Source organism: Patagioenas fasciata, chromosome 16 (assembly GCF_037038585.1).
Source record: "Patagioenas fasciata isolate bPatFas1 chromosome 16, bPatFas1.hap1, whole genome shotgun sequence".
NCBI lineage: Eukaryota > Metazoa > Chordata > Aves > Columbiformes > Columbidae > Patagioenas > Patagioenas fasciata.
In genome coordinates this window covers 12,725,003-12,797,091 of record NC_092535.1, presented here as the reverse complement: position 1 = coordinate 12,797,091, position 72,089 = coordinate 12,725,003, and the positions used below count along the sequence as shown (strand labels likewise).

Genomic DNA, 72,089 nt, shown 5'->3' with positions numbered 1-72,089 from the left:
CAGGCTCTTCCCGCGTGTTTTCACTAAGAGGAGGAGCTGCCATCTGAATATGGCAAAACAAAGCGGTGTGAGTCACTCGGTAGAATCAGACAGACGTTACAGTTTGGAGCAAGACACACAGGCTGCCTGGGACTGCAGGCTCTTTGGGATCGAGACTTTTTGCTTGTGCAGCACCCAGGTCCCGTCACAGAGCAGATCTCACTGCAGCAGGACACCTGGGTGAGAACAGCCCTTGGCCAGCAGCACTCGGAGCCCTGTGAATCAGCTCTTGCTCCCTGCACTGCTCTAAGTCACAATTAACACCCAGCTTATACGGCAGGGGTGGCAAAACAATATTGGAGTTAATACAGTGTGGCAAATTAGAAAATGAGGCGTTGTTCCTTTGGGTATATATGCACCAAATCTAAAGCTACTTGTGCGTTTATTTCTGTTTTCTTGCTTATAAATTTTTTACCACTGTGAATCCAGGCATTTTGTGCCCTGTGGCACCTCCTGGAAGCTACAGCAGTTGAACTACTGACATCTGTGAAAGTGCTCCCTCTTTGAGAGAGGAAATGATTTTTAGTCAAACAGTCAAATGTTTTCCCTACCATCTGCACAACCTTTTGTTAAAATACCTTCTATAGTCAAGCACCTGATTAAACAGATGGAGGAGAAAAAAACAGTCTTTGTTAAAAGTTTTGGCATCCCATTTCTTCAATTAGATTCTTCCAATAAGTTTTCAGCAAACCCAGACTGAATGTTTCACATATTATTAATCACAAAACTTTTGCCAAGAAGGCATAAAAGGAAGTAATTCACACTGCCCTGTGGTATCTTTATAGGTCTGAAAATGTATTGCTGCATAACTCCTCCACAGGTCACTTAGAGTCTACAGTAGGGGCTCCTCGAGTTTGAAGCACAACCAAGTAAATATGGTAAAGATGGACTGAAGTACAAGGGAAGTGTCAGATATGCACCCTCTATGCACCAGTGCTTATACCTAAAGGTCTGGGCAAGCATCTATTGTTTTCAACATTTGGTACAGATGTCAGTCCCAGCTGGACAAAGACAATGTGGTGATACTGCTTTGCTGGGCCAACACAGAAAATGCAAAACCTCTTTGACAGTCCATGTTAAGCACTCAAAATTCAAGTAATCACTAATTCATGTTGTTGCAAAGAAGCATTTCTTCATAACTAAATGCATGGAACTGTATGCTGGCAATTTGCTTATTGTAATTGGGAATAGGTGCATGCCAATTAAACTCGCAGGAAAAAAATAATTCAGCTACACTCTTTGTCCCTGGAAAAATCAGCACCTCTGAAAAAAGTGTAAAGTGTAAAATATATGCTAAAAAATTGATTGCCAACTAGATTGGCACAACTCACAGTTCCTATAAGAGGATGGGCAGCCTTTTCAGTCAGTATTGGCAAGTAAGGCCTGCCTGCCTCAGATGGCTGGCAGCTTTTAAACACGATGGGACCCAGATGTCAGGGGAACAGTGAGCAAATCAAAATCCTATCACTGAAGTGCTTTATTTCTCCAAACAATTATGCTTTTTAAAATTAAACTGAAAGGTGTGTAGAACCAGGAACCCCTGAACTGTAGGAGGGTTGGAAAGGAAACCCCACGAGTGAGGGCAGCTCCAGGCACGTTATGGCTTCCTCTGCCCGGCTGCACAGAGCTCATTCCCCTTGGCCCCTTCCTCCCAGCACGCTGCCTTATCTGGAGTGGTACACGCGGCCATTTATGAGGAAAAAGCTTGGCAGATGCAAGACCCAAGTGCCAAAAGTCTGGACGCTTTCCATCAGCAGCGTTGCCAGCAGTGGCATCTGGTTTCAAGGCTGGCTCCTGGCTCTCCCTTCACAGGGCGGTCTTCACTTTGGCCTGGCCAGCGCTCTGTGGGTTTGGTGGGTCAGTCTAGCTCTCTAAACAGCTACCAAAGAAATATTTTCTCACTACTAACCCTTTCATTCTCAAAGTGCAATAGGACAAAGACGGGATTTTCTCCAAACATACTTTCCACAATCTTTATGCGCTCTGCCCAGCACTTAGCAAAGCTACAGATCACTCTTAGCATGCGTGCGTTGAGGAGGAACAGTTTAGCATGCAATTTTCCTAATTAAATTCACTCTGCCTTCAGGTTGGACAGGAATGCAAAGATCGTTGCATGTCAGGATGGAGACACCTTGCTAGCAGCCAGGACAGAGACAGGCACAGGGCTATGTCTTCAGTCACGTTCACCTCTGCCTACACATCGCACACAAGCTGGGCCTACAGCTACGTGTTTGTGTGCCTAACTATAAGCCTTACATATATTTTCACATTCATTTATGCTTCCAGACTTTTGTATATTCACATGGAGCTACATGTTTTACAAAAAGTATAGTTCCTGACTGTAAGGTATTTGGGACCTCACTGTTAGATCCAAAGAGACATTTCAGAGCAAGACACCTCGCTGAAAACAGCACACAATTGTAAAAAAGCCTTGAAATCTGCATTTTTTTTTCTTTTCTCTACCACCAACACATCATAATATAAAGTCTGAACTGCTCCTCTTCATAACATGCTATAGTTCAGTTATCAATTATTGGGATTCACTCCAACATGCAGAGAGCAAAGCTAACTATTCATATTGGTCCCTCTAGCTTTGAAATGTGTTTGTGTTATAAAAGCATGTTTTGACTTCTCTGATAAGAAATTAATCCACAGAAAATCAATATAGTTCTTAACATATTTCTATACCACATTTATTTCCGCAAATTTTAAGATATTACAGTTCTTCATTGGCTCGATAGGACAATAATCTTGGAAGTGTCTCTGCCAAACTGTCTGCACTGTTGGGGATCTTCAAGAGGAAATGTAAGCGATAATTCTCAAATTGCAGTAAGCACAGAGGGGCTTGTAGAACTTTAGCCCACATAGATTCATGTGTGGGAATGATTATCCTCAACTTCTCAGCTCTTTGAAGCATTGTGTGAAAGATACCCACAAATCTTAACCAAAAGTTTCCTACATTAAAAGCACAGCCAAGCAGAGGAGCCTGGTCTTCTGGCTGTGGAGTTTTGCCTGAATATATCCCCATGTGAATACGCTGCTTTGAATGATGTAACATGAAAAGATTGTCTGCATTGTGCAGAAATCTTCTGGTTTCCATTACTCATACTTGTAAATGTATCTGTTTTACAGCTTCCTAAGAAATGCACAAGTCTTAGCATTAGAAATATTACTGACACATTTTTAGGCAAAACAAGACCAACTAGTCGTTCCATGGTATTAAGTAACTATTTTGTGCTTCGCAAAGGCTCATAGTCATAACATTTGGATGCATTTACGCAATTTCTTAGATTCCCCACACAGGTACAATTAGCTCTGTCCCCACTCTGACATCAGCTTTTTCCTGGAAGCCCCATAAACTGCTGCAGACAGCAGTAGAGTAGTGGAGAGACACACAAGTGCCTCAGATGTTGGAACAAGAAGAAAGTAGTCCAGCATTTAGCACCTGGGACTCCCGCTCAACAAACAATTCCCACCCCAGCTGTGGCACAGAAAAGCTGTAATTCTTTTTTTTTTTTTTTTTTTTTTACATCTTTTACAAATTGTAAAATAGGAACAAATAAAAAAAAACATATTAAAAATAGAAGGCAAGAATAAAGGAATTGTACCAAGGTTTTACGTAACATTTTTACGCTTACAGAAGTACCACATGCACTTTTAACAGTAAGGAAGTTATAACAGCCACAGGAACTGCTTTGTCTTGGGCCTGATCTACTTCAAATATAACTTTTAAAGAGGATTATAAGGGTACAGTGGCAAATTTTCAAGTTACTATAAACTAAGCAATTCTTCCTAAATGGCTTTCTTTAGTTGTTTCTGCTGAAAGCAGCATGACTACAGAGACCTTCAGCTACCCAGTACCCTGCAGAGCTCCCACCTCCCCTCTTCCTCTCAAAGCTGAAAGGAACCAGCACAAAAGATGGTGATAAAGATATTGCCCAAGAATGAGGGGTCCCTTCAACACACACACAAGACCCAGAACACAAATGTAATGCAGCGATCTGGAAAAATCTAACCATGAGGCAGTAATTTCTACAGCTGACGAAAGGTTTCAACACCAAGCTTATGTCAATAAAGACAGACAAATCCTTGATCTCCTCTCCTTTGCAATGGATCTGCATGAAACCTCTAGATGTGACATCCTTTTATAAATATGGGATTTCACTTGCACAGGATTGTGTTTCTTTATTTATCCATAGGAAAGCGTGAAGACTGAATCCTTGTCATTCTGTCCACTGCTTATCTCACCAAGGTTCATTCCCCACATCAGTCAGGCAAAAGCTCTCTATTGATCAATAAAGCAATATCTGCTCTTTCCTGCCTGTGAGAGACTGCTATTTTGGAGCAGTTTCTGATTTCTCCTGCAACAGCTTGTCTTCTTGTTGCCCATCAGGGTTCAGACTCAAAATTATTTGTAAGGAATCCTGGTAAATTGCTCCAGCTGCTTGTGATGAGATAACTCAAGAAGGGAAGCACAGTTTAAGGAGAAGTTTCATCAGAAAGCATAATACATGTATTTCTGCCCTATTCCATCTCACATCAAACAAAATTCCCCTTCACTTTTGTGCTTTGTAAGCAGAGGTAAGGTGCTTTTCTGTATAATACAGATCCCTAGACTTCATCAACCAAAGAAAGAAAAGGAGCCCTAATCCCTGCACAGGGTACCCCACCTCCAGCAGTTATCACCCATGCCATGAACATTTTTCTTCCCTCTGCAGAGACCTCGATGTCGCAGGGCTGAAGTGGAACAGTGCATACCTGGTGAAATAAGGGAATGCTGGACTGGTGGACCCTTGAGAACTGAACCTTGCACTCGTCCCCATAAGCAGCACAGCCCAGGAGTGGCTCCTCGGGAGCCTCGGTGTGAACACACCTCTCCCTGCACACATCACCGTGTGTGGACAATCATTCATTCTCCGCACATGACTCACTGAAAGACCCATCCCGAGCATCTGCCACCTCTGCAAGTAGACTGAGGAAGACATAGGCAAACTGTAACCCACCACAAGGCCTTCCAGAGAAAACACATGGATTCCAGTAGCTACCAAGGTGGTCTGCTGTTACACCAGAAATGAAAACTGCACATCTCTCGGCACAATCTCATTTGTTTATAACCCGCAAAGCTACAACACATAATGTCAAACAAGATTAAAAAAAGCTTCGGTGATCTTTAAGACTCATTTTTGCCATAAGTAATATTGGTTGGAAGAGTGAAGCAGATCTGCATAAAGCAAGTATGCCCAAGAAAAGACAAAACATCTTAAGAAGCCAAGAACATCACTCTTCTGGCTATCAGAGGTGGTACACATATTCTCCTCTTATTGAAGCCGAAAAAGACAAGCTCTCCTTGGTTTCTAGGACCAGAGACAGTCACAGTCTTTAATACATTTAGGTCTGAATGGTATCAAAACCAATGGACTAGAGACAACCACAGAGCCTTTAATACATCTAGGTCTGAATGGCATCAAAACCAATGAAGCCCAAATACTGGGATAAAACAAAAAGACGCATCATATCTCCCATGCTGCCCTTGTTAATTAGCCCACCATCTCTTAAGTTTGTCTGCTGAATTTGATCTTTTATGTACTTGTCTAAAATTTCTGTTTGTAGCCATTTTTCAGTAACAGTGGTTTATCACGAAACATCGCTCACAACAGGCGCTGACAACCGTTTGGAACCTGGTTTGATATATGTTTTATGTGACAGCTGGGTTTTTATTTTAAATGGAAGCAGTAAGATAGTTATAACCGGAACATCCACAGTAAAAGGGGGTCACACTGAACATGCCAGACCTGTCTGGGCAGGTCTAATTTAAACACCAGCCTTTTAAGAACAGGACTGTCTTTGAATGAGATTTCTTTGTACTTCTGAAGACAGCACACACCCTTTTCCTGCTGCTTGATTAAACAGCACTTGCCCAATGAATAGATCTTGATCAGGAATAGAAAATGCATGGAGCTGTCCTGGGGAAAATGTGCTCGATCCTTTCCCAGACTCACCTGTGGGAAGACACGTACAGCTGTATTGAACACACTGACCTCTCGTATCAGTCCCCTCACACACAGACCTCTGCTCTGCCAAACGTCTGTGCCTTTGAAGTATTTCTTTTATGCATTTGAACATAATAAGCCATTAACAGTAGCAGAAGCCTCTCACAGGAAAGCTGTACTTTTAGATTTGTCTTTGCCGTGTGTCTGTTCTGAAGGGAAGCACAAACCAAGAATCATACCATTTAATGAGATATTGCAGCCTAAGATCCACCACCACAATCACAGAAGTCCTGCAGTGCATATATCACTTCTCTGTCTTGCAGAAGCGGATCCTCCCTTGCTAAAAATAACCCTGTCTTTGCTGCGTGAATAATCATCCTGCGTCTTGTTCCCACTCACCCGTACGAGCACAAGTCAAAGAGAGCAAGGCAGGCTCAGGAGGAGCTCGTTTTCATATGCAAGATAAATATTGAAAGTTTACATGCCTCTGCTTCAAGATTTTTTTCCCTATATCAGGAACTACAGAAATACTGAATTCCACATTACAAATGCACTAAATTCATGGGCAGAGAGAATAAACTCCGTAGAACAAACATATTCCCATGAGATTTTTGAAGCTAGGACTTTTAAATAACAAATGGTAACTGAAAACTCAATTCCATCAAAAGCAAGAAAACTTGCTGCCTAGGACACCTATCTGGATTAACTCTGCTCCAGTTTTCCTGGATTACCTTGGGCAAAGCTTCTACCTCCCATAGAAAACAGTGTGAGCTGAGATTCTACGTCAGGCTTGCGTGTCTCAAGACTTAGGGGCTTCAACACATTTGAAAATTTCAGGTCTCTGCTCCATTGCTATAAAATGGAACAAAGAGCATTTCTCTACCACACAGTAGTACCACGAGGATAAATATATCAGAGGTTGTACACCACTTGAGTACAGCAGTGGTGCATGTGCTCCGTTCGTACTTCACATGGACAACACCTTGGTCAGGTTGGCCCCCACGTCCAGGGGTGACTCATTTCCAGAGGAAGGTGCTTACATTCATTTGGAAGGACAACAAGGCATGACTCAAGGGATCAAAGCAATTTATCAGTACTGAAATCAGCACCTAATGTTAAATTCTGAACTCCTTTCTGCCAGTTCATTTACATCTTAGAGCTTTACATGGCTAGTATTAGCTAAAACTGGACCCACTTGACAGGCAGAATAGTTAATTATGTAATGATGAAATTTCTACAGGTACTCTGGTAAACATTCTACAAAATCTAAGTTATTTTTACAACTAATTCCTTTTTTACTTTGCAGTGTGCTTCTAGTCTCTGTTTTTGGAAGGTCTAAAGAGATAATCTGGGGAGTATGGGAGGCAACTTTCCCCCATTCTCTCTCCAGCCAGGTACCCAGCTTCCTAGGGATTAGAAGACAGGAAAGTTGATCATGTTTTAAGAGAAATTATTATAACTACTGTTCAAAAATTTATATCCTGCTATGTAAGCATCTGCCTGCCTCTTTGGATGGCAAATAGGGATCATTCTGCAAAAAAGAATTCTTTACAGCACTTTATCCAACAAGGCCCTTGTCTCCTGGTGCTTAGACAAACACTTTTCAGTTTATGTAAATAGTTGGTGGATCAAATTTCCCCAGCTACCACACCCAGCCAGCCTGAATCACCCAGAGAAACATAAAGAGAATCAACTTCTATGCATTGCTTTTTACCAAAGTACACAAGAGTTGCTACTTAACCCTTTTCCCAACAGAAGATCTCAATAGATTTTTTTATTCTGAAAGAATTTTTCTGTGTATCAACCCACTGCAGAAGTCTTGTTAAAGTTTGATCTGGTTGAGAGGAGGAGCAGTGGGCACAAAGCAAAGCAAAACAAATGCTCAAAGTGTGTCTTGACTTCTGGACATCGCACTGTTGCTCCTCTAAAGGAGAAAAGCTCCTGCCACCAAGTGTGCTGGGACAACTGCTCTTCCTGCGACCACCTCGCACGCCCCAAGTGCAGGACAGGAGGACTAAGCCAGATACTTGCACGGCAAACACAAAGGTCATTAAGAAAAATCTGTACAAATCCCATCAGTTCATTTACATGTCCTTGCCAACTGTCATTACTTGGGTTTGCTTTCCTAGAAAGAACAATATAAGGCAAGGCCAACTAGATTAATGGTACTTATACCTCTAAAATTTCTAAAGCAAAGCATGGTTTTCAGGCTCAAAGCAGAAACCAGAGGAACTAGATGATTTTCCGATGTTTCTTTTAGCATTGTGAAGTCTCAAAAAGCCTCGGTTCTAGCCTTAATAATCACTCATTAGCTTCTGTGTACTCAGACTACCATACTACTACTTTTAGCTACTAGCAAGGAAATCCAGACTAAGACACAGTAATTGTTCCCAGAGATCACCATCCTCCAGCCCGGTTCATCTGGACTCTTGCCGACACCCCAACCATACCCTTCATCCTCCCCACAGCCCAACCTCTGCTTCACAGCTCCTGTCGGAATTCAAAAGGACTCTGAAAAACAAAGCACCACGGTCTGAATTCTCTGTGGAAGCCTGAATGCAATCCCTGTTGTGTCGGCAACTCACCTAAAAGTTTCCAGCTATCGCAAAGAAAACACTCAAAGCACAAAACCCAGCTACCAGTTCCACTGATGCAGCAGAGGGAAATTGGAGCTGGTAGAGTTATTCCTACTTACTGGCCTTTACAAATAGTGATGTACATGAATTACTTTGTAAGGGTTTGATTTACTGCAGGTGACCAATTCTATTGTTGAGCCAGCTTACTTCATAGCATAATGTATATACTGAAATCTTTTCTGTTTGTTTAAGCACTTTATAGAAATTCTTACATAGTTTCAAATAGTTGTGGTTAAACAGTTGTAAATGCATATGTATTTCCAACTGAGTTACTATTTCTTTTCCATTCCTCTTCTAAGGTTTTCGGTGACCTTCACACGTGATTTTAAATTTTTTTACATGAAGTATAATTATATGAATTTGTCTGAATTTTTCGTTTCCACTGTTCTATTATGTTACTAAGACTGGGTTTGACCCTGTCATAGTGCTCATAAGCAATGCGGACTATAAAAAGAAGAGCTTAGATTTCAATTTAACAAAGTAGCAGCCATAAAAAAGGCTTCCTGGATGTTTTTGGTTTTTTGTTTTTCCCTTTTTATTTTGTGCTGCTCTAGAATATCCCCCTGTTAACGAAATGTGCTTGAGATAACAGAGGCTGCTACAGTTGGCACCTAAACACACTTGCTAAATGTTTTTCAAATGGACAACATATTCCAGGAAGTAGCATGACGGTGAAACATCGTAATTCTTTTAAAATCAGAAAGCAGTGCCAAGATCCATCCTTCAAGAAAGGCAAAATATTGTGTTAATGGATGAGTCCTGTAAGTCCTGCATCTCCTGGTCTTTTTAGAGAAAGAGGCATGGACTCTTTCAAAAACAATTAAAAAAATAAAAGGAGAAAACATGTCCAGGTAGACTCTAACTACAAAACCAGTGGCCATCCATGCCTGGAGTCACCTGGATGTCGATGTATGTTTGTAGCTTTTTGGGTAGCAGAAAGCTGACCTTCTCTGGAGGCTGTTCCTCACCACAGGCTGAGAAATCAGGAGAGTAATCAGGGGAAATGGTGAGAAAAAGGAAAGGTGCACCAGGGGAAGAGGAAATGTATAAAAAGTGTGATGAGAGAAGAAGGTGTGGGGTGGGCAGGGGCGCACGTGGCCGCTGAGCAGCTCTGGCGGAGGCTGCTGGTGCGTGCACGTTATGGGAGCTGGCACAGGCTGTCAATTAACCGATGTGGTATATAAATCCCCAGCAAAACTGATTGCACACACCCAGCGGAAAAATGTAAGTAAACAATAATTCCTGTCCTTTTATATCTATTACTTCAAGCTTGAGCATGTTTCAATCCTTTATTTTATTTGATATCACTCACCTTACCCAACACATATAAAAGAACATATTCTCCTCCTTAGACTGCCTTCAACTTTCTATGAAACTAGCTTCAAGGAGTAGGCCAATATTTGTATAGCAGATAATACCGAAAAAGAGGCTTCCTTTTCTGGATAAGCGGAGAAAATTCGCATTTTAGGCCTCGAGTGTAGAATAAAACATTGTATGCCTTAGAGATGTGCAGTCTGGCTTCAGCCATGTATTTGATATTCTTTGCATGTGTCCCTTGTGTCTGAAAACTAAGGACTAAATGCCAAAAGTCATTTACTTTTCAGAAGTGACATGTCTAGAAACGCCCCTGTCTTTGAATAAAAACAATCGGGAGTATTGCACTCTTGTAGAGCTTTCAAACAGTTGTAAGAAATACAGGGTTATAAAGTCTGCTGTACTTCAACCAAGAATAGAGGGACTGACAGGGAACAGAAAAGAGGTGGAAAAGAGGAAAACCAGTTAAATAAATGAACTTGGAGAACTGGGTTTTGTGCCTGACTCCACCTCAGATGCTTTGTTTGGTCTTTGGCAAGTTACTTATCTTTTCTGTCTGTTTCCTTAATGGTTTTAAGAAAAAACTCACAGATAAAACGATGAGCTTGCAGAAGTTAGAGACCAGCACTGAGTGTAGTAAAAGCATCTTTGGGTTACAGTTTAGAAGAATGGGATGATGGGATCGTCATTTACTGAGTTGGAGTTTCAGCTCGTGCTCCTAGCACTTGGCATTGCTCTTTATCGCAAAGTCATCGAAAGACGCCTATATTTCTTTGCCTCTGAGGGCCTAATTTTATCTTCTCACCTGCTCTTCCTCTATGAGTATGACTTCTAGTCTCATGAGCTTGCATAATTGCGCGTGATCACAATCCAAGCGTGACACACTGCTGAACTGGCACCTTCTCCTCTCTATTCAGTTATCACCATATTATCTCAACATGTGCCTAACTTTCTGCTGTCAGTTCCTGCAGGCTGAGTTGGGACTGTGGTGTGCATGTGGTTTAAATGAATATCCCTCTACCTACTGTCTGAATATTGTTATTCTAGAGAACTTTGTGCTGCATTTCAAGGTTCATTTCTGATTGCGATCTCTGTTAGCGATAGCGTTATATATATTCAAATCAAACTTACATATATAGCTATAAGATGCACAGCAGATGTTTTAAGTACTTAAGTCCTTAAACAAATTCAAACTTCATAAATATTTTCATGCCCTAGAAAGAATCCATAATATCTGGTTTCTTTCATCACAGCAGTATTCAAGTTGCTGAAATAGTCACAGTGTCTTACTTCTTTCTCCCATCTTATAAAAAACACAAATGCTTGTACACACCAAAAAATTCCTATTGCCTGTGGAATAGGAGACCTCAGATGTCAACTCGTCTACTTTAAGATGATCTAAAATCTCACTGCAAATGACATTACAAAGATTTCCATTTCAATGAAAGAAGGTCTCTCTATGAATTAGTGTTGTGCACACAGTTGGAAAGCTACCTTGCTTCCTGAGAAGATATACTGGAGAAATAACTTTTAAGGTTAAATATTCCTGCTTGATTGAATACAGGAGGTATTATTCTAACTTCTCAGCATCCATTTGGCCAATACTCCTAATCTCGTGATGAAGCTGAATTTCTAATATCTTTGCAGTATTTCTGATGGGAGTATTGAAGGGTCATTTGAAGAAGAAAGAAAAAAATCCCAATTAATTTCAAAATGGCTTTTTTTACAGAAAACCCACATGTTGCAGCACCTTCAAGATCAGAGGATTGAACAGAATGATCCATGATGTCCCTCACGTCCAATGTGCAGATCTGACAAAATAGATATTGTCTTGTTACTAATTGCTTTAGCTTTAAACACAGCAAGCCCTGACACCACTGTTCTGACCATAGAAAATATGGGGGAGAGAAAGCAAGAGAGAAATATCTTTCTGAAGATGAGAAACCAACAATCACAAATTGAGTTTTAATATGTGGACTGATGGGACCCTCAGTTGTCCAAAGTGGTACCACAACCCTGAATTTTTATAATTATTTATAGTAAAAAGATTATACTATCTTTTACAAGCATTAACAGTGATTTGTAAAACCCCGGGTTGCAGGTAGGCTTGATAATCCTTTTATAAAGGAGGCCTTTTTTCATTACCTGTATGCTGGGCACAGACCTCAAGCGCCTGAGTCCCTTTTTGTGTTTGGAGCACAGGACAGAGCTCACTCACCTGCCCTTAGCACCAGTGACATAAAGGTATTTTCCACACAAATTTCTGTAGAGTATTATGTTGACATGGGGTGAAAAGTCTATCTGGTAGTAAAGACTATCATCCAGTATTTTAATTAGACAAGGTATAGGTGCTGGAACCTCCTTGTGTTCATCTCATCAGGAGGGAGAACAAATTATTTGCTATAAGAGCATTTTATGCTGTCCAACAATATTTGTGTGTGTGTGTCTGCATATAAAAAACCCCCTCACTTTATACTGCTGCTGAATGACTTTTTTTCTCCCTATTTGGATTAGTTCCAAAGGCAGAATTATGACTGCTCTTTGCTAAGCAACAAATATTAACTATTGCTACTTCATCAAAATCCTGTACCAATGCATTTAAACACTTTATCAGCCAGGAAGATGGTATTTTCATATTTGCTAGCCTGGAGCTTCACTAAAATTAAGATCAACTGAGTACAGCTATAACAATTATCAATTTTCATTCTTGGATAACAGCTTGAAATTGCCTTCAGGAAAAAGGAGGGTCCTTTGCTTTGGATGAAAAAAAATTATATATAAAATGAACTACTCTTTCTTCCTCAGGCTGAACATGTGGTTAAGCTCCCTAAAATTATTCAACACCTTTACAGGTTGCATCCCTATTTGCTTTAGCTTTTAGGTTAATAAATGATTAAATAAAAGAAAAAAAAAAGCTGTCAGGTATATTAAATTGCATTCTCAGCCTGCGCTTTTGCCTGTCTTATACTAAACTGCTTCCTGCAACCAGGTGAAATGGTACCAAGAGGGGCAAATTTGAAGTACTTCTGAAAAGATGCCTTCACAACTACTGAGGCCAGTGTCATCCACTGGATATAATATATTTTGAATCCAGACCTAAATACTCTATCGGTCACAGTGGAAGATTCTCTTTGTCAAAGCAGTTTAATGTCAACTGAAGAGACAGTAGTTTTACTTCAACAACATGATAAAGGTGGAAATACTATAATATCCATTGCTGAATGGTTGGTGATCACAGAAATTAAAAGTGTTGATCACATGGAATTACTGGCAAAGTGAGAGGTAGACAAATGTCTGCTACAAGCTTCTGGGCTCCCTTTTCAATGAGTCTGGCACAAATTTATTTGAATTCAAAATGAAGTTTCTTATGTCATTGGAAAAAACACACCCATAAAAAAATCCTTTTGAAGATTTTTCCATTGAACACATACTTATCATTTTCTAATAGATCCTACCAACCACAGAGAAGCAAAGACATGCAAGCCAGTACTGAAGTAATGTCATCTCTAGATTGCTTAAAGCTGTAAAAGATTAAAGCACCCCAGTTCTACCTTGCTCAATCTGCAAGATTGCAAACTCCAGCTTTCAGGCACGTGTGGTGCTGCTTCGCATGGGACTGTGTATCCCAGGAAAAGGTCAAAGGGACTGATATCCTGTTGAGCAACATTTTCTATGACTGAGACAAATGGAGCATCAGATGAAAAGGGAGTAAGTTGAGTAAAAGATCAGCTTGCTATCAACTTGAAGACACAAGAAAGACAAAGTAATTTCACCAAGAAAAATCCACCCACATAGGTAAGAGATAGGTGGTGAAACTGTTTCAAGATATGTCAATAAAACTACTTTATCAAAATTAAAAATCTTTGCGAACTTGGACTTCTTTTTTTTTTAGTGAAAACATTTCCATGCTGAAGTGTACTGTTTGCAATTTCCAGACTCAAAATTTTTTAGCTTTTTCTCTTTGTAACCGTTTTTTTTAATTGAGTTTGAAACCGCTGAAATTGAAATAACATCTTAAAACATTTTCATTGTGTTAAAATTACTACTTTTATGGGTTTTGGTTTTAACTAATAACATTTCACACTCTCCACTTTAAAAAAACAAAACAAAACAACAAAAAACAGAACTACTACCTAATTGAGTTGGCCTCCGCAGTCTCCCACACAGCACTAATGCACAGACATCCCAGGCACTGCTATTTTGTCTCAGTGCCCATGGAAGAGAGCAACATTCACCTCTAAGGAACCTACTAAGAAAGCAGAAAGATTTCCCACAGGTTTGGGTGCACCACGTCAGATACTGCACAAATCTGTACCTTGAGTTCTCAGCTTACCTGGTTGAAAAATGAGACACGCTACATTTTGGGGGTGGGAGACAACTAGAAAACAGAATTTCTGATTTTTCCTAATACTAAATTGTGGATACAGACAGCAACCCAAAGAGATGAGACGTCTAGATTTACAAACGTAACTATTTACCTTGGCAGCTACGCTTCAGCTAGTGCTCAATGGTAGAGAGCAGTTTCTTTCCCAACAATATGCCAAATGTACTTCTTGCTGATTAAGCTGCATGGGTGAGAACAATTCCACCATGCTCGACTAGAAGAATGAGCGGCACCTTCGGGAAGATTATTCATAAGTGGAGCTGTTAAGCTGGAGCTCAGCAGGGCTTTCCCCCTCCAACTCTTCTTTAATGAAGAGTACAGGGCAGCAATTAGAGCCACCGTCAACAGCTGCTCCCGTAGCATTGAGAAAACACCATCCTGCTGGGGCTCTGAAACACAGCTCTGCCATCGCAATTAACACACTGCTAAGAGCTCTCCTCCAGATCAACAAGCTATGACCGTGCTCAGAAAAAGACGCCAGCCAGGTTCATTTTCACAGTCACAAAGATAAATTGCAGCAAGCCAAAACAATAACATATTTGGCAAAGAATTGCTCAGGAATCTCTTCTGAGGGACAAGGATACCATCTTCATGTGTCCCCACAGGTAGCTTGCTAATGTTTAGTGGTGGGGACAACATTAAAGAACTATCTGGATAAAACTACTGGAAGACATTACACCTGTTAGAGTATACCTGGCACAATTATGAGATGTGCAGATACTAATTAATCCACGATTCATTCCTTTGCTGGGGCAAAGTTGGCTTATTCCGCGTGTCTCGTAGAAAGAGGTAACATGCACCCATTGATCAATACCTTATTTAAGTCTCCCATCTCCAATTTTAGTAGGAATCAGCAAGCTGAAAGCTTAGCTTAGTGAACACCTTGACCGTGGGAGATCATGGCATAACAACTACAACTCAGTCTACAAAGAAGAGCCTTTCCATGGCAAGAATTTCCCAGGAACTTTCAAACACTTTGTCCTCAAGTCATCTGTGTCTGGAAATACAGACACGCTCAAGTTTTTTGATGTAAACAGCATATGAAATGGAGCACAGCATTGGGATTCATGCCCCTCTAGCTACCTGCAATTGCAGAGGAATTTCGGAATTACCAGCACATAATTGTGGAGTTGGGGGAGCTAGCCCAGCACCTGACTTTTCACTTGGTTCAGATTTTCCTGCATATAGAAAGAGTGGGTGGATATGGCAAGACATACAGTATTTATATATCAGCTGATGTCACATCTGAATGCAATTCTAGATTTACTATTACAACTCTTCCTTCATCTAGGCAATAACTACCTGACTGCTAAAAGGCATCAGATTCTTTTATTGTTAAAATGAAACCGGACCTGGTACCCTGGGGCAACTGATTTCAATCTCCAAGTTCATATGGTTTTTCTTGCTGACAAGACTGGTTTGAAGGAGAGCCAAAATGCCAGCGGCAGTTGCCCTTGCTAAGAAGAACATTGAAAGACATTATGATGATTGTTAATAGAGTACGCACACACATGCACACAATTTTCTACAATAAACTGGCGGATTATAACTGGTTCCCCCAACACTGCAGGTGGGAATGATATGAGGAGGATGTAGGAAGCAGTTTGTGCCCTAATGTGGAGGAGACAAGAAATGTTGAGTTTGCAGGAAGTCAAAGTGCCTCCCAAGTGTTGCACGGCACAGCCAACCAGTCGTTCCTCAAACACAGGAGGCACTGACTGATCATCTACGCATACAAATACCAAATTTCCTCTGGTCTAAGGGCTCTCTTACACAAACGTAACTTCATGCATTCTACTGGTGTATGTGCCATTGCCTGGCCAGTCTTTTGAATACCAGACCTCATGCTTTAGGGACAGAAAACGTGCAGAAGAGTCACCAGTTTTAAAGGACCAAAAAGGTGGAAACTGTTGCTCAAGAATTTTAGGAAATTTCAGAGTAGTGGTATTGCACATTTCGTGTTCCTAGAGCTGTTTCCACATGCTTGTCCTACATTGCCATGTGATGCGCTATAATAACAAACCCCTAATGCTGCTGTACAGGGCACAATTACAAATTTTGCAGACAACATATGTGATGCTGGAGAAGCACCTTGCTTAGCTCATCTCCTCTGCTTTCCCTGCATTCAGTAACACTGTGTTCTCTATGGGTCTCTGCAGTTTTCATAAAGAAACTGCATACCATGCTTACCTTAAACCAGGGTTATATTTGAGCGGTGGTTTCTCTTAGAGGAGGATTACTGTTATTAAGAAATCATTTTTCTTACTATTCAATTGTTGCATTTGCAGCACTTTCTAGGCAAAGGTTTAATATGGTGGGTTAGTCTAAGCAGTTGCTCCTGAATAATTGCACCAAACAGTTCCAGTTTTTCTGGACCTGCTGCATTTTTCTACATTTTGCAAACACTTTAAAAAAAAAAAAAAAAAGAGAAAGAAAGAAAAAGAAAAGCAACAACAGCTACTGAAACCCCTAGGCTGCTGGGCAGCTGAATGAGCTCCTGGCCCAGGGCACCTTCCAGGGGCCGTGTGTCTGTACAATTGTCCACCCTGCAATGCTTCACCCAGTGTCCCCTTCTGCTGGGGCCAGGGACTGGCGCAGATGTGACTTCCTCAGCTGCCCAAGGCAGTTGCCACGCTCAGCTGAAAGTGATTTCAACCATTTTGACTCCAGGATAAAAACACCCTTACGAAAACTCAAGCTGGGGTGGTTCATTCGCAGCCTCTGCCAGGCTGGTGCCCGTCTGCATGTGCGGACTCGCTCTGCACCAGGCACAGGGGCTCTGCCCAAACTAGCAAGTTGCATGATGTTTGCAGCTCTCCCTGTCCCAGTCCACAGCTGCAGCCCCAGCAGCATCGGGACAACCACATGGGCATGGGGGACCTGGAGCTCAGCACCCATCAGGGCAAGGGAAAACCTGCGAGGACAATGTCGCCATCAGGAATGGAACCAGCATCAGCTGAGTTTCCAATAGTGGCTTTTCCTGTGAGAGCAAAAGACTGCAACAATCTTCTTGCGCGAATGTCCCCAGACCTCTCCAGCAACTTATTACAATAAGAAGTTACTATTGCCCAACCAGCCAACTGATAGAGATCTAGGTCCGGAGGTAGCACATATCTGTGGCACACAAGAATATTCCTTGGAAGGATCCAAACCCATTTCCAGAGCTCAGTTCAAGACCCTATTTGTTGTTATTATTATTATTTTTTTTAATTTTAAAACAGACCATCATTTTTTATACTGAAGCTTGGATCTATAAGATGTCATCACTTAAAGAAAATATTAATTAGCTGCTTAGGGGTGAATGATGGAAATGCAGGGACAAGATCAAAAGGCAGCTCACCCTTACACCAGATTTACCATATCTAGAGAAAAGTTTTGTATGTCATCATCCTTGATTTTTACTTGTAACTGAGTATATTTAGTTTCCCCAGCATTATTAAACCACTGCAAAATGGGTGATTGACAATTGTTAGTAATGCACATAGCAGACATGGACTGCATGTCACTTCTGACTTCTCTTTTCTTGTATTGTAGCATTTCCTGGGCAGAAAAAAAAATTAAGAGCCTTCCAGAAATTCTGTGTGTGAGATGGAGACCCCAGATGTGAGACAACCCCCTACCAACAGCAGGCAATATCAGGGAAGGCAATAGTCACAAGCATGCCCTGCACGTTAGGGGGTTTTATGTTTCTGGATGATCAAGTTAAATATTTTGGTTGAATGCTGTTTCTTAGACAGCCTTGGTTTCTTCATCAACCTTAGAAAAACGGATGTAGCTCTTGTGCCTGTTCTTACTAGAATTCATGTGTATTTTCACTTTACTGTTGCATAAACAAGACAAAAGATCAATTTGTTAGATTCAGAGATTTCATGCAGTCTATTCCAGCCCAGCACTTGGTTCTCTTCCTGGTAACCATATCTTTGCAACAAACTCCCTTCGATTTCCCAAGCTCTGGAATATCTGCTGACCAACTCAATGGAAAGCAGGGGTTTAGCCCTCCTGGCTCACCACAAAGTCTCTTTTCACCTTTCACCATGAAGATACAGGAGGTGGAAAGAGTTGCTAAACACTGCAGGATTCTGACAGAATAGACGGTTCCTGTTACCAGAATATTTTGGCTCTGTATGTATGTAAACAGTCTGTTGATAGATACCAACAGATAGCTCTTAACTTAGCAACAGCTTAAATACGGCGAGTTTTTATTTGGCTTGATCTGAGGTGGTTGATGGAGCCATTTGTTTACTAGTGTATTTTTTTTTAAATAATAAGATCCTCTGCAGTGCCCAGAACATTAACTGGGTGCTCTTTAATTAGTTTTGTAAAACTCCAAATAAAAATAGGAGGCGAGCCCACCATTCTTTGGAGTTCTGGTTGCATCACTAAGTATTCAAAATACAGCAAAAAAGAATCAGAACAGCAAATTTTCACAACCATGAATTTGTAGTTGTGCTTGTCCACACATGAAGGTGACACAGCTCGCACGTGTTTTTATTACTGCTGTTTGCACCACTGAGAGTAAAGTGACAAGTAGGCAACTACAAGGATGCACTGGAGACAGAAATGCATTTTGGAGTAGTCTCACACTGCCACACCCACTTCCTCTCACGTACATTAAGATCATGTCAAGTAAAGCCACAGTTTTATATGTGCTGGCAACCCTATATGGCCTTATATAATTTCCTCAACAGAACAGGACCATAAATAAGCAGTTAATTTGTAGCAGAACATTCTAAAAGAGGAGGAAGAGCATTAGTGGGTTTCAAGGTGTCTTTCTCACGCAAACACAAAACTATGTGGAATCAGTTTACAATTCTGACCTGTAAATTCCTCCCTCCCTTCTCTGATCACTTGCTGCATTTGTGAGGGTCATGCAGAAGCACAGCCTCCTGTGCCATGACAACAGCTCCATATGCACCGTCATCCTTTCCACTAACAGTTGTCAGTGCCGCATACACTCAGACACTGCCCCAGGGCACAGTGTAACTTTCTTACTTCCAGCAGACACAGCCAGAGCAGACACAGAACCACTTGTGTGTCCCCCAGTAGAAACGTGATGAGCGCGACATCCACAACAGGGGTTCATGGAGCAAAGCAAGAGGATGGAGAACTAGCCTGGACTGCACTGGCATTCAGATATTGGTACATTTGCTTCTAAGAAGATTAAAATAGAGGTGAAATACAACTATAGCATAGGCAGACTTGCAAAAATGGTCTTCCTTCTCTACAGTGTGCAGCTTTCAAGGTACCACATGCAGTTCGCTTTGCAAGACAGGACTTTGTGTGCACCAAAGACAGCTATGCAAACAAACAAGAGCACTGAGTCACTGAGCTGGAGGGGACAGTCACAGCAGCCTCAGAGAGGGGTGCTAAGCTTTCCGGTGTTGCTGGCATCTCAAACAGGTTTGGCAACGCAGCCACGCACCACTGATGTGAACTCGAGCCCCTTCCAGATGTCCCAGCCTTAGTGCTGCAAACAGTGCCTTGTTCTTCCCTCGCTTTAAGACAGGCTGAGCTATGGCTGCAACTGCCCTCCCACGTACTGCTCTCCCGAGTCCGCTTTTCTGAAGATTATTCTTCAGAGCAGAGCACAGCACACGTCTCAGAACCATCTCTCCCGCTTCAACCTTGCACTTCTAGGCAGCACCAGAACAACCGCTCTGCTCCCCCAGCACTCGCTGTCCTTGTGCAGTGACATTGGCAGCTGTATGTCAGATGCCACCGGGGATGGATGTCCTCTCACAGCAAGACAAATCGGAAGTGGCACGCGGAGGATGATTGACACCACATGTAAGTTCTTATTCTGTCAAAGCTTTACAATGTTGTTGTAGTTGTCAAACCCAGCCACCCTGCCATTGCTTAGCCACGACCCTACGTGATGCCCAATGTCTACCAGGTTTTTCATCTGCTCTCAACAACGCTTGCAAATTCCTTTTCCAGGGTTGTACATTTACCTTCTGCGTAGCCTAAAGTCATGCAGCCTTGTGAAAGTTCATTTGCTTTGTAGAGGATGCCACAAAAATATTTTTGCTTGCTAGACTTATAGGAGAGAAGGTTCTCTTCAATTCAGGGTGGGGGAAGTTAATGAAAAATAAATTAAACAAATAATCATTAGATCCAGGGCAAAAACTGCTCGTGCACTAATTCTACATTTAGTGGGCAAGGCTAAAGTGAAACAACAGAAGAAATGAAATATCAGACTTTGAGTTATCCCTTTGCAGTGTTCATCAAATTCACCTCAAACTTTGGCCAACGCAGGAGCCAAGGACCAGTTCAGCTGATGATCACGAGAGACCTGTATCCTGACACCCACACAGCCCAACTCTGGTTACACGAAGACACCTGCAAAGAAAATGTCTTTATGATTTTATAAGGTTTGTTTCAGGTTCATTTAGCAGAGCCAACTCCTGCCATCACTGCTGACTTCAGTCTTGTGAACCTCCTGAGGCAAATCCAGAGATCATTTCCAATAGTAAATATCAGCAGAGCCAGAAACTGCTAGGTACCCAAATCACTGATTAACTTACTAAAATCAAGAGATAATAAATCCAACAGCGCTAACCCTCCCTCTCTTTTGTTTCCATTGGTTAGGAAAGTATCCTGGATATTTTGCTAAAAAGAATATGAGAATTTTAGCTTCAAGAAAAGTAGTAACCTTTGTATTTCTATAATCCCCTTGTTTACACCCACATTTCATAGAAAGTTGCAAATACTATGAATCTTGACCAGGAGAAGAGACAACAAAAATCAAAGCATCATAACAGTGGTCAGACCTCATTTCAGCAAGGGTCAACGGAAAGATTCACAATTAAATGAATCAGCTGAATCCTCAATTTGTCTGAAAAGTTGAAAGAAACATGTTTCATATCCTAGATGCCCTTTGGTCATTATTTTTCAGTTTACGTTGGGGTAGAAGAGAGAGAACAGAGCCTTGGAGAGGCAATTGACAATGAAGATCTCCTGTGCTGTGTTTTCTTTGCTGGAGTCAAAATGCACATCTAGCAGGCTCTCACTCAAAGGTGACTCCTCTGAATGACAGCAGGAACTGAACCGTGTTCCTGCTGCACCGTAAATGTTGTATAAACACCAGGGATATCTTCATGCATGGATTAGGAGGAGGATTGCACAAGATTAAGGTGCCGTGTTGCTTAGTTTGAGAGAATTCATCACGGCGCAGGGCAAGCAGCGTGTGATACGGCCTCACCAGGGTCTGCTGAGCCGCGAGTGACCGAGCGGTCTTGTGGGGTTGTGTCATTTACCCACAGCCCACTCACAAGCGTGTCCATCCAGCTTCCAGTGTGGCAGCAAAGAAAACCAGACAGACCTGGGACATCACATATGAGTGGGAGGAGTGCTCTTCGACTGATGGAGCATTTCATAAAGAAGCACAAGGCAATTAGCAGAAGACGTTTCAAACTTGAGTAGCATTTTCGCTGCCTTTGGAGAAGTCAATCACTTGAGACATATCAGCACAGTGCTACACACTGACATACCAGCTCAGGCGAGTGTAGACTGTTCAAATCCAGCCCACAGATTTCCCTGCAGAAAGCCCAGGCCAGACTGCGCCTGGGTCTGGTTAATTCAGCTCAGGTTGTCTGGGACCACTGGAGCTTCTCCTTTCCCTGTGCCGTTGAACACCGTGTGGCAAAGGTTTACATACAGTTATCCTTAATTAGAGTAATACTATTAGGAGGGATCAGAAAAACAAAAATAACGAAGTGAACACAGAAGTCTTATCATTAGCAAAGGATTTCATCAGAAAAACACCTACAAGTCAGGGCAGGAACTACACTTTGCTTTGCGTTTGGAACGCAGCTTGTGCCTCCTCAGTACTACCACAGTGCAAATATTTATTTACCAAAAGAAGGTGGGGGGGGTAAGTTCAATGACTGCATAATCAGGACTGCAGGAGCTTGGAGATTCTTGAATTAACACATTTTTTGAATTTTAAGAAGTCTGAGTGAAGGAATTCAGCCCACCACTGTTATTTTGTCCCCATGGGACCTCACTGCTCAGCACATGATGCAGACTGTGGTGGTGGAACGGGAATCCTCTCCATATCTGGGATGTCCTAAACCTTATTTACCACCATAAAAAAACATATTGGCAAAACACACTTCAGCAAATTTGTCTTCACTACAACTTGGCAAGATGAGCTGCTTTTTGGGGATTTTGGCCGTTTTGGTTCTGGTTTGTTGTTTTGGTTTGGGTTTTTGGTGGTGGTGGTTGTTTTCATTGTGGGTTTTGTTTGTTTGTTTGGGTTTTTACTATAGTAGCTGGAATACAAAGAAAAATACTAACATTCTCAAGAATTACCTACTTCTGGATGCTCTGCTGGAAACATGAAAACTAATTTACCTAAAAGAGCATTCAGTCTTTTTATAGCATATAATATATCCAACAAGCAACTCCTCAGGCTTCACAATAATTCCATGATAAGAAGTCCTCAAATTAGGCAGTCTGAAACACACACTTCTGGGTTGAACAAGAAGGGCAGATACTTGCTATGGGAAATCCATCCCAATGGCTCAAGCCTGCCAAAAATCACAAGTCATGGAAATTTTGGACAGAAATTGTTTCCTAATCTTCATACTGTGTCACCATAAACAGCAGGTTAACTGGACTAAGAAACATACTATCTTACAAGCATGTCTCCCTAATAGGCAAACCAGGTATCATGAATTTATCTATTAATAAAATACATGATTTATTATTTGCACTGATCTGGCACTAAAAAATTTGGGGCTTTAGCAGCAACCTTTCACACTGCAACCATTTGACAAGTTTTGGTGGGTGATGAGACTAGGCTGGAAATGAAACTTGGAAGTCAAATTTATTCCTAACATTAAATAGTCTAAATGGTTTTGTACCACTACACCATCTAAAAATTACAAAGGCACCAACAACCATTACGCAGGAAGTTTCTGTACCTGAAGAGATGATGGAGTTTACCCTTTTCAGGATCAAATTAAGTTGCACTAGTCAATGGCACAAAAAACTTAGCACCCCTTTACCCCATCTGGCTGCAGCGCTCTGAGCGCTAAAGAATAACGTCAGAATGTTTTTCATGATACTCAGGACCATGCAAAAGGTAATCAGACTTTTCACCTAGCTGGTTAATTAGTGGTGGCAAACAGCATGATTCAATCAAAGCTTTTATTTCCTGTGACCTGACAATTTACTATTCCCAACACCTATTATCTGCAGCCCAAATTATATAATACTAACCCTCTCAGCTAACAGGATCTGTATTTCTAACGAGAACAGATTCAAATCAACATTCTTCTAAGTGGCCACTGAATACCAGTCACGTAAACATCTTCATATGGCCCACATCAGTTTTAAGGACTTATATCATCCCTGTTGGTGTTCTATATGGATCTAAACACATCTGAGCGAGGCAGAGGAGGAGGAAGGGCAGGAGGAAGAGCCATTCCCGTCAGCAGCACCGGGTGTGCAACTTCAGCAACATCAGAGCAACAGTTGGTGCAGAGAGCAGCTCCCCAGGAGCAACATTTCAGCACTTGACAAGGGACACGAACAGCCCCCTTCCTGCAAGCAAAACACTCCAGTTTACCCAGCTTGTGCAGAACAGTGCAGGAAACCAAATCCCAATTTCCTCATGGTCCCAATTAGCACCTTCCTTGCTGGGTGGGCAGCAAACAGTTTGTGATGAACACTTTTACTTGCTGAGCAGGGATGGAGTTCAAGAACCACAGTTCTCTTCCCTCCTCCCTGCCCAGTAAGCAATGGTGTCCTGAACTAAAGCAAAAACTTACTGCAGGATTCATTTGAACTGAAAAATAATCTTCTCTCCTTCAGCAAGGGTGAGCAGGAGAGATGCTAAGACTTCTCCTTTTGCTTTCAAATGTCACTTCTTTTTTGTGATATAGTGTGTCTGTCAGAAACAGAGTATACTGACATACTACTTAATATTTTCAGAAAAAAAACAAAACCAATCTATGCAGAAGCCTCCCTTGCAGTACCTGAGGTTGCAAACATTGTTCCATCCTTCCTTGCCTCTCCAGACAGCAAAACCCAAAGAGTGCTGAGCACCGAGAGGCTCCAGCCACAGCAGGGGAATGGAATCAGGCTCCCCCTTCCCAAGACTTCAGCTGTTTTCTTTGCTCTCACTGACAAGGAGCGTTAAGATCTCTTCCTGCTATCTGTGCATTTTCCCCTTGATCCCCACAAGTGAGCTACAGGAAACAGCACCTGCAAGGAAGGAAAATCCTAAATAGCTCATTCTCGTATACCAGGTCAGCATCTCTCTTCTTTTGGATAGCTTCAGGTTAAATTTCCAGCCAAACACAACAAAATAAAACTCAACTTTTTTCACTACGCTGTGTTCCATTTGTGAGAATTTTAACAATTTGCTGGTAAATGCAACTCTTAAGAGCTGTCGTGATGACTAATCACTAACAGACATGTAGTCACAGCTGCTCAGATATTTATTTCTTGTCTAAACCCAACTCTGAATAACTTAAGCACCTTAATAGAAGTAGAATAATACATACAGTCCAAATATAGGCAGCAATCCAACACAACCATCACAGCTCTCTCTTAAATCCCCCATCTTTCAACAGTGCTCACTGCAATAGCTCGTACTGTTGTATAACAAGAATGTAACAGAAAAGCAGACTAGGAGAAACTGGCATAGTTACCATATTTGCTGCTTTCACCTAGTTGGGGGTTGTTTTTTTATATTTTTATGTTTTTGTGTTTTGTTTTGTTTTTAAACTGAGCCTGTTCAGGTTCGTCACAAATTCTTCCCCCATACAAAGCAATAACTGCCCTCTGCTCTGACAGACTTGGGCAGATAGAAATCAAACATGTATGAGTCTGCTGGACAGGATGGGAAGGGAAACTCGAGGGAAGAGCTGAGCTTGGGTTTTCACCTTACTTTGAGCAGGAGGAGAATCCCAACCATGGCTGCGTTACTCTGTTAGGATGGACTATCCGAGGCTTCCAAGGTGAGACAGAGCCCAGCAGACACGCTCCCTACGAGCAAAAGGTCTTGGAGCCCAGTGCTCACCAAGGAGCAGCCAGTGCGGGCACCTGGGCTTCCCATTCCCAAAGGAACTGCAATGGGAAAAGGGAGAATAAAATGTCAGCTGTCAAGCAGCTTTGGCTTATTAATAATTGGCAGGGTGACTGCTTCATGAATGACAACCCCAAGCATCAAAAATAAGTCTCAGTTGTGCATTCTGAGGATCCCTTGAATTACTCAGAGAAATGAAAACAAGGAGGATATCATTTTGAGCTACATTTTGGAGTTTCTTACAGGCTTTTTCCTTTTACTTAGTTCAAGTTTTTCCTGAAACTACAACATACATAAACTCTTTTGAATTAAAACCAGGGCTTTTTTGTTTGTTTGGGGTTTTTTTGTTTGCGGTTTTTTTTGGTGGTTTTGTTCTGTTTTTTAGATAATCATGTGATTACAGCTTTACAAAGATCAAAATCACAAAATATCCCAGTAAAAATAATACTAATTGACAAGCTATTGATTTTATCTCCTATGGCACCAAGTTTGCTTATGTTGAGTTCATAAAGAACCATCTCAAGAGAAACTAAATTATTTTCTCTCAATAGCAACATATAAGTAGCAACTTGAGTGACTATCACCACTTTCTTCACAAGGGCACAGATTATCAAAACGTAGAGCAGCATTTAAGTAGTATTTGCAAACTTTGTGGGGAAATAAAGGCTTGTGCTTAACAGAGATATCTAACTGTACGTATCAGTTCATTTTGTTTAGAAGTTAAGTATGAACCAAAAAGCTGTCTTTTAGGGTTTACCCACTCTTCAGTTTAGTCTGATAGACAAAACCCTTCGATCCCAACCCGGTCTCTCCCATAAAGGTTGGCCCTTTTCACTCAGACATACAGTGAAGGTAAATCCCGCTGCTGCAGTCCCTCAAATAAGTTTCTGACTCCTCTAACCTATAATCGAGGTTGTAACAGATGGCTTTGCATTTTGCAAGACCAAAAGTTGTGCAACAGCAGCAGCTTTAAATAAAGGGAAAGATTTATCAGAGCACAGGGTACGGTGGGAGTTTATGGAAGATGAAAAAGAATTTCTCGCTTTGAAGGAAGAGTTAGTGGTACAGAATTTAAAAGCTTGTCTGCTTGTGCCTTCTCCATCCTTTTCAGTGGAAATAATAAAACATCCATGTATCCCTGTGTGATTAAGGACTTCCATCTTTCACTGCAGTATTGTTAACATCTCTGTTGTCGATGCCGCAGACTTTATTGTGCTGAGGTGGGGTGGAAGGGCTGTACAACAATTTACGGAGAGGGCTGCTCTGATGGGGTCTCAAAACTCACCCATGAGAAGCAGCATTTTGTGGGTGATGCTCCTGGCTTGTTTTACGGATTCTTTGTGCAGGAGCAGAACACTTGAGGACAAGGCAACAGGAGAGCTCAGCAAGAGAGCCTCCAGCAAACACCACTCAGTCTGGTACAAAACCCAGTCTTTGGGTCACAGAGCTCCTTCAAATCAATCACAACCTGTGCTTTCCAGAGGGATCTCAGCTGTCAGTAGGCTCAAGCCCAACTAGATTGGGATCACACCCAACAATTTGTCTGGGGACAGCTTCCTGAACCCGTCACTTGCCAAGGTTTTGTTTGTTTGGTAACATGGATAGGGAAGAGTCTGTAATGACCCTACGAGCGGTTCGTTCAGTGCTGCACCTGGGCACGTCTCGGAGCAGCTCTTCTCTATCGCTCATCCAGCGCGGTTCTCCCTGCTTTACATAGCTCCTTCGTTTTAAATCTGTTAAGTGAGTCCAGCCCCCCAGGCAGAAGGGTGGTACCTTCCAACTTTCTGGCTTGCCATGGTCTGTTTATCAGATCTAATGAAGGCATTTAGGGGTCGATGGTCTGACAGATGCTCAATTTTCTGACTGGATGAGGAAGTCAAACTGTTATATAAGAAGCCAATAAGTACCGTTCATTCCTAAAGCAATAAAACACTGCCGCATTTCCAAGCTAATTGGCACAACTTTGCCAGTTTGCTGGGAGTGTATTTAATCAAATTTAATCTTTAGATAGGGGCTTCTGTAGCACCCTGCACTATACTATCTGAGGATCTAGAACAGTAATGATTGCTATTACAGTGCACTGTTTTCCGTAGCTGTTTCCAGGATCAAAACATATTGCTAACGCAGCAAAATGTTCTTGGAGACATTTACACCTTCCACCATTTGCATATGTGGTGGGGGTTAACACAGAGGTTTCCCAACAAGTTTAAAGTTCAGAAGGTTGTTCCTCACTGTTACACAGAACACTTGAGTATTCTTAAAAATTCTGAAAATAGTTGAAGATTACCCAGTTTAAAAAAAAAAAATCCATCCCCTAACAAGTTTTTCTCAGCATGGGCTGCCCTAGGTGTTTACTAGAGACACCACTTTGCCATCCACCATACATTAAATGCAGGAGTGTTTTGTGCTAAGACTTGATGGGGCACGTTTTATGGGTTCATTACAGAGCGCCTCTGGAACACTGTGAGGCATGAGACCAAAGGCTATGTCCCATTGGCTGCCTGAGTCATTTATTAATGGCCCCATTAAGCGTTCCCTCAAGCTTTCGATTGCAGTTATCCAGTTTTCCTTTAAATTATTTTTTTTCCACAGCTGAGGAGCATCTTTAGGGAGTCACAGCAAGGCACCCATCTGAAGAGCCCCAAGCCCAGGACCCTGGTGTGCAGGTGTCAACTCCATGGTGGGGCTGGAGGGCTCCTGCCATCCACTCCTCAGCTCCCTCCTCTTCCAGAGCTCCAAAATCTCTCCCTTCAATCAATGAGCCTCCTTTTCTCTTGCTTAGCATCAGCATTCACACTCCCATGCACAACAAGAATAAAGCATTGTTATTAATTGCTTTAAGTGAATGTATAGGAAATCCACTTCAGGAGTAATTCACCTTTCCTACTGCCGTGAACTGGTGATGCTGTGAGATGCACAGGTAACAAGCCACACAAAGTCCATCATGTTGACCTCCAGGGGCCACCTTCCCCTCTAAAATATTTCCATCCTCTCTGACACTGGATTAAATTGCGCTCAACAGACAATAATTAATAGCCGTACTGAGCTTTGTGCTACCTCAGGAAATAAACACACTACTCAGAAGTGACAGAATAAAGCGAAAACTCATAGACCCTTAAATCACTCCCCCATCACTTACCCTGTTGCTGCTGTATTAGGAAATGTCAAGCTGCATCTTTAAGAGTGGACTGTCTGCAGCAAAAGCACAGAAAGCTGGCAGTTGAGAGAGCAGAACGGATGACAGTTTTTGGCAGCAGTTTCAGCTGTCTTGTTGGGTTTTTCATATTAATCAGCCCCTTTGGAACACTGAACAGATCATCAGGACAATCCCTCAATCCAAGATCTTTTGCAGTGGGGAAAAAAAAAGAAGTCATAAACCAGGACAGCAGCATAACAGAGGCAGCTTTCTGAAAGGGACTCAGTCTTGACTCTGAGAAAGGCCATTATCAAGGCAGTGTCTAAAGCCGATGGCATGTCTGCACCGTCATCCCTCTGCCTGCGCTCACACATGCTGGGGGTTTTTTCAGTGCGATTGTTCAGGAAGTCACGAAGTGGAAAAACAAAACTTCTCTCCATGCCCCCCCAAAATCACCATTACAAGCTTTGTTAAATACATCTTCTTTCTGTCAGATGCCAAAAGTGCTGACCCTTTTATTTCAAGGAAGAAAAAAAAAAAATTCTTCCTTTCCCAATATCTAAAACTACGTGTATACTTCCAACAAATTTTGCTCAAAATATTCAGATTTACTGTATATAGATGGAAATAATCAAGAACCTTGTGTTCTCTTAAAATCCATCTGCAACAGTAAATTTCCAGAATATTAGTTTTTTTCGCCCATGAATTCTAAATTCAAGATATTTACATGCCCAAGCCTCCCCCAAAAAAACAATTGACATTAGGAGTTACTTTCCCTATTTCACATTTTTACTTCTTCAGCACTACTGTTGCTGTTTAAACAGATTTCAGCTCTCCTCTCTCTTCACAAGGCATCTGCATTTCAAACAAGCAACATATATTTGCCTTAGTCCTACCATTTACTTGTGTAAGTAGCCCTTAGCACCTGGACAAGTATCTACCAAAGTCAGTGGGTGTTAAGGGCTGGCTGCCTGTTCTAACCTGGATGAAGAACAAGGTCTACATTTTATGGATCAGAAAATGTATATGCAATTAATAATCACATAAACTGTTTATTAAATCATGCAACAAAATACATTCTTATTACCCTCAGTGGCAGGAAGAAAATTCTGCAGTGTAAGAGCAGCAAAGTTTATGATATCAGTTTAACCACTTGCTAACTTGATATAGCTCTTTACGGGACTTCGTAGAGTTGGCCCACAGTATTTGAAAATTAGGGAAAAAAAATAAGGCAACTTAGTCAAGGAGTTTCACTCTTCCTCCATTACACAACTAACAATTAGCTGTTATGCAAGTTCTGCTCACCATGAAGTGTGCACGGCTTTCTGTTTGCCCAAGATGGCAAGCATTTAGGAGCCAAAACTAAAATTCTATTAATACATTGTGGTCCTTACCCAAAGGCTGAGCTCCCTGTATCAGTCACCATTGCTTTCCCAACAAGGATTTTATATCATCTGTGAAACCACTGTATACCTGAAGACAAAGCTTCACTTTACCCTGCATCTCTCAGTGGTTTTCACCATCACACCACACACCCCAGCCCTGCACAGCTCTCCAACCACATGGACATGCCACCTACAGAGTTGATTACCCCAAAAAATGGATCCTCAACACAGCTGTATACTCAAGCTCTTTCGTTGGAACAAGGGGTTTATTTCCAGTAGGAATGGGCACAACTGGTTTAAGGGCCAACCCCATGAACCAGAACTCCCAACCTGCCTCCTGCCCCATCAGACACTCATGGTGTGGCTGTAACTTCATTGCTCCCACCAGTTCCACCCAAATGTCCCCTCCACCGAGTGACTCAGTCCCTGCCCAGTGCGGCAGCGCACCAGGGCCAGACTAAGCCACGTAGGTGCTGTCCCTACACTAGCACAATTCTGCCGTCTCCATCTAATCCCCGTGAGCTTGTCCTGCACGTGACTCCCCCGCTATGCCATGGTGGTGGTTCAGCTCCTGCTTTGCCCCATGATCATCTTCACCATGTCCAGTCACCCACCTGTGGTCTGTGATGAGCTGTGACCATCGCCAGGGAGCGAGGTGCCTCAAATAGGACATGCCAGGGTTGCAAAACACGTTAGCAGGGAGATGTTCTTATCACAAGCAGTTTTTACAGCAATAGCCCTGAGAAATCCCATCAGAGATGACTCAGTCTCATACAGACACTTTACACATCCAGACATTCTTGCATGTGAGAATCTACTGCATATAAAAAATGACCTCTGACTTTTTGTGCCTCTCCTTTACACTGTCATAAACAAGAATATAATTTCAAGACATGCTGTCAACTTATATTTAGCCCGGTTTTCTATTTTGTTTAAAAATAAAAGTCTTCTGTAAAGCGTAAGACAAATAGAATTAAGAAAACAATTCTTTTGAACAAAAAAATTGTGCTGTTGCCTTTCAAACCCTTACCCTGTAGCACTGAAAACTTGGAATTGTCCACAAATGAATATGAGACTGACATGATATTTATTATCCAAGCTTAAAATAGCACAGAACAAACAGAATACAAATCATGGCAAGTAAAAATTAATTTAAAAATTCAATTTAATAATCTAACAGTTTAGGGGCAATATGTGGTTTATATTGGCAGTGGCCTTTTAATCATGCAAATCATATAATTAAGAGAACTTAATTAGGAAAAGCGGTGTTTGAATATTAGAGCTGTGAAAATATCCCAGAAAATATTGCAAGTGTTGGCTTGAACTTTTCTTAAGCCTCAGTTCTGTGTCTGCATGCACTTCTGTTAGTATAAATAAAAGGCAGGAATAAACGAACGGCAAAAGTATTCAGGAAATTGTGACGTTAGAATATTCCCCCCCAAAAAAACAAAGTGTAAGTGCCTGCGCAAGGGCCCGAGGCACAGCCCAGCAATGAGAAGCAGCAGCGTGTCCTGATTCTCCACCAAATCCCCATCACAGCCAGCCCAGCGATGAGAAGGGACGAGCGAGCACAGGCCTCCTCTCCTCCCACCGCCCGGCTCAAAAAGCACACAAACCACTCAGCCATGCAGAGAAACTAAATAAAATAAAGACAGCTGCCTGATTAAGAAAAGTTGCACGCATGTCTGTTTGGAGAGAGCCCTAACTTGCTTCATACGCCCGAAGAAGAACAACAACAAAAAAGCTTCTGGCAATTTTCAATCTCGGAAAGCCAAGTTAGCTGCAGACCAGTGTTTGAGTTAAAAGGTACCAACACACCATTGTTCCACTCCAGAGGGACGCGTGAGATTCTCACAAACTCTAAGTCCTCCCATTTATCTCCAGCCCAGCTTTTAAAAGTACAAAAACTATTAAATTCACATTTCCCTTCTCAGTCAGATAGTCAAGGAGAACCTATATAATATGGAAACTCCAAAGACTTTATGCATGCAAATGATACAGACACTAAAATAAAGACGTCCACTGGCAATACTCACACTATCCTTGCAGCTTTAGACAGACAGAGAAGAAAAAAAAGCAAAACAAAACAACAACAATAAAAAATACATAATGCTGTTAAGTACCCGAACATCTCTCATCCCAGGGAGACATTTCTCTGCCTCAGAAAACCAGAAATCTGGTTCATTTACTGCAGGACCACTCTAATATTGCAGAAAAGTTGTAATTTGCAGCAAACCATCTTAAAAAATAGAGGGCTTGACTACATTTAAAGTTTCTTTTGCAATATTTGCTCCAGAGAGCTTTTATTGTTGCTGTTCTACTTTGGGACGTGTCCTGTATTTTTCCAAAGAGATGATTTATCATTGCCATCAAAAAATAAAGAATATTTGTTATTATTCTTAAATTGATCTGATCGCTTTGTTTCTGGGGGACAATTCAGTGATTTTCATTTGCTTTAGGGACAATTTCGAGTACGGGAATGAAGTTAGGAGCCCAAAGCAGATCCAAATTTTCTCCAACGAGCCCCAGGACCTTTGAGTGTTTCAAGTCTCTCTTCTGCCTTTCAGGCTGTCTCCTACTTAACTTGCACAGAACAAGGGCCCTCAAAACCCACATGTAAGCCAGGGCTTCACCCTCCATCTATCCTTCCCCACCCAAGTCCTTTTTATCCTGCACCTTTAGGAGGAAACCAGCAGCAACTACAACAAACTATGTGGGGTTTCGTTTTGTTTTTAATAAAAATAAAGACACAGAAGAGTGTTCTTGAAGCCCTGATTTTTGTTCTCATTAAACAGAGGTTATTCCAAGTAAATGTAAGAGACATTTCTTCTGCTGTCAGTCACACCACTGTGTTATTAATTGTAGCAGAAATCAAGAGTGACCGCTCGGTAGCATTAGATGTATTGACTGTACAAGTCACGCAGCATTTTAAGGCGTCTAACAGTTGTGGGATATTCACATATGATTTGTTAAACCAGCATAGACAAGCCCTTAGCTCTGCTGCTCTCTAAGCCCCATGTCCCTTCACAGCAAGGGCACATCTCAGGGTTTTCCCATATATCGTAAACCCCTCCTGCATACGGAGCCAACAGGCAGCAGTTACCCTGTGTGTCAAATAGGCTTCTCCAACAAGCTCCTCTGTTTTTGACTCGTTATCTGAAGAGTGCGCTGGTGCTTGGCTGTTGAAATGATGCCATATTAAAGGTTTTAATCTCCTATAATTGGGAAAGGTTTCCAAAGAAAACAGAGGTGCACAAATAGCACCCCCCCCATCTTGAATGCGTATGACCCAAACAGATGTCGCCAAGTTAATCCGCGTGAGCCGCTCTGTTCCGCAGTCAGAGAGCTGGGCTGAGTCTAACTCTGAGACAGACCCTGCTCTGTCTGTGCAGACATCTGTGCTAAGAGTGTAACGTGCTCATTTAACCTTCTTCTCTTCCTACGAGTGCACTACATTTTTACAAAACAAACAAACAAAAAATCTAGGTAGCTTTTAGTCTTTGCACATATGCAAAATATCCCAGTATTAACTGAAGGTTGAGTGCTGGGTATATGCATTAAGCTAGTAAGAATTAATCATGGATTTATTCTCTCAGCTGCAAAACTATCAGCATGCCAGTGGACATCTAAGAAGGGAGAAACAAAGATCTGGTCCTTATTTGTACCTGTCAGAGGACTCAAGGAACGAGGCTGACCAACCAAGAAAATTAACATTTGTTTCTGACAGGGATCTATGCAAAGGAACAGGATTTTAATTTAGGGCTCTTTTCATCAGAATGATAACAGCTGTCTTCTACTGTGCGAGCGCAGTAATTACTGAATCTAGTATGTGGAAAATGAATACCTGATGTTTCATTTACACAATAATATCTCAATCTGCAGTCCCAGAGACAGCCAGCAACATTCCCACGGAACGGCTAACACATACCCCACCTCTACATTCCCGCAATTTTAGAGCCAGCTCCCCCCAAAACCTTAATAGTCTTAATGTTCCTTCCAACAAAGAGCAAAAGTGCCTGTGAGAATATTTGTGACCCTGAAGTTTGAAAATCCAGCCTGATTTATCATATTCTTTCAGACGCTACTTGAAATAAATCAAATTTTATTAAGTAACATGAAAAATCTGTCTCACCTACAATTTTAACTTATTATTTATCATCTTATCTGCCACATACATGAAAACGAGATTTTTGCTCTATTCACCATTATCACACCAGCACAGGAAAATAAATGGGAAGCCGCAGCCTCAGGATTCAGTCATCTTTTTGTGTTGTTTTAAACAGAAACATTTGTATGTATTTGTCAATCAAATTGTAACTGACCTGAAAACAGAGCTTGGTTATAGAACTAATTTCTTCCAAGTTGAGGATTTTTTTTTTTTTTAAATAAAACAGTTCTTATCCAGTTTTTTAATAGAATGAAATTGGATTTGAAAGCTAAACAGCCTGACAAAAGAACGCAATGCTTTTGCTTACTGATAGAACAGTCTAGCTAGCATCATTACGGGAACGAAACTAATTAAAAAAACAAAGTCCATCAAAAACACATATAATAGCACAGTAGAGATCAGTTTAAAAGTATATGTTTCCTGATCATTAAAACAAGTCAAGTAAAATTATATGTTTTGCAGAACTGCTTGTACCAGCCTGGGCTGTATTATGAGGCAGGGGGCCAAGAGCCAAGTGCTTCCAACCACTGAAAAGTACCAGTAATTCCTGTATAACCTCACACCTTGGAGAGCAAAAGGCTTTCAGTATATTGTGTTGTTTTTTCATCAGTTGAAGAGGATGTGGAAAATAACTTTGGATTAGATAAATCGCTTGGAAACCTATTTCAATCAATCATTTCCCCCTTTCTAGCCATGCCCTGAAGATGTTTTGCCTACAACTGGTTTGCATTCAAATGAGTAAGCCCGTAGCCTTTTGCATACGCTGCCGTGCAGCAGCATGCTTGGGTTTGACAAAAGGCGCTACGGCTCCAAACTGCCTTCGTACGACCGCTTTCCTGCTTAAAACTATCACAGAGAAGCTGTTAATTTTAGACTTTAACTGTCCACACAAAAGCAGGGAGGTAGGAGCCTAAACGGTCTTGTTTTGATAAAAATCAAATGAGTTTCACATTAGGGAGCAGATAAATACAAAGCACCTAATTTATCAAAGTATTTCAAGGCATGTGTTTAAATCCCATCAGTTCCAATGGCTTTTCAGCCAACTCTCGACTGTCTTGGTTAACGTACAGCACGGGTTTTTCAGAGAAACAGAGGAACGGGGCATTCATATCCTTCAGAAATCCGCTGAAGCCTGAATGTACAGAAAAAGAGTTTCTATCAGCCAAAACTCAGCCTGAAGGAGGTTTTTGAAACAGAGATGGCCAGAAACAGGTTTTCTATCTGCAAAATAAAGTTTGAGTGCAAGTGACAGACAGACAATATGATTCTTTTCTATATCAACATAATTCAAGATTAATCTTTTTTTCTTCTTTGTTTCAGGACAGTATGTGCTATTAAAAGGTCTTCTTGTTTCAGCAATAGATGGTTTTCTGGAGAAGTTGGCAGGGAACTGACCAAGAATTTCTTGACCATGTTCCATTTAAAGGAAGTCGCTTCTGTAGAAGAAAACATTGCAATACAGGACGGGAAAATTAAGCCGACAGGCTTGCTTGGAAGAAGGAATGATTTTTCAGTAACTGAAGTTCCAACCTTTTAAAAATGACTTATTTTAACTCATGGTGCAAGAGGGCTTACAGCAGTTATTGAAAAAATATATAAACATGAAATCAGAAGAACAGGGCTGGAAGGGATCTCAATTTTCTAGCTGTTCCCTTTTTCATTCCAGACCGATGTTTGTCTAATTTTTTCCTTCACTGAAACTCACAAACATCCTCCTATTGCTAAAAATATTTTTGTGATGTCTACCTATATATTCAAGAAATTGCTTTTGTAGTTGAATGGTTACAGAGAACAAATCCTCTTCCTTCTTTCTGAAGGCTTGTAATGCCTTTCTGGCTTTGCCTGCAAACAAAGCAACCCCAAGTTCAAGCTTTATATGTGAACTCTTTTTCCCAAATTTCTTATCTTTTTTCCTTCCTCTCTAGACACTCGTCATCTGGTCCATATCTTTCCTAAAGTGCAGTGCCTAAATCTGGATATAGTTTTCCTACTCATGCCTTGTCAGTACCAAGAAGAGTGGAAGCTGACCTCTGATCTCTTCTGCATGGTTTCGTCCATTTATAATGTGTAACTTTTCTTTTGGTAACATCATAATGTCAGTTCATGTTCAGCAGGTGCAGGTCCAACCACTGCATCTCTTTTTCAAAACACAGACATTTTCCTGCTGGGATTCCCGAGGAACAAGATTTGTACTTCAGAGAGCCTTGCCCTCAAAAATTGAGCTGAAAAACTGAACGGATGGTGAATATCTTTACTAATAAACATAAAACTGTGCATCTGCACTTAGAAGATGGTTTCCAAGTGTTCTGTAGAGATGCAATTGAAGTGGTTTTTGTTTTGTTTTAAATATAGCACATAACTATTAACACTTTGTTCCTTATTACCTGGTAGTCGTTACTTTAGCTCAAATAAAACACATGGTGAGAGTATTAGTAAGTCATCAGTCACTGCTCATTGATTTAAGCCTGCATTTAGGTCTCAGACTTGAAAAACAAAACAAAACCAAAATAAAATAAAAAAAGAAAACAGTAATAAAAGTGGGATATAATTTTCTAGGTTAATCTTTAGTGTTACAAACAATACCTTTGCTATTACAAAACAGTGATTTAAGCAACTAAACTAATTTTAGATCATCATCCATGTGCAAATTTGCCTCTGAAAGCACACCTTCAATACTACTCATCCTTCAAGTTGGAGACTCAGAGAACAGTTTCATCAGCAAATGGTTTTGTTAGAAGAAACACTGAGTAATTGCAAGGCCTCCATGATGCTGTGTTGTGATACCTGTATCTTGTCATGCAATTCACCATCACACCTAAGTGGTCTTTGAGATGGACATCTCAAAAGCTGAACTCATGGCCTTTCTACAACTATGATCGACGTTGTCAATTCTTTCTCGGTCACTCGATATGTAAGATTACGAAGATAAATGGTAAAGAGTGCGAAGTAAGCAGAACAAATAAGCATGTCTGTCAGCTGCATGAGAGGTTATATACTCCACTCACTATTTTGAAACCCAAGACAAAGGGTACCTTCTGTACTGCTACATTGCCCATGCATCTCCAAAGCCTAGAGTTAAGTTTAACTAAGAAAAAATTTACCTAAGAGGTCACATAAATGAACATAACAGCAAGTAACAAGTGTTTTAGACAGAGTTAGTTCTTCAGTTCTCCAAAACAGGAATTTTCCTCAATGCAGATTCCTGAAGTTTGGAAAATGACACAGCCCTGCTCTGACACCTGTCCCCCTACACTACCAGCCACAGTACAGCACACAAAGGACATTCTCACATCCTGTGTCCAAATCCACCGCTGCCAATGTATCTACAAGAAAAAAATTTCAAAATAAAACACGATGTGTGACAGGTTGGTTCATTTGCTTAGGAAATGTCAATTTTCCCATTTGACATACAGCTGAGGAGGGATCCCAGTTGCAAAGGGAAGACAATTGCTCAACTGAGCACATACTGTGGCAATTTTTACATAATTAGCAGAATACATTTAGTCTTAACCTTCTTCTGATTAATTCAGTCACACCTGTTTATGTGAAATCAATTAAGAGACCTTAATCTTCTTAGACAGTTTCCAGCAATCCATCCACAGGTCCAGGCCTGTTTCTTGTATTGCAAAGTTTAAGTTATATTAAAAAAGAAACAATTATCCTATAAACATGAAAACCTAAATTAAGCCTTAATAATTAAAAGCAGTTATACTTTTAGTCTGCAGCCTCTTGGTGGCCAGACACATAACAAACAGTGCTGTCCACTTTGGCTCTGATGAGCAAGGGCTGACCAGAGTAACCCCAAAGCAAGGTCAGCATGAGCATGTCTACATGCCCTCCCCACACCAGCATGTGCCAGAACACACATTCCTGTGCCTGGGTCTGCTGAAGACTTGCGGAGCAATGTGAAGGTAAGGTCTGGTAACAGGCTCACTCAAGGAAAGGGAGCCCAGACTGCCTCCCCAGAGCATCCAAGATCCCCCTTCTTACAGAAGAATTTTTGCTGAAGGACATAATTTCACCTTACTTTAGGAATGCCCCCAAAATAGACGTTGACAGCAGGTCAGATGAATCACACTTCAAGAAGCACCTGTATTTCTTCACTACAAAATGGAAACTCCACAAGAAGCTCAGGTTGGACATCTAGAGTTCATTGAGATAAATCCCACCATTGGTGGGGAGGAGCAAACAGCACCGACATCTAGTGAAAGAACAAGATGTATGAATCCCTGCTAACCTGTGAAGTCAGAAGCTACTTGATGTGTTGAAGCTAAAAAAAGAATAGTGTTACTAGTCTCCATTGGGCATAATCTGTGGTTTATAACATGAAGAGTCTTGGCAGTGTTTTATGCCAAAGGAGAATTTAAATCTCACATCTGTGTTTGTTTCTTGGATCTACTATGCTGGCAAGTGAGTCACCCTAAGAAACCTTAAATTACTTTTCATCATACACCAAACATAATAAAAAGCACTGAATTACTGTCTAGAAATAGTTCAAAGTGAAGAGGTATGGTCTTAGGACACTCACAAGACTATCTAATGGGACATACATGAAATGTGATTGAAGTACCTTGAAGATTTGAGAGCCAAACCTCTGTTTAACATACAGAGCTGCAAAATACTACATTGAGGTGAAACAACAACTATGAAAATCAGTGGCTTCAACTGAGGAAACCCTACCATTTAGTAAGTGTCATGTGTGAAAACTGAGCCACTCCACCAGGCCTCCTTGGAAGCTGAAATCCCGCTCAGTGTAAATAAGGAGTTTCTCTTGCAGTAACATCCAAGCTATGTTTTGAACAATGCTCTTTACACTGTTTTTAGAAGCTGGATGAAAGAAATGGGAAGAAGAAGAAAATGAAAATATTAACACTCTTTTTTTTCTCCTCAACCTCTAGAAAGGGTAAATATCAAGTAGCAGCAAAAATCTGTTTGAGATCAACTTTTGTTTTATAAACCCCAGGTTTTATTTTAATTGTTAGGGAGACACATAATAACTGGCTTTAACATAATTTTCTTTGGACTATCTCCCCAAAGCCACAATTAATGTAAACACCAGTGTCTTGTTAGTAATTTCCTTTCATTGGTAAACGCTGAAATGCAATGATCCGACCACAAATCACAAAGCAAATAAGCTTGCAGTGCTGTTTAAGCTACATTGTTATTATGCAGTTTGTACGCAAGAGAGGTGATAAGGGAAATTTTTTGTAAAAAGGACAAATCTTTGACTACTTGGAAGAGTTTCATTACATAAGAAAGCAGTAATTCTGGTACCCTTCCAAGCAATGGAGATGACAGCTTCTAGGGACACACACGTAAACCTGCTTGAAGAGGTAAAAGCAGAGTCAGGTCTCAGGAAGTCAAGAGAAATCTGGTGTAGATATGAGATCAGAGACCAGACTACAATCTCTTTTCGCTGTTCACAAACCTGAAGGGATTTACTCTGGCTCATGCATTTTCTTCAGTTTCTTTTGAGGGGCCCATAGTCATGGACAACATACACCTAAAGGAGAAGGTAACTACCAGCTTCTCCGTCTCTCTTCTGCATACTAGGACACTAATGGTGGAGGAAGGAGCCCTGGCATGAACAAGTTTCAGTCTTTCTAGTTTTGCTATCACTATACATCTCATGTCTTAGCACTCACTGGTATGCAAAAATACAGGTATTTTAATGCCCGATTTTCACTTCTTAACTGGATATATGTTTAGTAGCCAAAAACACACATTTCCAGTCAAACAAACAAAAGACTGGACATCCAAATAATTTTAGTTTTCAGTTTCCCACCAGCCAAGATCCCTCTTAGCCAAATCACCTCTTATCTGCCAGTCACAGAGATACAGAGATTTTACTAAAATATGCAACAGCAGAAGATGCTTTCCAGAGAAAAAAATGAAAATCTTTGCCTGATATACAGTTGACACACACAGAGCAAAACAAAATCTGACTCAATGACCAAACTGTCATACTTGGTGTGGCAGGACCATTCACTACAATACACACCAGGGACATGTTTCCAACACCGAGTCTTCCTCCACACAGCTGAAGCCAATATAATTTTCACCAAGTAGAAATCTTTGGGGTTTTAACTTAGCTTTTTATAAAGTGGACAGTTCCATCTCTGTTATTCTCTATCAACTAGTCTCTCCAGAGTGGTTAAAGAGATATCACCTACCAGCAGGGCAGAGCTGTCATTCTCCCAACAGGGCCTCAGGAGTCTCTTCCCAGGCAGGAAAAGTTGTCACTAACAGCTGTGAGGAAGAAGATGGAAGGATAATTAAATTAATCCCTTTGCCTTTCTAAGCAACATCTGTCCATATCTGACCAACTTGCAGTTCCAAGTCTGCAACTCTTCAGGGTGAGCACAAAAATAATAAGCACAATACCTTGTTTTTAATTATAAGAAGGGTACACGCCAAGAGGAGAAATAATTTGCTTGTGGCTCTGCAAGACGTTTGGACGTGAGGAAATGAGGTGCACAGCTGTACTGTAAGCTACAGTTTTCTGCCAACTTACTTTCTGGACTCCCTTTGCATGGGTTAACTTACTCTGCTGGTGGAAGTTTGTTTCCCATACCCCAATATGCAAAACTATAATGCCAAATCATGCCAAATAAGCTAGTCACAGCCAGCTCAGATATCTCTGTGCTGTGTTACTGTCTGCAACATAGACATTTATCACATTTTAGGTCAGAGATTAGCACCTAATCCCTTTGCCATGTTTCCCTGTAGGAACTTCACAGGACTAAAGCTTTGTTCATCTCTACAACCAATGGTTTTGCAAGGCCCAAACTACTTTGCAAGGATTACAAAATGTGTTTGAACTTGTACATCCCCCCAGTCCCACAGGGCTGGAAAAGAAGCCAAAAAAAATATAAACAAACCAACACATACCCCAAACCATCTTGGGAAACAAGAGCATCTCAAAAACTGATCAGATACATACGGATACGGACACATAGAAAATGAATTTATCATCCTTGTGTATTCATACATTCCCTTTCCCTTGTCATTTTTCCGCTTGGCTATTTTATTATTCTAACTCTGACTCCATACTCTGGGTTTTCATATGCTCCTGGTGTAAGCACCACACATCCCTTTCCATCTTGTTCTTGCCATGTAGTTAAAAGTGCCTATAGATGACTCGCAAAGGCTTGTGACCTCGCTGCAGTACATTTCTCAACATCAAGCTCCTCCAGCTCCCTGTTGATCCAAATCACTCTTAATTTTATTACCTTCCTTTGTATTGCCTGACTCCCTGACCCTGTAGTTTACGGTTAGTCCAACCCTCACGTTTCCATCAGAAGACACTTCTCAGCTAACATTAGATTCAAGCCTTTTAGAGCTGCTGATGCAAGAAAAAACCCTAAGAAATCCTGAAGAGTGGAACTGGCGATACTAACAGCACAGGAGCAATAAGCTTGTTCCCTAGCAAGCATGATCAAAATGATGGATCTTGCCAGAAGTGTCAGTTGCCCAATTTTAATTCTTACTAAAGCTATAGGGTTTCCTTCACACCCTTTAATTACTCAAACCTTACTTAAGGAACATGGTTCAAACAAACAAACATGAAAAAAAAAGTTACAACAACGTAGCATGATCTTGACATACAAGATGTCAGAACCATTATAAGCCCCTTTATTCCAGAATGATGTCTTTTGTGCTTAGAGGCATGCTTGCTATTCATAGATCTACCGCTCAGCTGTTCCAGTTTTTAGTTCTGCATAAATGCCCACTCATTATGTCCAGAGGGTTTTGCCTGTAGCTTTGTGTTTGTAGCCTTGAGGCAAATGTCTTGATGGCTTAGGGAACTCGTAGGGAATGACCAAATAACATTGGATTTTCCACAGCAACGAAGCCATTATGGGACAGCATTTCTATGTAACAGCACCCTTCAGTGTGCAATCATTATAACTAAGGATTTAACCAGGCTCTGGGGACATAACAAAATCACTTTGAAGCCAAAAATCCACAGTGAAATCTTAAGCATTAGATTTCTGAAATGCTTCTCAGAACTGCTAGAGTCAGGCAGCTTTGTCAGTTACAGTAAAACCAAGTGAAGAAGAAGGAGTTTTATGAACATCTTAAGAATGAATCCAAGTATTCAAACCTGTGCATGCAGAACTGGGGGTGCAGGGTGCATTCCTTGCACATGCAGTTTTTTGAAGTTGTGTGTGGAGCCATCATAAGCACACAAAGTCCTAGTTAATGTTAATATTTTTAAGTACAGAATTTTAGCTATTGCTAAAATTTCCAACTATGCTGCTCAAAATTTTGAGGAAAATCTGTAGTTAGGTTGTACGAGATTACAACAAGCTTCCATAATCCTCATAGCCCAGGGAATCCAGAGACTGAAACCTGGCCCATTTCAGTTGTGATAGTCCCCACTGACTAACAAATTGATCTGGTGGGTTCCTGCTGAATTAGAGGTCTGTTCAGATCACGTTTACTACAGAGAAAGAAGGAAAGTTTGTGATAAGAAGAATCAAGGATATAGCATTAGTGCTGGGTGAAAACAGTGTTGGCCAAGTGTGGTGGGTCAACCTTGGACTGCAGCCACCCAGCCGCTCTCACCCCCTCCTCAACAGGGGAGAAAACAAAATGGAAGAGCTGATGAATCGAGACAAAAGACAGGAATATCCCTCACCAGTCACTGTCACGAGCAAAACAGATTTGATTTGGGGAAAACTAATTTAATGTATTGCAAATTCAAATAGATTTGGACAGTGAGAAACAAAAGCAAAATTAAAACACCACCTCACTCCTCTTTTTTCCCAGGTTTGACCTCACTCCTTCGTTCCCAACTCCTCTACTTCCCACCCAATTCCCAAAAAGCACGGAAGACATGGCGAACAGGGGCTCCCCTGCACCTCCTTCCCCCTCACACTTTTTCCTGCTCCATCTCAAGTCCTCCACGGGCCACCAGATGATCTCTGCTCCAGCACTTTAAGCACATCCTTGGGGATGGCAGAGATGTTTATCATACTTTTTCTCTCACCCCCAAGCAGCATTTTGCCCTTTCTCATACCTGTTTCCCCAGGGATGTCCCAGGCTCAGCTGTGGGGCTGTTGAGGAACCAGCTCAGGTCAGCCCCTCATGGAGGCCCCTGCAGCCCGTAGCCAGCACCTGAGCACAGACACCCCACACAGCAAGCGAAATACAAACTAAAGGAAGCCTGGGTCTCTCCAGTGAGAGAATCTCTCAAACTGGAAGGGAAATTATAGCCAAGAATCTACGAGAACTTCCTCCCCACTCTTTGCTCTGTGAGGCTCAGGCTGCACCAACATGGAGAGTCCCCCCACACCCATCCCAAACACCCTCAGTGCTGAGAGCTGGAAGAGGAGCTGATGCGGAAAGAGTGGCTGTTTTGGTGGGGGGTGTGTGGAAATAATCATATGCAGAGCAATCTGTGCAAGGCAGCCCGCACCCCTTGTCCACAGACCCCATGCGAGGCTGTCGTTAATGAGCTCCCAGTCGCGGCACATGAGAAACTCCACCGGTGTATCCGGGAGGTGAAGCAGGACACCTGCCTGCTGCACATATGGCTGCTTTCTCCCAACAAAGGCAGGGAATGAAATTTAACCAAAGACTGAATGTGAAATGATGTGGTTCAGAGAGCACAGTGCCCCAGTTCCACCATTACTGGGAGAGCAAGAATAAGGCACAAGCTTATTGCTGGTTCCTTCCACCCCTTAACACAAAGCAGCCCAAAAAGAAACCAGCATTTTACCCAGCACATATCTCTGAGTACGAGAAGCTATGCTTTGGTAAGCTGCAGAGATGCTAAGGGTTAGATAAGGGCTGCATTGATGAGGCAGGAAGTTGAAGCATGGATCAGAAATGCGTGACCGCATGGGAAAATCAGAGGTGTTCTGAGACAAGTGACCCTCTTGTGTAATAAGGTGATGTGGTCCAGCACTGGAATGCAACGGAAAAGGACCTCCCAGTCACATCCCTCCCCAGTTCATAACCCTTGATCACAAGGGCTATCGTATTTTGACATGACTCAGAATAGCTAACTACAGAGCAGGGATTAATCTGACTGTGCATCTTGCCCCAGATACGGCATGATTTTTGCATCTCCAAGAAGGCTGGATTAATAGCAGCAGCCAGCAACATCACTGTCACAACAAGTTAGCGCTGCCAAGAGAAGTAACAGGAAGAATAACCTCTATACTAGAGAGGCTTACAAAACAGTTCAACCCAGCGGCATCGCTAGGCAGTGTTTTAGCCCAGCAGTGACTCACCAGAAACGCTCACATGCCCCTCATGTGCTGGAAAACACTGTGGAAGTTTCCTCTTGGCAAGTCCTGCAACAGCCCCACCATGGCCAGGCTGCAGCCAGCACAGCCTGCAAAAACAGTTGTGCAGTTTACCCTCAGCTTCTTCCTCGCCAGGGATGCAATTTCCTACCCGCCCTGGTGGCTCTGGATTTTAACCCTGATGGAAGAAAAGAGTCTGGGCCTCGGGGATTTTTTTAAGTACATATTTTTGAGAAGGGTGTACGTTCTTTGACACCTTTCCCTTGTATTATAAGGGTCAGCTGACACATGCCAGAGGGAACACTCTTCTTTCGTAATTATTAAAAACAAAAAGAAAGGAGAGGAAGAAGTTTAGTTCTCTCCATTATGTGCCCAGTTCAGGCTTCATAAGTTCTCAGATTTCTTCCCCAGACACAAGAACCTTCTTTCATTTAAACTGCTCTTTTGGATACACTGGGAACCACAACTTTTATTGTCTACAGAGTACTTGGGACACAGTCCCGGAGTTGCCTACATATGACAGCCTTTGAAGCCTCAGACGGGACACAAGAGTCAACTAAGGAGATTTTCAGCAACCAGACATCAAATCACCAGCTCCAGGAATCTGCTCTCACACCCAGCAGCACTGGTTTGCTTGACTCGTTCTTGTAATGTGGCTCACCAAGCTCCCAATAAAGGAGATTCCATAACATCCCAGCTCCAGCACATCATGTAATAACCATTTCCACCTTTCCGAGTGGAAGGCATGTTGACATCTCTAAACACACACTCACCAGACCATGTTTAGGGTTCAGGGAACTGCATGTAGGAACCACAAAAAGAGTCAGCTTTTCTTGTGTCATCCCGATAACAGCAATACAATCACACAGCCCATCCTGGATCTGTGCAGGGACATACTTTAAAAGGGAGATACAAACCCCAGTGAAGAAGGGAAGAATGGGACGAAAGAAGCAGAAAAACTTCTAGAGATGCAGAGTGTTGCAAGTTAAACAAGCCATATTAACACAGACATGGAGTTATTCCTCCATGCAGTCCTCTCTTTCAACAAGTTTGCTCCCTTTTTTTCCCCTGTTTTCAGGTTTACACCCTGGTACAAGGCAGGAGATTTCACCCTCTTCAACTAGTAATTGTATGAGGCTGTTTCACAAGAGACATGAAATGTGAAAAGATATTAAAAAAGAAAATTTAGAGTTAAAATTTTTCGCCGCACACAAGTCCAGTTCCTTGTACAACCACTTTATACTGGCCATGCTGACAGTACAGATCTCCTATCCATGGCACTTTATCCCCGGGAACACAGTGCAGGCCCATTCACACCCCTCAACCTTCCTATGACAAGCAGCTATTTGCTTTTTTAGGTGTCGTCTTTATATGCAAAGTGCTGTTATTTATTTCAGTAAGAGTTAGGGACCCTAAATATGTCCCTGATCTGACCGTAGATACTTCAGATGTAGCTCACCATGAGGAGACACAAATTTACATCTCCTGCATCCAGAGCAAGCAGCTGCCAGTGCCTTTTCCTCTGCACAGAGAGATTAATACATCCATGTACAGGGGCGCAGTCATGGACAAAATTGCCAGGTCCTGGGGAAGGCTGAAGCCCATATCTTTGGGAGTCCTGCAGGGAGTGGTTGAGTGAGGAATTAGTAAGCCAAACCTTGCTAAAACAAATCCTCACAGGAAATCCAATACTGCCTCTCATTCAAGTCTCTTCATCACCTACAAGTACAAGGCTGTACTGGCAGCAGTTTGGTCGGTTCAGTTAAACCAGCTATTAAAATCATAGCCAGTTCCTTAAGCAACAGCTGAAAATAACTTCAGCCAGCTCTGCTGCCCAGGCACCCTATTCGCAGAGAGGGAGCTGGGCACCTGCCCTACCAAAACCCAGGAGCCCTATGTACCCTCAAGTTTCACACCTTTAGGGGAGAAGATGACTGAATTTCCAAGACCACTTTCACATCCAGCCAGCAGGAACATTTTTTGCCTTCTACCCTCTCAAAGTGGTGAATTTATCTGCCTTTTTTTTTTTTTGGTGGGTAGGGGGTGTAACAGCTGTAGGTAACGCGGTCGCTGGCCATCACTACACTCTGGGTATCTATCAGACTTTCACGAGTATCAGCCAGCATTTCCTAACACATCACAGCAGAGACAATGTCCAAGCTGTGCGATTTGCTGGATATTTTTTTTCTGCTCACCTCCACATGCTTTTCCACTGGAGAACTCTTGCAGGATTAGCCCTGTGGGAAGCAGTAAGTGCAGGACACATACAGCTGAGCAAGAAGCTATCAGCAGACTGATCCATGTGGTGGCCTCTCTATAATACAAAATCCCCTCCCAGCGAGCCACCACTGGCCATGTCTGCAAGTAAAGTGCATTTCTGGAGATCACAGGCCATTTACTGACCTCTGCATTAGCATCCAAGTCACCGCTGTAATTAGGCAAAGTAAGAATGCCTTGGTTTTGTGACTCAACAAGCTTTGGCAACCCACTCAACACCACAACCTGGCTGTGGAAGGAGGGTTTTCTGTGTGTGGCATCCAGCAGGTTTGGAGAAACAGTTCTTTCAAAAGGGATGAGTTTCCTCACCACTATTCCAATATTTGCTTTCTGTTCATGCTCCTACCTCTGGGTTGTTGTTACCCCATGTACATGCACACTATGACAGATTTCCAAATTAGACAGTAACCCTTGAAATCGTTTCAAACCCAATTAATGATGCTGTCATTTTGGAAACCACAGGTTTCTGATACCCCATTTTGCAAAGCTCTTTCACCTATTTTCTTCCCTTTTGTGCAGAAAGGGAAAAAAAAAAAAATTCCTCAGTTTTAATCTTGTAAAACACATTATGCAAATTTGCGGGTTTTACGTAAGATGATGGCCCACAGCCATATCACCCCTGGCCCCGGCTGTGATCTTGTTAGATCTCCCAGCCCCAACAGGCTGGGACCTGCTTGGCCTTGGCTGCGAGACCTCCGGAGCCAGCCAGGTGCTGCCATGACTCAGCTGGTGGCCCCACCATGTGCCTACAGCCACCGACTGCCCCAGCACCACCTGCCATGGCAGAGCCCAGGTCCCCATGACCAGGGGGTCCAGAGCATCCCCATGTCCGGCGTTGTCTGGGCATCGCTCGGAGGACAAAACACTTCCAAAGGGAAAATGTTGAGGTTTTCAAGAATGTGGGGAGAACATTTGCCCTGTCCTGAACAAACAGTGCTGCTTGAAGCAATCCAAACAGCTGAGCGTGCTTCCCCTCCCACCCCACGTCTTGAGCTGCCCGAGAAAAGTGAATGGAAAGGAAAACCCTTAATTGATTTAACACGTTTCTATCACCTTTTTAGCTAGCACCCAACAACTCATTCTTATCCTTACCTTTCTGACGTAATCTGCTACGCCAAATACACAAATATGAAAAAAAGGGATTGATTTTAGCTGCACTTACATTGCTTTTTGACACCACAATCACACATGTCCTGAAGAACACCAGGCAGAGATCATTTCTACTTCAAACTTACTACAACTTCTTCCCCCAGTCTCACAGTTTTTCTGGAGTGAATCTCTGCAAACACTCTCTGCAGGGAAGTTAACAGGAGAGCCTTCCAACAACCTTACCAGAATCTTATCGGCTTTTATCTTCCACCAAACAAAGCCACTAAGTACAGGCGTTTATTTGCGAGACAATACAAAGATTTCCTACTATTGGAGCTAGAAAACAGTACTTGAGGCTCTGAAGGGAAGACCCTACCGTTTTCCTAGAAACATGCATAATTTTTCTCCTCATTTAACGTCTTCACAACGACCTTATACACATGCAGATGTGCCCTGTCTACAGCCACTGGACACGCTATGGTCAGACACCCAGAGCAGACTGAGGACAAGCCTTACCTGTGCTGAAGTGATGGTGCTGGAAGGAGCTCAGCCCAACAGTGCTCAGAATAGAAGTGTTTCAGGCTTCAGGCTGCTGCATTGTCCTGAAGCTAATCAACCCAAAACCCAGCTTATCCCATTCACTTAATCAGATGACCTCACAGCCTAATTCCTAAATGTTCTTTAGCCTGGGCTTCTAGGAAATCGTGTGTGAGGTCTGGAAAAGAGTAACCTCTGAAGTAAGGTAAAAATGGTAGCTGTAAGTAACACCTCTCTCCATGCTACATCTTTGCCTGAGCCACATTTACTACAGCCTAGTTAAAAGCTATAAATTTTTAACTTAATATAATAAGACCTCAGCTGTTAAAGGGCTTTTTCCTCTGGCAGGGTGAGAACCTGTCTGCACTGATGTTTTCAATTATATCCCCACTGGGGCTTCTTGTTCAAGGTCATAAGGAACCAGAGCCTCGTCCAAAGTGCTTCTGCTATAGAAAGTACCAAGAGTCAGGATTAAAACCCAAATGTTGATTGGGCTTTTGCTGTACAATGTAAGAACCCCCTGCTGAGAAATTTGGTGGTCATTGCTTTCTTAGGACACCCAAGGATAGATGTCCAAATTCGGGACAGTGTCTTCTGGCAGACCTGCCCTAGGTCTCACTGATACACCGAGCCATCAGGCTTCCTTTGCACCTACCTGTGCCTGATCTCTGAAAACACACGGTTTCCTAGCATCTCCAGCTCTGAACATCCTTCAGCTTCTCTCATATGTTTTCTCTGGATTTCGCCACACCTTAGCCTTAAATATAGAGCACCATTTGGGGGTAATTAGAGATTCTTAATAAATTAGAGTTATAGATTTAAGGATTCAAAGCTTGACAAATGAGCTCAGGTAAATTGTGCTGCAAGAGCTGGAGAAAATTACTGGTCCCAGGTATGTGCCCTACCCTTCTGCTAGAGGTTAATTACTGTTTCTCTTGCACAGCCAAAACCACGTGTGCCTCCATCCCAGCCGCTCCAGCCCACAGTCCAGCACCCAGCTCCGCTCCAGCATCGTCCAGCAAGCCATGGGCTGTGCTCTGCCCCTGTCCCTCTGTCCATCTGTCCCCCAGCAGACGCGGTGGAGCAATGGCTGAGGATGACTCTGTACCTGCAGCCCTGGCAACGGTGCGTATGGCTGCGGGTCTTCTCCTTTGCCCCTCACGGAGTTTTCAGATGTGTGGTCTTCCAGCAACAAGCAGAGGGGCAACAACTTGACGCAATGTAAAGGGTATCATGCTACCTTACGAAGCAAAATAAAGCATTTCACCCAATATGCCTCAAAACCTGCACTCTTCATGTGGTTGGTTGGTTTGTTTTTGCTTTCTCTTTGGAGTCGATGTGATACAAAGGAGGAAGGACAGGATGAAGACCTGGCAGAAGTTTTTTCTGGTCCCAGATAAGACACTGTCCTACCAGAGGGCTGCAATCAAACATTTTCCCATCTTTTCTTTAGCATCCCTGTCTGTAACAAGGCAGCCGACATCATTTTAGACCACTTTCTGTTGTTACTGAAGAGTTCTTTCAATTAACTAGTATTTTTTTTATTGCAGTGATCAGCTGAAGAACACTACCTTTTGGATCCTCTTAGCTTGAAGTCTTATTTTCCCCTGTTTTGTGCCGATTGACCTGGAAATTACAAGCTCTAAACCTCATCTAAAAGCTGACTTCTGTTATTTTGTCCATTGTAGACTGTGAACTTTCTGCTATATTCAAAAACAAGTGTTTCTGTTTCATGGCAGTGGGAGCAAGTGTGTGTATGATTACATGTTTTTAATTTTAAATCATGGATCAAATGGAATATTTCGAGAATGTGTCATGGAATAGTAGTAGCCTGTGCACAAGGCCTGCATAAGAACCAGTAAAAAAGGGCTGTTTAGCCAAAAGAGAGGAAAAATGGAATATTTGTGGCCAGCCCTTGCACAACAATGACCCATGGAAACCAGCTGGAACATCCTTGTAAGACACGCAAGAACATCCAATGAATGCAAAACGACGTCTGAAACTCAGAGAAAGCTTGTTCATATAACCCTATGAAAGTGAAAATGAAAGAGGGAGAAGGCAGCAAATGATATAGAACAGGATTTAACAATTGGTTAAAAATAGGGTTCCAGCGTAGGCCCCGGGTAATTTCAACAGAGCTGGTCATCCATGCAGCTACGTGGAAGATGTGACATGAGGCAATAGGCAGCAGCAATAACCAGGCACCACAGAAATGTTGTGACAGACCACAACTGCTTTGGATAATGCACAGATTTTGCAAAGACATGTATCTGGTTGTGGCCGGGGTTTAGGAACAAATTCTCATTTGCACGGTGCCGTATGCATTTCTTGTGGCTCAGGGCCAGGCCTTGGGTCACGGTCCCAAGGGACTGCAGAGCGCTCAGCAAAACCAGCTCCAGGTTCCCTGTGCAAAAACCTGCAAACATCGCTGATCAGAAACATGTTACACTTTGGAGATTTCTTTCAGTGAGAGGGGAAACATCTTCGACCTTAACCTCATAATAATATCGTAATGAAGCAACAATTATAGGACAAAAACCTTAACAGCACCCCAATTTTTTTCCTTTAAGAAAGTTGTTTGGTTTTGGGTTTTGTTTTTTAAATCAAGATCCTCTTGCAGAACATGTGGCGGAAGGCAGCCCAAGCCCGCTGCCAGGGCTGAGGCTGCACACCATCAGGCCAAAATAACGACAAGGATGTACATAAACATCACATGCAGTGAAAAAAGAGAAGAAATAAGCACAGCAGGCTATCACAGCAAGTTAGGCCTATTTCAAGATGCATTACTGGGTTTATTTGTACTGCAAAAGTCTGAGGGAGCAGAGGGACAGACAGCAGTAGGGCTGCAGCAAAGAGAGGAGGTGAGACAAAACATTTATAAATCACAGTGAAACAAGTGAAGGGTAAAGCAAAAACTGAGTCAAAAATGAAGTAAACTGAACTCAGTTACTAAAAACTAAAATTCATTTTTTTTTCCTATTATGTGTTGCTAGCTTTGCATCATTATTTCCCTCTGAAGCTGTGAACACAGGTAAAAAATTAAACTGAAAGAAGCAACGTCATGATGTCAGATAATTTAATGAGATGGGGCCTTGAATAATCACTGGGTTTGCAATTAATAATGTGTCACAAGCCGGTTGCCTGCCAGGTGACAGGTTGCAGAGGACGTGCCCTCAGCTGCGCGGGCGGAAGCAGCATCGCTCCCGATGCCCATCAGCTGCTGATGGCCAGGCAAGGGATCGCTGCAATATTCTATTTCTCCCCAAGCTATTTTTGCACTGAGTGATGTGAATTCAACTGTTTCGTGGATATGTATTAAATAACATTTTTGCAGAAGGGTAATATTTCAAATGACCCATTTCTGCTTCAGAATTTTTACTTTTAAATCCTAATAGTTTAAAGTCATTTTCTCTTAGTATAAAGACCAAACACATTATTGTTCTGGGAAGAGGGCAAGGGACAAGATTAGGCAGAGTCATTTGAATGTTCCTTTTTCAAAGGAAATGAAAAACAGAACTTAAGAGGAGTCTTACATTGAACTTCTTTTTCTTTCAGCCAGCCTAGGAGTAGCCACTGTTAAAGCAGTAAAAAGAATGACATTTTGAGGACCGGGAAAAAGCAAACAAATACCTTCCTGTGTGCTCAGATAACTCTGTGCTTTTTAGTTCTCTCAAGAAGTTACTAATCTATTAGTTTCATTCAGATTAATCATTTTGGATGACAGACAAGTTCAGGTCAGAGTTTAACTGCTTTCTTCAGTGAAAGAAGCAGAAGAAATTGTTCTTGTTTCTTGCTACTGGCACAGCTTATAAGGTAGTTGAGCCTCAGAATAATGTACCATCTAAAACATACAGTAAAAGGATTAAGGTAATGGAAACTCAACTTTTCTAATGTTCCAAACATATAAATAGAACCCGAGTCAGTACATTAGACAATTGACTGGCTTTGCTTGAATGCACACAGGAATAAATGGAAACATCCTTATTTCCTATCCCAAGGGGCAATTATTTCAGAGCTTGGTTTTGTGCATTAATAAAAAGCAAGATTCCATTGTCTGGTAGCTAAAGTATCTTACTATATATGCTATGTAAACAGAAGAAACAGGAAAAAAACCCCAAAACTCTAGTAATCACATTCTCTAAACAAGCTCTTGCCATACCTAACATTTTTCTGTTTATGTGTAAATATATATAATCAGTAAAAGTATATTAGCAGAATGGTACATTGTATATTTTAGAAGTCGTTAGTCATGACATGCCCTGGCTGCACTGCTGTCTACAGATGGTCCAAAATCGTTATTTCTCAAATGCTACAATGAGTCTAACAAATGCAAAGCCGGGAATTTCACACCTCTTTAGGAGAGAAGGAGACAGGATTGCAACTCAAAAACCAGCTCTCCTCCCAGCTCATCACTGATATATTCATTCATTCCTTTGCGCTCCCCTTTCCTTTCTACTCCCTGCACACCTTCAGTAGCTCGCCTTTCTCCTTTAAAGATGAAAACATAAGAATTTAAAGCAAAGTGTTCAGAAATGGTACATATTGCCTGTTTTGTGAAAGGAACACACTGCTGCGAGATCAACTGAATTCCTGCTGGCAGTTCTTGCCCAGTGCCACCATTCAGTTTTTGCTCAAAGGTTCAGCGGGAGTTAAAACAAGGACAGATTAAAGCCCAGGTTCACGTTGTTGCTTTTTCAGAAAGTACTGAAAAAAAAAAAAAAAGAAAGAAAATCAAAACCAAAGTTTCTCTTCAGGAAGATTAATTCGGCTGTTTTGCATCCGTGACGCCGAATGCCACCACAAGCCTCAGATCCAACACCGCACAGAGCACTGTGGGGACTTTCTGCAAAACGCTGTAAACTTCCTCAAATCAGTAAAATTGGGCTGAAACCAGATGGGAGACCTATCAAATTTCACACGCTAGGATTTTGTAAATATTTGTCATTAGAGACAGATTATTCTAATAAAGTCAAATTCACTAGAAGACAAAGCTGGAAGGATTGACTTTTATTTAGAGGAAGCCTTGCAGTTTGTGTTTAAGCTGCGTATTAAAATAGGCAGCTAGCTTGATAATGACATCTTAGGAAATGGAAAAAAGATTCTTGGAGATACATAACGTGTTTAATTGAAACCATTAGTCGTACTGGCAAACAGCTTCGTATTTCTGTTCTGTTAATCCGAACAAAGTGCTGCAATTATGACTCAATACATAATGTCCTCTAGTGCTACTCGCCCCACATTCCCAAAGTATAGAAAGAAAACAAAACTGTTTTCAGTTAACAAAACATTCCAAGCTTCTATCCAGAATACTTTTATTATATGGTTATCATATACATCAGAATTATAGCGGGAACATTTACAAGAATGTAAAGATAGTTCAGAACCTCCATTATTCACATACACACTAACTCACACACTCGTTTTGTCTGGTCAGTAATCAGGTGAATGATGCACAAAATTATTGCTTTGTGAACATACACCTCAGATTAGATTTAATCTTCAGTGGCAAGAATTTAGATACGAAAAAAAAGTCTTAAATACCCTGTATAACATACCTGTGCATAAACCTAAAGATATGTTTAGCTTACCCATAACCTTTGAAATACTTACCAAAATTAACATTTGAAACCCATTTATAAAAAAAAAAAAAAAAGTATTAAAAAGTTCACCATTATTTACAGATCCAATTAAATTACACATAAATAAATATTTACATTCAATACACTGCTTCCCTTAATACACATAAAGCCTCCCTGGAAATAATTTTTGGCCTTAATAGGCAATATTTAAAAACAAAAAAAAAAGTTATGTGCCTATTCTTTCAAGTTTCCCCCCCAATTTGAAAACAAGACAATATAAATATGTGAATAAAGCTGCAATATCCTTAAGACACAGAAAGCAAATTTCTAAAAGCGTTTTCATTTTGTACTATTCCTTGTTAAAAAATATCAAGATAGTATCCACTGCAGCCAACATTCCTGCAGTTTTCAAAAGCCTGAATATTCCCATAAAAATAAGCATGGCAAATGCCATCAGATAACTTTCAAATCTAGCAGGATTTTAGTGCTCTCCTATGGCAATCTGAAAGTAAAGAACAAAATAAAATTTTAAAAAAAGCACAGAATAATGATACTATTTTCAGGTGTTTATAAAAAGTTGTTTTAATGTACATAAATCTATATACCATCGTGTAATACTGCTTTATTGTTATTGTTGCATTTAGAGAGAATAAAACCCTGAAATTGTATCAGATAACAAATAGGCTTCCGTCTAAAATCTGTATCTTAAAACCTATACGCGAAGCTGGTCACCACTAGATACTTAGATGTGGAAAAGAAATCTAAATATATCACTTTGTATATTTCCATCAAAACCCCTTTATAGCACCACTTTTACAGCAAAGATTTCAATACACTTGTGCCAGGTACTTATCTTCTGGTCATTCCTTCCACAGATCAGGGACACTGCAGCTTTTAGAAAGACTTGTCTCATGGATCCAGGGGGACTGAAGATCCTGAATAAGATGATTTTTTTTTCCCCTCCTTTTTTTCCCCTCCTTTCTTAAAAAATAAAATAAAATAAAATAAAATAAAAACCAAAACAAAAAAAAAAAAAAAAAAAAACCACCAAAAAAAACCAACTCGAATCTCTATGTTCCCCCTGGCAAGAAGATCCCAGTCTGTGTTTAGGAGGAAGAGTTTAAAGTCTGCTTTCTCTCCTTTTTACTTCCTGTGCTTATCCATTTTATCAATGGTTTTGTTGGTTTCTGCAGGGCTCTGGTCGCCAGTGTTCATGTACGTTTTGTCTGCTATTTTTAATGCTTCATTTAGGTAGTTCTGGACGGATGTCATGGCAGCGCAGATGGCAGCACTCCCAAAGCCATGTGTGATCAGGCTAAAATGAGTCAAGCAGCCCTGGATGCCAGGGTCCAAGATGGGACTGGGTCTCGTGTTTCCAAGAGGAGTTCTGTCCTGAGTCAGGAGGTCTGTGAATTCCTTGCAAATCTGCCTGCGAGACACAAAGCGATCACACTTTACACTGTGGTGGGAATTTATGCAAAAGCAAATAAAGAAAAATAATTAAGTCCATATCAAATATTTAACAGTTATGTGGGCATTAGAATTTTCAGAAATTCATTACTTCAGCAGCAGCACTGCCTGACATTAAAGCCTATTTATTAGCAGCAGCTTTGGGTGAACATTCTGTTATTATCTTTGTCACAAAAACACATGCACACTCTGCAAAACAATCTCTCCACCCCTGGTGTCTGGCTGGCTCTGCATCTTTTGCTCTAGATTTTAAGGCAGAAGTGGGAATGTAAGGCTAGTTTCTGCGAGAACTTCCAGAGCTGCAGTTAAGTGATTTAGAAAGACTACAAGCAGCTGAACAGGGGATTCAGTTTAGTTGTGTGTATTACATGTATATGCCCTCTTAAAGGGAGACCTAGGCCTTGATCCTGCAAACACTAACACATATGTCTGCAAAACATGAACGGTTAATAACGCTCAAGCATATGTTGTTTGCTGCTAGTAAATCTGTCCCCTTGATGGGATTTCACAGGAGCTAAGCAATCTTAACAGAATCATCACTAACAGAATTTCTCAATCACAAACATCTTCCAAAAGATTGTTATCGGTGTTAATACCAACAATGGTAATACTGAAAAGCAGAAGGAGCAGAACTCAGTAAAAAACAGAAGGTTCAAGCTATAGGAAAGAGGGAGACTCTATTTCTAAATTTCTAAGAGCTATACTTTGTAAAAGGTCTCTCTTTCGGGAAGGCTCGATTAATTCAGCAACAGGAGTGCATTTCACATGCCTGATCTGAGCCTAAAGTCGGAGAATCTCTTGTCAGCAGTTTAAGCAGGCTTTTCTCAGGTTCTTTGCAGAGCGAGGATGCCATCAAAAGCAAAGAATGACACCAACCCAAACCAGAAAACATCTCAGACCAGAAGAGATCACGAACTGAAGGCTTTGTTAAACCTCAGCCTGGGAAGGCTGGGGGGCAAGGGGACAGCAAGCACTCCAGCCACTGGTTTGAGATAAGCGTGACTCAACGCAGGTATTTCCTACCAGAGACCCGTTCAGTACCTGGTTTATTTACAGGTACAAGTGTCCACAGAACAGCCATAGCAAAGCTTCTCCTTTAACCCTTCTTCCCTGTTCATCAAGGTTTGCAATAGGAATTTAATTAGGCACAAGTATTTTTCATATCTACCAAAGGTTGGCTTTTCACTAAACTATAAAAATATTCAACTTTAACAGTGAAAATGGACTATCCAGAGTCCAGTGGGGGACACCCCTGTGCTGCTGCTGCCACAAGCAGAGCCCAGGACATGGAACAGAGCCTCCCCTGCACCCAGGACACCCCCAGTGACTCTTCTTGGAGATGCCCCTTAGAGGTGGGTGAACCATCTCCTGCTCCCAGTCCCACACTGGTTCCCAGTCCCAGGCCACACCTGCCTTCCAGGTCCCCAACCCCATCAGATCCAGGGGCATCTTTTTCTTCAGCTATCCTGGCACAGTTGAAGGGAAAAGAGAACAGAACTGGTGCAAACTGCTTCAGAGCTACCATCCAGGGTTGTTGTTATTATTATTGGTTCAGACTAAAAATAACTTCTGCCGTAGCTGGATTCAAACCAAAATCAAATAAAAATAATTGCTTCATCTCCCTAATTAAAATTACACATGAAAATGTACCAAACTGTACAGTCACAGATACTCATGGTCAGACAAAAGCATCTTTTTAAAGGATATGAAAAAAACCCCACCAAAATCCAAGCCTAAAACTTACTTTGCAGCAAGAAGCATATTCTTCCTGTTTGCCATTTCATTGCGGCCCATGTGTGGTCTAGTTAAATATTCGGCCACTGCTTTGGAAGGAAACTCTGTCTCACAGACGTAACCAAAGTCCCGAGCAAGATGTACAGCTTCACCTGATGTGGGTAAAAGGAAATGCTCATGAAATGTAGTTACATCTATTTATAATAAGGGGATCAGGGAAATTAAGCAAAGTGAATTTTTGAAGTGTATTTTGGAAAGGGACACTATTTTGCCACCATACTACTCATTATTTTCTAATTAATAGATCAGGGTTTGTTTGTAAGTTTGTATCAAAGAAGAAAACAAAAAAACTCTACGTGGTGACTGCTACAAAAAATAAATATCTCACCTTTATACTGGAAAGAAAACCTTGTGTCTTTATCCAGATAAACTGCACAAACACTAGATCAAGTTGTCCACTGATTTTTTGAAAACCCAGCAACTAAATTCCACTTATATAATAAAGGGTTTATCAGTTTGTTATATTTTCTAAATACTTTCCAATAAGCATTTTCTTATAGAAAATAAAATTGCTAAGGTGTATAATTAAGCCACTTTTCTTTTTTTTTTAAATTAAGGCAAATTCATCAGGCTTAAAAAAAATGGATTGGCATGAACAGCGTGTTACCTGTGCGCATGTGCACACATATACATTCTCTCTTGCAAACATATACAGCTTCCCAAGAATGGTTTTAAATGGAAGCTGCTGTAATGGGAGCTGATGTAGAAGTGAAGCAGCAGTATGGTACTATTAGATAATTTTTCACTTTTGCTTCTATTCCTACTAAATTGTACCACTACCAGGAGCTGTTTTAAACAGAAACACAAAACATAACCACACATATATATATATATACACACCCTTCAAGTCAGCTTAACTGATAGAGGGTCCACATAGCATGTTATAGATTAAAGGGGCTCCAGTTTCCTATCAGGAAGTCAAAAGCTATAAATCTCACTTTATACGCTTGTTAATTAGAAAAGCTTTTGAGGATACCGCTGAGGTAGGGCCAGGCACTGGAGTCAGCTGCCCCGGACTTTTCAAGTTTCCCAGTAGGGAACCGAAGCCACTGATGTGACGAGTTTCACCCCTTTTGCCTTCCCTGCCCGTCCCTGCACACACCACTACAAAACCCAAAACAATTCACCCCCCTCTAGAAACACAGACTGGACAAACTGACACTTCAGACACCTTGGGATGCAGGAATTACTGTATCCCTGCCAGCATCCCTGTGGCGCGGCGTGAGGAAGAGGAGGAGGAGCTGGGTTGGTGCAGATACAACTCTGGGATCAAGGGCTTAGTGATCAGATTTGAAGGGAGAAGGGGAGAGGAGCCCCCAAAAGGCAACACAGCTGTTAGTTGCTGCAATGTCCCCACCATGCGCACTTTCAAATAAGCAAAATCCTCCTTATTACATTCATTCACTTTGTAGCTTTTCCATGCTTTGCCTAAAGGATAAAAGCTATCCACAAGGGGAAAAAAGAGTTTATTTTTTTAAAGACACATTCAAGACTGACCTTCCACCAAAGATGTCAATAGTGTCACATTTGCAGCTTTCCGTCTACCAGCAGGAAGATTCAAGCCAATTTTATCCAGTTTTTCCCTTAATGACCTGCCACCATTTTTGGATTTGGCTCTGTAATTAAAGGGGGGGGAAAGGCTTTATTTATCTTCAGGGAACACTTCTTTTTAAAGATGAGAAATTCCAGTTACTGACATTCAATAGGGTTCTACTGGGGGGGAAGATAAAAAACAGGCTGTCTTTTCAAGTGACCTACTTTTTAAATGCTTTAGTATAAACCAGCCAGGGTGAAACACAGCAGGTCAAAATTAAAACATTTCAAACCGCACTATTGAAACCAACAGCTGTAGAATGATCACAAGCAAATTAAGTGTATGCAAAAAAAAAAAAAACCAAAACAAAACAAAAAACATATAAAGCGTCCTTGTAACGATTAATCAAGACCATGAGAATTAATCCAAAAAATCATTCCATGGGGAGACAGTTTGTCACAGAAGTAAGAAAGCTCCATGAACAGTTGTTTGAGACAAAAATCCAACTTTAAACAGAGAACAAGAATTGCTGTCAGAGCTGTTAATAGCACTTCTCGAGGAGCAGCAGAAGTGCAAAGAAGTTTTATTTCCAAAGCTATTAGGATTCAGCGTTGTTCGGCTTCTTAAAAATCAGAAATTCGCTAAAAGGCTTTTTCTTGGCTCGTTATGCTAATCTGGCCGCTCACACACACACAAGCGCAAGAAAAATCACGAACAATGGACGCGACGGGGATGGTTGTAAGGGAGCTGCAGGCTGCCTACCTTCTGAGCACTCCTCCTAGCAAAGAGGCGTTGAGACACTCGGGGGGTGAGAGCCGCCTCTGAACCTCTGCTACTGTCACTTTGTATTTCGACGTGGAGCTCAGGAGGGAAAGTCTCCCCGGAACCGAACAAAATACTTCATTGGGGTTTATGACCACTCCAATTAATCCATCCTTTTGACAGGGGAGGCTCAGAGCACTGTTTTTCGTTAAGGAAATAGGACCTGCGGGAGGAAGAGGGAAACCAGGTTATTTTATGAAAGGGAAAAATAAATAGGAAGTGACAAGCATATTTCCTTTCTCCAAAAAAAGATCAGGAGATGGGATTTCGTTTTGTGTTAAACGCTCATGACACTGACCCCCGTGTCCCCAGCATCTTCCTGCAGCACCAGGTTTGGCTGCAAACAGAAGGTCCCCACAGCAATTCCTGAACAGCGATGTTTTATCACACTACATTTCAAGAAGCTGCTGATCTCAACTAAGGATACTTTTTCAAAGATGCACAAACCCCGCATCTGTGAAGCAGCACGCTGCAAGTTAGCAAATCCGTGCTTATAAAAAGCCCGATACAACTACAGACTTCAAATTAGCATCTTTCAGCTACTGTCAAAAACTCTTTCTGAGCCGGGGCAGGGAGAAGCCTTCCAGCTCCTGCTGGGGTCCATCTTCCACCTCACACAAGCGGAGTTAAGAAACCGCCTCTGGAACGTAATCCTGACAAATTCGTAACAGACAGTCCAACAGAGAGAGGGATGCAGCCCAGAAGAGAACTGAAAGTAAAACATTTCTCGCTAATGGCTTTAGTCTTTAGGTGAATAGGGGCAACAAAGGCTTTGCAAGGAGCAAACCACAGATCCAGCTTTTCCCTCCCCTTGCAAATCCCCGCCGTTAACCCCCTGTGTTAATGTGCTGCTGGCTCACAGCACCGATCCGAAAGGGTTAAAGAGCGGAGCTCGGCCCCGCTCCCCGGAGGGGGAAAGATTTTTCAGTGGTGCATCTGACAGCGGAATTATTCTCCCATGAGCTAAACGCAGCAATCAAAGCTCTGACAAACACTTCTGCTTTTCCTCAGTTAGGTATTTGTTTGAAGTCTTCAGAGGAAACTTCCACTGATTTTTTTTTAAGCACAAATTTGTTTAAAAACAAAAGCAGGAAAAAAAAACCCCAAATGACTGTAAATTGAGTCAATACGTCTTTCTCCTTCCTTAAAACCTCGGGTAGAAAACCATTTCGATTAAGATAAAGCCAAGGAGGCTTATGCCAGCGAACTCATTCGCTTTTAAAGTCTGAAAAAAAGTTGGATCAAAAAAAACTCCACACACACCAAAAAAAGCAAACACTTCCAACACTAGTAACAACAGCAAAAAAGCGGCACCGTGTCCCTTTACACACGGGTATTCCAGGAGAGCATTACATTCAGCCCGAGGTCCTGGTTTCGATTAAAGCCACACACAAGAGCAGGGACACTCCGTGCGGGGACGGCCTGTGTCCCCGAGGAGTCACCCCCGGGTTCGGAGCCCGTTTGTCCCCAACGCCACCTTCCCTCAGATGGCGTTGGAAAAATCCACCGACAGAGAGAATGTAATAAAAAAACCCTCCGCCCTCCCAATCCGAAAGGATCCGCATTTTAAAAAGATAATAAGGCGTCAGTTCACCGGTGCGTCATTAAACTTTAAACTATTGACAAGGGAAAGTAAACTGCAGTTGCACCTTACTGACCTTTTCTAATTACTGTCTGGTCGTGCATTAGTAAGTGTTGATCCTCCACATTCTGGAAAGAGAAAGGGGACAAAGTTTCGCACCTTGAAAAGCTGAGAGGGAACGGAGCCGGGGGGCTTTTGGGAAACCCACCCCACCCTGCGTGTCCCCATTTTAAGGGCAGAAGGGAAGAAAAGGCGGGTTTCGCTCCAAGGATGAGGATGGGGCAAGCAAAGGTGGGATGTGCAGAACGGGACAGTCCCTGGATCCTCAGCAAAGTGCTCGGGCATCTCTGCAGCTGGGGAGCGCCTGTCCCGCCCGCCTTCCGCGATGAACGGGGCGGCCCGGGGGAGCACCTTACCTGCACCTCCTCCATCTGGTGGGCCATGTCGTGCAGACCCAGGTTATCGGCCAACGCGGAGGCGTCCAGCCCGTGCCCGTGGGGCAGGAGGAGCTCGGAGCGCCGGTACGTTTCCCTGCGGCCGCCGGCGGAGCCGCTCTCCAGCGCCGAGAGGTGGGGGACGAGACCGGGGCGGGCGTGGGGAGTGAGAGCGGCCGGGTCCTGGCTCTGTCGGTTGGGCCAGGCGCTCTGCTGCTGGCTGGGGGGCGGCGGCGGCGGCTGGTGGAGCGGGTTGATGGAGAAGGGGTCCCCAAGGTGGGAGTAGGGATCGCTGGACTGGGAGTAAGGCAGCGGCTGGTACGGGGGAGGGAAGTAGGGGGGCTGGAAGTCGGAGGCGCCCGAGTGAGAGAGTGGCGGAGCTGAGCTGTACAGGTGCTGACTGACCGCCGAGAGGTGTGGGAGCCGCGGGTTCCCGTTGCTGCTCCCATCGTGCCGGTCCTGGAAAGCACAGAGGGGTGGGGGAGAAGGGAAGCGGCCGTCAGCGGGGGGCTGTGGGGCAGCAGCGACAACCCAGACTCGGGAGAACACGCCGGGCGGCGGCACTTGGTGGTACCGGGGAGAAGGAGAGAGCCGCCCTGCTGCTGGCCGGGCAGCCTTCTCTTTCTAAGGCACTTCGCTAAGGAATCAGCCCCACTCCCAGGGAAGAGATTACAAACCAGTTCTCACTGCTCTCCTCATCACAACTACAACACGCTAACCCTCATTCTCGTGCAAATCCTTTAAAGAGTCATTAAAATTAGAAAAATTCAAATCAGCGACGCAGCCCCATTTCCGCCACACTGCCCCGGTTGGGTAAGACACACCGATGCCGGGGACTGCGGACTGGCTGCTTAAGAGCCCTGGGCAGAGCAGCCCGAAGGCCCCCGGCACCCAGTCTCACCCACGGCCCCGGGAGCCGCGCGGGACCCACAGCTCACGGCTGCCGGAGCCGCAGGGAAGGACGCGCTTCTCCCTTCACCCGTCCCATCTCTGCTAGAATCTCCCCCGATTTCAAATCTCAGCAGTCAAAGCTCAAATGTCTACAGTGGGCTGATCCAGGGATTTAGCAGCTTCTGGCTTCACGGTCATTAAAATAACAGGGCTAGTTAATAAGAGGTGAATGGGGTACCAATGGAGCGTGAAGCGGGGACTGGAGCTAATCTGTAGGAGGCAAGCGGGCGCACCGCGACGAATGGAGCCGCGAGGGTGGGGAACGGGGGACACAGCCGCTTTCGGAGAGATCAAAACCCGGGAGGACCTCGCGGGGGGTGGGAGACGCTCCCGCGGAGAATGGGAACGTGGGAAGGGCCGCTCAGGGCACTGCCCGGCTCAGCCCGCAGCAGCCGGTACCTGCCGGGCGGCTCCTCCGCACCTCCCGCTTCTCTCCCACCCGGACCGGGGCCTCGCAGCCCGGACCGGTCCGGCAGGCTGGGGCACGGGGCTCCGGGGGCTGCCCGCTTCTGCCCTCGTCCCCGGCTGTTGCTTCTCCTGCCCCCTCTGCCGGGGGACACTTCATCGGGGCGATGCTTCATCGGGCGGGCAGGGGATGCTGGTTCAGTTCTCCCAGCCGGGACTTTCACCCCGTTTTCTTTAAGAGTCCAAAAGACTCGGGAAAAAAAAATAAAATTCGCACCTCCAAGGAAAAAAAAAAAAAAAAAGGCAAAGCGGGGATCTTCATTCAGGAAGGGACAAATCCCACACGGCGGGGAGGCAGGAGAGCCGGGCGCCGGCTGGAAGCGAGCGGGGAGGGAGGGGGGAGCGGTGGAGCTCCGCGCTGCCCCACGCCGGAACCCCCCTGTCCCACTCGCGACCCCTCCCCGCACTTCTCACCTCGCAGTCCTCTTCATACTTGACATTATCTGCTAGTTTCCACAACATGGCGTCCAGCGTCCAAACCAGGTGTGTGGTGTCGAAAATAGACGAGAGCTCAGCCCCCCCTCCACGGGCGGTAAATCCACGTCGGCGCTCGGGAAGAGGAGCTGCCCCCCGGACGGAGCTCAGTTGGCAGGCATGAAGGCAGATGACGGACTAAACCTCCACGCTAATGGTCACTCGGGTTTTTTTCCCTGCTCAGACGCCCTTAATGGCAATAGGATTATCATAACTCCTCCCCAGGGATGGCTTGGGAGCCGCGGCCGCCAGCCACTCAGGAGGGAGCGCGCAGCCCCAAGCCACTCCTTCCGCGCTGCCCTCCGCGCCCGCGCAGGGGTGGGGAGGCAGTGCAGAGCTGAGCCCGCCCCCTCTCCCCTCAGCACCCCCCCCGAGAGCTCGGGGGGCAGTCCTGGCCCGCGGGAAGAGGTCATGCGTGGACATACCCCCCCCCGCACCCACACTACAACGAGGCTGCCTCAAAAAGCCCCACCCACACGCACACAAGTGTTTGATTTTTTGGGGTGGGGGGGAGCAGTGTCGGGTGTCCGCACCTCCCCACGCACGTGGCAGGGCTTTGCTAAAATTCGCGTGGGAAGGCGCGGTGCGGTGCGCCCACGCTCGGAGGGTCCGGCGACTTTCGGGGGAAATAAACTCGGAAAAAGTCCTCGTTGCAAAAGCGAGAAATTCCGAGCGCCAGCCTGAGCTCCATATGCATAATTGTCAAGAGTTTGAATTACTGATTACAACTTGTAAGCTACCAGTGTTTAAGGTATAATTTACTTAATTATCCGACAAGATTATTGCAGTTTTGTTGAATCTCTGGTAGGTAAAGCAGCACTGATTCAGCGTCCCCGATTCAGGGCTGTTTGCATTGTGCCACTGGTTCGTCGCATCATTATTATTTTTATTGTTTTAACGAAAATCCCGCCTGTCTAATCTTTTCGCGCAAACGCGGGCCTGGGGAAGCAGGTGGGAGGTGAGACAGACATTTTCGGACGCCGGGAGCACACTTTCATCTAAGCTTAGAAAATACTTCCCTGCCAAATTGCTACCTTTCTGCAGCCATTTGATCTACGCAGTTATGTGTGTCAGACAAAATGAACATCGTTCTCAAAAGCAACGACTTCTCGCAGTGTTTTAAGGTGCATCCGTGTCATTGCTCATTTACATGAGAGGAGCAAGTGTTTGTTTATTGTGGCAGGGACAAAAGATGACCCTGGACAGTGCTGACTGCGGAGATCTGGGCTATCAGTGCCCTGAGACCTGCTATTAAAGGCCTGGGATAGACTCACGTCTCGAGATTTAAACCAGTTCACACTTTCCTCGCTTTTTTTCCTAAGGATCAGAGAAGGAAAATAACGAGAATACTAGTTTTAACAACAACGGCAAAAAAAAAACCAAACCCTCACACACAAAAATTAAAAACACTCCATTCGACTAAATGAATGATCTAAAGATAAAACTGAGGAGGACAGGGGTGCTGGAAGTAACTGTTGTAGGTGTTACCTGCCTTATCTAGCACGCAGGTGCTGATTTGCAGCAGTTGCATTAAGCCCATCATCATCAGGGACTCCGCATTATCATTTTTGGTGGAGTCTCTATTTATTTATTTTTTTTTTTAAAACGATGGTGTTTTTCTTCCAGGGATGTTTCTTTGAAATGCAGTTCGCGACGATTATTAGCGAGTGTGCTTGCGCTGCTCCTGGCGTCATTAAGACTAGGAATCTAAATAATAAAAGACAGGGGGAGCTTAAAGTTCATTTGTATTAAAGGGACAAGACGGATTTAAAAAGAAACGAGGAAGAGAACCGTCGAGCTTCCCAGGTTTGGGATCAGCTCTTCTTCCTTTCGAAAAGACCCTGTATTGCAGCCACATTGGTAAATTTTATCATAAACTTATAAGCAAATTTTTCCTTCTGCTCAGAAATGTCACACTGAGAGACGACCATGGTTTTCTCATTCTTTAGAATTGTCAAGGTTCTGAACACCTTCATTTTGTTTCCTTTGGTGGCCAAAATCACGATAATTCGGTTTCTTGTTATGTATATGTATGTTTATAAACAGAGGAGTGGAAGAGGATAAGGGGTTTAGAAGAAATTACCTAAACAATCCACCAAAATAAGCACTTTGCTTCCTAGAAAACAAACGGAGAAGGCAGAGAAGAGGCTAAATAGGGGGAAGTTTCAGAGAGATTTTCCCGTACATCCACTTGCTCCTCGGTCTGTGCTCGCAGCCGCGGCGGCTGCAAGGGACCGGCAGAGGGGTCCGGGCTCCGCGGGGATCCAACAGCCGAGCGAGGCGAGGCCGGGCCGGGCTCTGCCCGCCGCCTCCGCGGGGCGTCTGCACCGCAGCGGCTCCTCCGCGCCCCGGCCGCCGCCGCGTAGGTGATGCCACCCCCGGGGCCGAGGGAGGCTCCTGCCCCCGGTGCTTCTGTCGAGGGATGTATTGAATAAACGCCAAGGAGAACAGCCCGGCATCCGGGCTCGGGCCTTTTCTGGGGGGTGTGAGGGGGATAACACTTTTTGAGACGTTTTCCCCCGCCCCGCAGCGGGGCTTTCCGCAATCCTCTCCGTTTACACGCGAACCGACGGATAAGCGGGCTGCAGTCACCTGCGGAGCACACCGGTGGCCGTGCCCTCCCCCGCCCGGCGAAACTGTCCCTTTCCAGGGGACTCCCGGGCACAGGACAGGCGCGGGCAGCCAGGACACGGTACCTCCCGGCACAGTCCCTTTGAGACACGGGTCAGAGCTGTGCAGGAACTGAGGAGCCGCCAGGGAGGTGGCTCTTGACAGGTGGCACCTTTACTTACTTATTAAAAAAATAAAAATTTGTGCCCTTACTTCGGGGACATCCCCTGTTTCCGAGGAGAAGTGGTTTCGTGCTTCCTGGGAGTTTAGTTCCCCCGCACACGTCTCTTTTTACGAGGATGCAGTTTCCCATGGGGGACCATAAAGCATCCCCAGGTGTGAACACACTCGGGAAGGCAGCCAGAGCCTCTGTCACATTCAGTGGTTTTCCTATTTGGCAGCAATTAAAAGAGAGCGTGGGGATGCTAATTAGTTACATTCCTCTTCCTCTAAAAATTATTTAAACACGCAAATATCGGTATCATTAATGAGGCTGCAGCAACCTGTCCGGATTGTCGCCTCGGCTCCTGCAGAGCTTTACAAAGGGAGCTGCTGCCCCGCGGCCCCGGGAGACTTTCCGTGTAACTTCCACAGCGAGTCCGCGGGGAGAGGCGGAAAGTGGGGTGTCCGCCACCCCCTCACCCCACGCAGCTGCGCAGCCCGGAGGGGCAGGACCCCCCCAACCCAAAGCCGGGAGGGGCAGAAACGTCCCCCGCTGTGGAGGGTTCCTACTCAGGCGGGATGGCTCCCGGGGCTGTGTGGTGGTCCCGGACCGGGGAGGCCGGGACAAGTGCAGAGGTACGTACTTGCCAGTCGATCCTCCCCAGCAGAGCCATGGGGCGTACGGTGCCGGCAGCTGTCTCCGTGGCGGAGCCGCGGACACCTGGGCACGGAGCAGCGCGCCTGCGCACCGCATCCGCACCCCCTCCGCCCCCCGGCTTGTCGTCCCCCTTGCCAAACCCCGGCCCCTGCAGCCCCCCCCGCCCCGCAGGCTTTCCAGCCCCGGGAGAGGAACGAACAGACAATCCTGCTGCCTCGGGGCTGCCCCCGCCGGGATTCATTCTCGGTGGTTTCTTCGCACGGTCGTTCGCCGCCGCTGGACGGATCCCACCGAACCGCGGCAGAGCCGGGACGTTTTAAGGTTTTTGCCGCTGGTCCGTCGTTTCTCCTCCCTTTACGGCTCCCCGGGGGATGGAGGTGTGTGTATGTGTGTGTTTTCCCGTGGCTGCTTGCACCGGGCGCATCCCTGACCGACGGGAGCCTCTTCCTCGCCCTGTGCACCCCCCGGTGGGGACAGCGGCCGCTCGGTTGGCGCTGGCTCCATCTCACCGCCCCGGTGGGGTCCGAGCTGCCTCCACCTCCCCCGAGGCTCCCGTATCCCCGGGGATTGGAAACGTCGGACTCCAGCAGGGCTCTGAGTATCCACATCAGTATTAACAACACTACTTGAGGTCGGCGGCGGAACCGACACCTGTTGGGGGCTGCGAGTGTGTCAGTCCCAGTCCTCAGCCCCCCGCACAACCAAGATGCTGGGGAGCGGGTTGGGGATGCGCCATCGAGCGCTCAGCACCTGCCCGGCTCCTGCCTCCGTTCCAGCCCCTGCTTCTGCAGGAGGCGAGAAGAAAGCGTGCCCACAGCGCGGCTGGCGTTTCCCCAGCCTATTAATTTGCTTAATAAACACGATTCCAGCTATGTTTTCTTCCTGCTCCTTCCCGATGGAGCTGGAGGAGCAGAGTCCCCTGGCCATAGCGTGCCCTGAGCCTGCAGCGGAGAGCATGTGTTTAACAATTCACGGGCAGAAGTGACAGACACTGACACCAGGCACTTTCAGGCCCTGGGTTAGATGCTGTGTGGCATGTGGCAGAGATTCAGCCGCGATGAGCAGCTGCCTCGGGCTCTTGCAAGGAATTTCTCTGGCTTTTATGCACAAGAAGTTTTGTGGAGCTGGATGGTTCGAGGCAGGAGAGGGATACCTGGGAGGCAGGGAGTTCAGACAAGCCTGCTTGCAGCCACAGCATGGGACAGAGGTGAGGAAGACACAAATTCCCAGGCTGTCTCTGTCCTTGAGGGAGGGGATGACCACAAATGTGACTACAGCTGCATTTACCTCGGTCTCCTTGTTTATAAAACACGGGTAATAATCCCAGTGCTGGCGAGAGCTGGATTCTTATCAAGTGGGACCAAGGAAGAAGTGGGATCCCCAAGACACTTGCATCTCTGCTCAGTGATCCTGAGGCACCTCCCCAGGGCTGTCACATTTTGCCTGTAGGGGTGTGATCATTCTATCCTGCAGAGATGCTCTGATTTTTTATTTTTTTTTTATTCTCTCCATTTTATGTCCATTGGAAGCAGCAGTGCCATGAACTTCATAATTGTTCACTAGAGTGTTGCTCCAAAGCATGGGCTGTGTGTAAGGGAACCCAAGTTGGTTAGTGAAGGCAAACAAACAAACACAAATCAACACACCACAATGCTAAATGTGTAATCAGGATTAATATATTTAGCTAGGCTCTTTTCTGAAAGCAAAACCATTGACAGGCTCTTGGTACAATATACATAACTCACACTTTAAAAAATAAAGCCAAAGCCCTGGTGGATTGTACATTCCTACAGCTAATTGCCTATACTAAAATAAGAAAAAGAAATGACAAAGGCCCAGTACCACAAAAAGAAAGAAAATCCCATAGGCTGAAACAGCAGAAAAGCAAATATTTCAAATACAGACACAGAAATGAGCTGGAAAAACATTGTTCTGCCCAATTCAGGCTGTAGCTAACACAAATCCTTCCATATAAGCCTCACATTCCTTTTGCCCTTTTGGAAAAAGAAGTGGGAATTGTCACTGTATTGTATTTGCACATCTGCCAATAGATTCTCTTTTTATCCTTTCCTCTACTTTCAGGGTAAATGCAGCCTATATGACACTTTAAACGATGCACCATGTTTTAAGGAAACAGCTGCTGGGACACAACGGTGATAGTTTGGGGAAGGTTTCTCCATTGACAAAAAACGAGCATCAGGTACAAAAATCTTTTGCACCCCAACCTTGGGTCCTGCAGCCTGTGCACCTTCAAGGGTGTGTTAAGTGTGATTCTCAAAATATCCGCTTCTCCACGTACATGCATACACACACATGCACAAGTTTGGAATCCTAAAAGATAAATTATCCAAACACTTTCAAATATAAAGGAGTTCAGAAGTACCTGTGAGCTAGGAAAGGAATTTACGCAACAGTCAGATGCCTTATTTCTACTTACCTTTCACTCTTCAATGGTCTTAAAAGGGTGATGAAATCAGTAAACTGACCTCGATGTCAGGGAAATGGGCCATGTGAGTTGAAGCTGAGGATTTACCCTGTAGGCAATTTAAATAAGAAAACAAATTCAGTTACTCTTTTACTCCCATAGTCCAACTTCTTGAAAACTCCTGTTCCCCAGCAGCTTCCATAGAAGCTCAGTTGGACAAAATCTGAAATGTATCATGTATTGGGGAAAAGCTTAGAGGGACAAAATAATTCAAGAAATACAAAACTCCCAAACTCTTTGGTTTTCTTATCACTTGGCCGCAAAGAAGAGCACAAGGAGACTCTCTTCCCCTCCATGTCCCCATTAATACATTACCACAGGTGTTTGTTTAATTGTGATGCACTGGAAAATACAGAGGGTTTGGTGGCAGCACGTTTTCCCCATTTTCTCCTGTGTGGTGTTTCTCCATGGGTGACATGCTGGTGAGCTGCAGCACAACTACATGGCACGATGAAGCAGAACTGAGTGGGGGGAGGTAATTGAACTGCTGGCAAAAATTACATCAGTCAAAACTCTACATCTAATGCACTCTGTCATTTATAATCACACTAATAAGGCACCAGTGAAGGGCTGTCAGCATTATAAAACATCAGGTGCCAGCAAATATCTGCAAATTCTCCCAAACCTGTTCCAAGCTGCATTCTCAAGGACTTGATTTTGCAGGTGTTATTTGCAGAGACAGGAGTCCAGGATGATGTTGCACAGTTACTGTAACAAATAAACGCAGGGTCAGATTTTCTTTTTAATGCCTCTGTTTTTTTCCATGCAAAATCATTTGTAAAATCTCATGCAGCACTACTGAAAAAGCACAGAAGAGATACTCTGAGGTGTAATGATTCACACTACTTAGAAACCTCTTGTCTCTGTTCAGCTAATTGCATGAGGGTATGATTGCAGAACACTGCAGACTTGGGGTGTCCAGGTGATTTTTCCTGTACTAAAAACCTGCACTCTTTGCTATTCAATAATAAAACAGAGGCAAATGCGATTCAGGGTGCTTCAGTTCAAATCTGAATTCAAACAGCCTATCAGGCACCTTCCTTTTTGGGCTTCCAGCTTTTCCTCTGTCATCCCTTTTCCCTTCTACTTGCTCTCATGCACCCTGCTCCGAGATTTCCCATCACTGCTGTTGTTAGCAGAGTTTTGCACAGGAACACCTCTGATCAGGCAGCTATGGCTACATGCCTGATCCCAAATATTGGGGTTTTTTTGCCTACACTACATTTCTCCATACTGGAGTAGTGAAAAGTGCTCAGAACATACCAGTCCAGAAAAAACTAAGTGTCATAACAAAGGTACTTGTTGGATTTCCAGCCTCTGGCATAATTGGAAGGAGCCGAGAGTTCCTGTCCCATGGGATTTAGGAGTCACACTCCAAACCCCACCAGGTAACACAGTTTAACCAGCTTTAAATCTCCTGTTGCTAGTACAAAAATCTGTCACTGGAAAGAACTAAGTCAGTATAAATTCACTCCACCAATACAAATATACTAAAAAAACCAACCAAACAAAAAAAAGGCTGCTATTAACTTGTTACCAGCAGTTTTATGCTGCTTAAGATGTCTTTTCCCCACACCACCGCAGGCAGACGTGGTCCATCATGCTGCCACCAAAACAAATTTTCAAAAACTCCAGAGCTGACCCTAAGCACACGCTTTGACTGACTCAGCAGAAGGGGAGCTGTAGGTCCACACCTGATCCAGATCAAATTTATACTGTTAGACGACTTGGTGGTCCAGAGAGCTGAGATGAATGACTGAGGGGTGGCCTTGGAGAGCAGCTGAGGCCAGTCTAGGAAGGGGTGTGAGAAGAGCTGCTCCCATCCTCTGGGGCACAGGGAAGTTTTGCTTTGGGGAGCCACGGGGCAAGGATCTGCTGAGGAACAAAAAGGTACTTAGAGGACAGGCAAGGCAGTTTTGTATCCATGCAAGGGGGACGGTTGCCTTTGAAAGCCAGTGCTGAAAGGAGAGGAACGAGGCCACCTCTTCCTTGTGCTGGGCTGCATTAGAATTGAAAACAATCACAGCAGCGAAACAAAACCAGCTCAGCTGAACAGATGCAAATCCAGTGGCAGACACAGGCTCAAACCAGGTCAAGCTGCACCCATGCAAATCACGGGTTATCCCAGAGCGCGCCGTGTCCACGGCGAGGGTGTGTGCTGGGGCACTGCCAGCACGACCTGAACCCCAGCACAGCTCTGGGCTGTCGGGCATCACTTGCCCTGGGGCGGAGGCCGGCAAACTGCCCCGTGCAGGCACAGTGAGGGTCTCCACATCTCCTTGTCAAGTGCCGAATGCATCTCTTCTTGGGGACTATGCCCATCCACCTGCAGAGCTAAGCTGCCGAGAGAAGACTGGCTAGCCCGAGGGGAGATTTGCCAGTACAGCTAGCCCGATAAAGCACTCCTCTTGTGTAAACACGGAATACACCAGCTAAAGTGATCTTCTGTCAGCATAGCTTATCCCAGCATAGTGTTGGCAAAGGAATCCTTGCCTGCATTTCAGCGAGACTGTAAATCCGTTGTAGCGTGGTTAAGAGCTGCTCAGAGCAACATCACCACAAACAGCATAAATTTCTTCACCAGTTCAAGTTTGTTCCCAGGTTTCCAAGTCAGAGTGTTGTTCTCTCTTCCGGCTGGCATATGAAGCCACCGCAGCAGCCAGTGAAATATGGCCAGGCGGCCAGGGTCCTCCAGAGCCCCCAGTGCCCTGGGAACATCCAGGTTCCTTGTCCATGCTCAGGACACCAGTTGCCACTTACACCTCTGGCTTGTTCCAGCAAAGACAACCAAAGCTCACCAAGCCTGCAGTGCCTTCT

General features: G+C 43.5%; 1 protein-coding gene across 1 annotated transcript; it reads right to left on the bottom strand.

The window, feature by feature from the left end:
- Positions 1-53,547: 53,547 nt before the first annotated feature.
- Positions 53,548-63,547, bottom strand: TFAP2C (transcription factor AP-2 gamma). Its single transcript, XM_065849901.2, has 7 exons — positions 63,298-63,547; positions 61,450-61,926; positions 61,110-61,161; positions 59,392-59,614; positions 58,593-58,711; positions 57,046-57,187; positions 53,548-55,260 (listed from the first exon to the last, which is right to left on the bottom strand). Exons 1-7 carry the CDS (start codon positions 63,343-63,345, stop codon positions 54,975-54,977), a joined length of 1,347 nt encoding a protein of 448 aa, XP_065705973.1. The 5' UTR covers positions 63,346-63,547; the 3' UTR covers positions 53,548-54,974.
- Between the last annotated feature and the right edge of the window lie 8,542 nt (positions 63,548-72,089).

Coding starts and splice junctions, on each gene's coding strand:
- TFAP2C (XM_065849901.2), bottom strand. CDS start 63,345: ATGTTGTGGAAACTAGCAGATAATGTCAAGTATGAAGAGGACTGCGAG. Junction 61,162..61,449: donor ACCAGATGGAGGAGGTGCAG/GTAAGGTGCTCC, acceptor TTCTCTTTCCAG/AATGTGGAGGATCAACACTT. Junction 55,261..57,045: donor AATATGCTTCTTGCTGCAAA/GTAAGTTTTAGG, acceptor TGTGTCTCGCAG/GCAGATTTGCAAGGAATTCA.